The sequence below is a fragment of the Oncorhynchus mykiss genome, chromosome 18 (genome assembly GCF_057628025.1).
Source record: "Oncorhynchus mykiss isolate SJ-2025 chromosome 18, ASM5762802v1, whole genome shotgun sequence".
Classification (NCBI taxonomy): Eukaryota; Metazoa; Chordata; class Actinopteri; order Salmoniformes; family Salmonidae; genus Oncorhynchus; species Oncorhynchus mykiss.
In genome coordinates, this window is record NC_143039.1 from 67,163,217 (window position 1) to 67,235,305 (window position 72,089).

The 72,089-nt window shown below is 43.2% G+C and overlaps 1 protein-coding gene and 1 long non-coding RNA gene across 2 annotated transcripts; one reads left to right on the forward strand and one right to left on the reverse strand.

Annotated features, from left to right (window-relative positions):
* Positions 1–11,627: 11,627 nt before the first annotated feature.
* col1a2 (collagen, type I, alpha 2) lies at positions 11,628–35,328 on the reverse strand. Its single transcript, XM_090209191.1, has 49 exons — positions 35,199–35,328; positions 33,675–33,676; positions 31,411–31,446; positions 30,775–30,858; positions 30,010–30,066; positions 29,170–29,214; positions 27,396–27,449; positions 26,979–27,032; positions 26,741–26,794; positions 26,575–26,628; positions 25,967–26,020; positions 25,435–25,479; positions 24,926–25,024; positions 24,565–24,618; positions 24,109–24,207; positions 23,853–23,897; positions 23,074–23,172; positions 22,917–22,970; positions 22,701–22,808; positions 22,542–22,595; positions 22,295–22,393; positions 22,106–22,159; positions 21,785–21,883; positions 21,450–21,503; positions 20,927–20,980; positions 20,712–20,819; positions 20,402–20,446; positions 20,095–20,193; positions 19,701–19,808; positions 19,375–19,428; positions 19,205–19,258; positions 18,074–18,127; positions 17,890–17,943; positions 17,572–17,679; positions 17,398–17,451; positions 17,062–17,115; positions 16,801–16,962; positions 16,388–16,495; positions 15,981–16,088; positions 15,781–15,834; positions 15,445–15,552; positions 15,293–15,346; positions 15,023–15,130; positions 14,748–14,801; positions 14,525–14,632; positions 14,029–14,275; positions 13,517–13,701; positions 12,975–13,217; positions 11,628–12,681 (listed from the first exon to the last, which is right to left on the reverse strand). The coding sequence occupies exons 1-49, from the start codon at positions 35,266–35,268 to the stop codon at positions 12,535–12,537; spliced, it is 4,059 nt and encodes a 1,352-aa protein (XP_090065317.1). The 5' UTR covers positions 35,269–35,328; the 3' UTR covers positions 11,628–12,534.
* On the forward strand, positions 32,856–58,423 carry LOC149975626 (uncharacterized). Its single transcript, XR_016488600.1, has 2 exons — positions 32,856–33,002; positions 56,649–58,423. It is a non-coding gene; the product is annotated as an uncharacterized LOC149975626 (long non-coding RNA).
* Positions 58,424–72,089: the final 13,666 nt, after the last annotated feature.

Consider the following 72,089-nt stretch of genomic DNA (forward strand, 5'->3'; position numbering starts at 1 on the left):
CCTCCTGTCTTCAATCCGGTGTACAGCTTACTTTGCTTATACTTTCTGATATTTTTCCAACATTTTTAACAAATTCAAGCTCACCCTCTTCCTCCGTCTCTCTCTTCAACCTCCTCTACATCTCTTTTACCCTCCATTCATACTCCATAATCTCCTTATGATAATTTTGCACTTCTCCTGACATACATCTCGTTCTTGCCTTCTCAAGGGAAGCCATTCCCTGCTCGCTCCAGCCCTCCACCTCCAGCTGCAACACAAGTGTGCGAGGAAAACACTTCAAGTTTGATAACCCGGTGGGTTTCCATCAAATGTATTTATTGCAGATAAAGTGAATACCGGGAGAGGGACAAGGGATCCAAGACAGTCTAGACAGAGAGTCTAGTCTCTAGACCGAGACCAGAAAAATGTGAGTCCAATTGAAGACCATGATGTAATTTTGTCCCCAAAAAAAGAGTTCAAAATGTTACACTTTTTTGCTAAGTTTATTGACACCGGCCATATTCAACGGGTGTTGAGCATTCGTAAATTCATTTATGTTCTAGCGAATATAGAAAGCACCCGAAATGTCCATTGAGAACGCACAACAACTATACCATTTAGCTAAGATAAGAATGACGGGAATAATCAAGTCAATAAAGTTGGGTAGTTACAGTACCAGTCAAAAGTTTGGAGACACCTAATCAGTCAAGGGTTTTCTTTTATTTTCACTCTTTCTACATTGTAGAATGATAGTGAAGACATCACAACTATGAAATAACACATGAAATCATGTAGTAACCAAAAAAGTGTTAAACAAATCAAAATATGTTTTATATTTGAGATTCTTCAAAGTAGCCAGCCTTTACCTTGATGACAGCTTTGCACACTCTTGGCATTCTCTCAACCAGCTTCACCTGGAATGCTTTTCCAACAGTCTTGAAGGAGTTCCCACATATGCTGAGCACTTGTTGGCTGCTTTTCATTCATTCTGCGGTCCAACTCATCCAAACCTCTCAATTGGTTTGAGGTCGGGTGATTGTGGAGGCCAGGTCATCTGATGCAGCACTCCATCACTCTCCTTCTTGGTAAAATAGCCCTTACACAGCCTGGAGGTGTGTTGGGTTATTGTCTTGTTGAAAAACAAATGATAGTCAGATTAAGCGCAAACCGGATTGGATGGCGTATCGCTGCAGAATGCTGTGGTAGCCATGCTAGTTAAGTGTGCCTTGAATTCTAAATAAATCACAGACAGTGTCACCAGCAAAGCACCATCACATTTCCTCCATACTTCACGGTGGGAACCACACATGTAGAGATCATCCGTTCATCTACTCTGCATCTCACAAAGACACAGCGGTTGGAACCAAAAATCTCAAATTTGGACTCATCAGACCAAAGGATAGATTTCCACCAGTCTAATGTCCATTGCTTGTGTTTCTTGGCCCAAGCAAGTCTCTTCTTATTATTGCTGTCCTTTAATAGTGGTTTCTTTGCAGCAATTTGACCATGAAGGCCTAATAAGAAAGCACTAATTAAGAAAATGACTCTAAAACTGTTAAATCCCCATTATATGGTTGAGAGGGATGAGGCAAAAGGCATGACAAATAAGTTTGGCAGCCCAACTGATTGGAAAACGTACTGCAAATTAAATCATGTGACTAAACAAAATAAAAAATAAACTATACTATGAAACCAAGATCAATTATATAAAGAATGATAGTAAAAAGCTTTGGGGCACCTTAAATTACATTTTGGAGAAAAAAGCCAACTCGGCTCCATCATTCATTGAATCAGATGGCTCATTCACCACAAAGCCCGCTGATCTTGCCAACTACTTTAATTACTTTTTCATTGGCAAGATAAGCAAACTTAGGGATGACATGCCAGCAACAAACGCTGACGCTACACATCCAAGTATATCGGACCAAATTATGAAAGACAGGAATTGTACTTTTGAATTATGTAAAGTCAGTGTGGAAGAGGAGAAAATATTATTGTTGTCTATCAACAATGACAAGCCACCAGGGTCTGACAATCTGGATGGAAAATTACTGAGGATAATAGCAGATGATATTGCTACTCCTATTTGCCACATCTTCAATTTAATCCTATTAGAAAGTGTGTGCCTTTAGGCCTGGAGGGAAGCTAAAGTCATTCTGCTACCCAAGAATAGTAAAGCCCCCTTTACTGGCTCAAATAGCTGACCAATCAGCCTGTTACCAACCCTTAGTAAACTTCTGGAAAAAATGGTGTTTGAGCAGATACAATGCTATTTCACAATAAACAAATTGACAACAGACTTTCAGCACTCTTATAGGGAAGGACACTCAATAAGTACAGCACTTACACAAATTACTGATGATTAGCTGAGAGAAATTGATGATAAAATTATTGTGGGGCTGTCTTGATAGTGCAGCTTTTGACATTATTCATCATAGTCTGCTGCTGGAAATGGCGTTAATGTGCTATAATGTGGATAAAGAGTTACTTGTCTAACAGAACACAGAGGGTGTTCTTTAATACAAGCCTCTCAAACACAATCCAGGTAGAATCAGGAATTCCCCAGGGTAGCTGTTTAGGCCCCTTGCTTTTTAAAACGACATGCCACTGACTTTGAGGAAAGCCAGAGTATCAATATATGCGGATGACTCAACACTATACACGTCAGCTACTACAGTGACTGAAATGTCTGCAACACTTAACTTGACGCACCCATCCCTTTAGCGGGATTATTTTCATCAACACCCGCTGAATTGCAGCGCGCCAAATTCAAGTTAAATTACTAAAAATATTTAATTTTCATGAAATCACAAGTGCAATATAGCAAAACACAGCTTAGCTTGTTGTTAATCCACCTGGCATGTCAGATTTCAATTCAGCTTTTCGGCAAAAGCATAACAAGCGTTTATGTAAGAACTTCTCTCTCAGTAGACAAAATATTACAAACACTAGCAGCCAAGTAGATTGGTCACGAAAGTCAGAAAAGCAATAGATTAAATTGCTTACCATTGATGATCTTCGGATGTTTGCACTCACGAGACTCCCAGTTACATAATAAATGTTCCTTTTGTTCCATAAAGATTATTTTTATATCCAAAATACCTCCCTTTGTTTGGCGCGTTATGTTCAGAAATCCACAGGCTCGAGCGGTCACGAGATTGCAGACGAAAATTCCAAATAGTATCCGTAATGTCCACTGAAACATGTCAAACGTTTTTTATAATCAATCCTTAGGTTGTTTTTAAAATATATAATCGATAATATATCAACCGGGACTGTCACTTTTTCAATAGGAGAGGGAGAGGCAATGGCTGCCCCACTCTTTTGCGCAAGCAAAACTCTGCGAACACCCAGCTATCCACTGACGCAATGTTATCTTTCTCGCTCATTTTTCAAAATAAAAGCCTGAAACTAAAGACTGTTGACACCTTGAGGAAGCCATAGGAAAAGGAATCTGGTTGATATCTCTTTAAATGGAGGCAAGGCATCCAATGGAACAGAGAGCTTTCAGGAAAAACAGCACTTCCTGGTTTGATTTTCTTCAGGTTTTCGCCTGCAATATCAGTTCTGTTATACTCACAGACAATATTTTGACAGTTTTGGAAACTTTATGCATATTCTAGTTTCTGGGCCTGAGAAATAGGCACTTTCAAATGGGTAATTTTTTTTGCCAAAAATTAAAATCCTGCCCCCTACACTCAAGAAGTTAACAAAGAGCTGCAGTTAGTTTCAGAGTGGGTGGCAAGGAATAAGTTAGCCCTAAATATTTCTAAAACTAAAAGCATTGTATTTGGGACAAAACATTCACTAAACCCTAAACCTCAACTAAATCTTGTAGTAATTAATGTGGAAATTGAGCAAATTAAGATGACTAAACTGCTTGGAGTAACCCTAGATTGTAAACTGTCATGGTCAAAACATATTGATACAGTAGTAGCTAAGATTGGGAGAAGTCTGTCCATAATAAAGCGATACTCTGCCTTCGTAACAACACTATCAACAAGGCAGGTCCTACAGGTCCTAGATTTGTCGTACCTTGACTACTGTTCAGTCGTTTGGTCAGGTGCCACAAAAAAGGACTTAAGAAAATTGTAATTTACTCAGAACAGGTCAGCACAGCTGGCCCTTGGATGTACACAGAGAGCTAACATTAATAATATGCATGTCAATCTCTCCTGGTTCAAAGTGGAGGAGAGATTGACTTCATCACTACGGATTTATGACAGCAGGTAGTCTAGTGGTTAGACTGTTGGGCCAGTAACCAAAAGGTTGCTAGATCGAATCCCCAAGCTGACAAGGTAAAAATCACACAGCTCGGACACCCATGCATACCCCACAAGACATGGCACACAGCTCGGACACCCATGCATACCCCACAAGACATGCCACAAGAGGTCTCTTCACAATCCCCAACTTCAGAACAGACTATGGGAGGTGCTCAGTACTACATAAAGCCATGACTACATGGAACTCTATTTCACTCTATATTTCACTGATGCAAGCAGTAAAATTAGATTAAAAAAACAGATTAAAAAACACCTTATGGAACAGCGGGGACTGTGAAGCAGCACAGGCACATGCATACACACACAAACACACACGATAACATACGCACTATAGACACATGGATTTAGTACTGTAGATATGTGGTAGTCCTGGCAGCAGCTAATGGGGATCCATAATAAATACAAACATACAATTCACGCAGACTCCTATGAACAGTTGATGTTGAGATGCGTCTGTACTTGAACTCTGTGAAGCATTTATTTGGACTGCAATCTGAGGTACAGTTACCTCTAATGAACTTATCCTCTGCAGCAGAGGTAACCGTGGATCTTCCTGTCCTGTGGCTGTCCTCATGAGAGCCAGTTTCAACATTGTGCTTGATGGTTTTTGCGACTGCCCATGAAGAAACTTTCAAAGTTCTTGAAATGTTCCGCATTGATTGACTTTCATGTCTTAAAGTGGACTCTTGTTTCTCTTTGCTTATTTGAGCAGTTCTTGCCATAATATGAACTTGGTATTTTACCATATAGGGCTATCTTTTGTATACCACCCCTACCTTGTCACAACACAACTGATTGGCTCAAACACATTAATTCCACAAATTAACTTTTAACAAGGCACACTTGTTAATTGAAATGCATTCTAAATCAGCTGGTTGAGAGAATGCCAAGAGTGTGCAAAGCTGTCATCAAGGCGACTTTGAAGAATCTCAAATATAAGATATATTTTGATTTGTTTAACATTTTGTTTTGGTTACTACATGATTCCATATGTGTTATTTCATAGTTTTGACGTCTTCACTATTATCCTACAATGTAGAAAATAGTAAAAATCAAGAAAAACCCTTGAATGAGTAGGTGTGTCCAAACGTTTGACTGGTACTGTAGATAGGTAGCACATAGTTAATATACTGGCAAGTTAGTTGGCTACTAATGCATCAAACGTTAGTTAGCTAGTTTAGCTAGCTAAAATACCGGTACATACTGATGTAATAATATGCTATGTGGTTCGTAAGGATAGCGTAGCTAACAAATTGTCAGCCAATATAACGTGCAAGGTAACTTGTTTTCTTAACATTTGTCTGGCTATCTCATTGTGGAGCTAGAGGAGTTAGAGCCCTGTCTATGTTCGTAGCTAAGATGAGAACACCCCTCCAGCTAGGATGGAGTCTGTCACTCCTCAGCAAGCCAGGCTTGGTCTTGTTTGTGGGTGAGTCCCAGAAAGAGGGCCAATTATCTCCAAATTCTATCTTTTGGCAGGGGCAGAAAACAGTTTTCAACCAAAGATTGAGTTGTGAGACTCCACCTAACTGGTAGGGGTCCAGAGACAACTACCCGATGCCGACATCTTTCTAGCTGATTTACACGCTGAAGCTATGTTGCGCTTGGTGACCTCTGATTGTTTCATCCTAAAATCATTGGTGCTGACGTGGATAACAATATCCCTATACTCTCTACACTCGCCAGTTTTAGCCTTAGCCAGCACCATCTTCAGATTAGCCTTAATGTCGGTAGCCCTGCCCTCTGGTAAACAGTGTATGAGCGTTGGATTATTCTTTTTAGTCTAATACTACCGATAATGAAGTTGCCAATGATTAGGGTGTTCAATTTGTCAGAGCTAATGGTGGGAGAGAAATGTATGTTACTTTTTCCTTGACTGGAAGATTGCAGACACAGGGTATCACACAGCCTTTAACAGCAAACAATTCACATCTATTAAGGTTTAGGCAAAGACCAGATGCTTTGGAAAAAATATTTATCACATCGACTGCTCTAGTAATCTGGTCAGCATATTTCCAAAATAGGTTGGTGTCATCTGCAAGCTGAATTGTGATAATATCTCTGTCAGCAATTGAAATCCCTTGTATATCGCTGGATTTAACAAAACTTGTAAGAAGCTGGGTTGCAAGCAGGAAGAGAAGGCGAAACTGGGCAACCTTGCCCAATTCCTCTTTTCAAATCAAATCTAGGAGAAGTGCCATGTTGTAATTTAATGGAACTGTTCCCATTCATTTTAAGAGTTTTAATAGTACTACAAAATAATTCCCCAAAACCACATTTCTCGAGGGAGAGAAATATAAACTCATGTTCCACTGTATCGAAGGCTTTATAAAAGTCTAAGAAGACAATGAAACTATCTTCGAAGATTAGATCAGAATATTCAATAGGGTCTAACACCAGTTGGATATTAGTAGATATACAGTACCAGTCGAAAGTTTGGACACACCTACTCATTCCAGGGTTTTTCTTAATTTTTAAAACTATTTTCTACATTGTAGAATAATAGGGAAGACATCAAAACTATGAAACAACACATATGGAATATGTCAGCCATCTATCATCAAAAATCAGGTTAGAGAGCAGTGAAGCAAGTGTTTGCTTGCGCAATAATGTTTTATCTTTTCGCATTCTCCATCTTGTGCGCATTTGACTTTTGGACGATTTGACTCCATACAATAGAGGACTTAAAAAAAATGTGTTTAGCTCTCTACACAATTTATGTAGGAAACCAACGGTGGATGCACAGTACACTGGGGAAAAACTGAAAATACTTATTGATCAGAGATGGACTGGCCTCCTCGCCACGGTCTCAATCATTTTGGAAATCAAGTGACAACATCACAAAGATGCTCGGTGAAATCGCATCTACTTGTGCATATGGCACAGATATGAGACTTGAGGCCACAGGCTTATTGAAAGCAGTGTCAGAGCCGTGCTTTACCGCGCAGTGTGCAAAATGACAGTTGTGTATATGGCTGCATTTCAGCTAAGCCTACATTTGTGTACATGTTGGAGTAGTATAGGACTAATAGCGTGTGTAGCCCAACTAAAAGAAGTAGGCAAACGTTCACTCGGTTCATTGTATGTAATATATGTATACTTTGTTAAAACCCCGCTGTCTGTATCATGTCTCTAAATGTTGTCTATCACTAGCAGAACCGTATCACATGAGTATGTGCAAATGTACGTGGCTAATAAAGTTGATTCTGATTCATTTGCATTACACAAAGGGATAGACTATGGTAAAAGGGACATCAATACCATGAAAATGACAAATAGCCTACTTTTTGTCTCGTCCCTGCTCTCTTGCAATAGCTTGTGTGTGTGTGTTGCTCTCTGAATGGGCATTTACTCTTATTTGCGGCAGATTCGAATGGGCTACTGACATGTAGGAAATTTCACATCAGCTATGAAAATAGAATATGTGTAACAGATGTATATGTACTCTCCTTGCGTTGTGTTTTCTCCAAATAAATCACATCAGCCAGTGGTCCCAGTTGAGCATCATTTATTTCCGTTGCTGTTGTTAAATGGGAAACAGCACGTTAGTTGTGCAGGGCTTAACGATATTGATGGCTGTCGATGGCAAAATCCCTTGCATCACATTTTCATACTGGGAAGACCTGACGTTCGCGATCTCCCCCTATCTGCAAGCGGGGCCAATCACAACACACCTTATTGTCATCAGCGTTGAACCAACTAATAAGAATGCTTGAACATTAAATACACATTTCTTTAGAGGCAAGTGGAAACATAACCAACCCTGTTACATATGCTCTTAGTTTGATTTAGTTTGCTTTCCTGAACTCTTCCACAGAAAATATTGCGCATCTGTAGAAGTGGCTGCTGTAGGTAACACGCATGCATACACAAAAAATTAGGGGTTCAACAAGAGTTATTCTAAAATCCTCAAAGTTCTTCGAAGAACCTTAGGGTTCTTGGCACTGAAAATTGCCCTTAAAAGATTCTTCCAAGATCCCCATAGGAGGTGGGGTTCATTGAGGAACCTTCTTAGTTGGTGGGGGTTCCTAAAGGAACCTAACTGCCCAACTGAAACATTGGGATTTGAATTTGAAAGGACAGCAGGTGCAGGCCCTTAACTGAAAAATGTCAAAATCTCAATTTAAGGTAAGGTTTGTTTGTCCCTTATATGATCTACATTGATATTGTTTTGTGATGACACCATCTATCTCTTCATATTTGTGCAAATCTTTCTAGAACAGATAATGGACACAATTCAATGGATATCAATCAACAAAGAGGTAAGAATATGTAGGCTATAAGAATATGTTGAAGGCTAGCAAAATTGGGTGCAGATGACTGAATTGCTCACTTTTGTGTCTGTGTCTGCAGGTATACAGACGATGAGGCATACAAAGGTATGTCTATTGGTATGTTATGGAGATCACGTGTACCATTCTCCTCCCTTGCCTCATCAATGAAAACCACATAGGCCTCTACATTATGGACAAGGTATGTGTATGAAAACCATCATCAAAACAGTTTTTTTCATTCACATTTACCACAAAAACCAAGTTATTAATCCTGTGGTGTGCATGTTTTGTTAAACATCTGTATAATTACTATTTTTGGGATTCAAAGACTTCACCCTCCCTAAACCTCTGATGAATGTATCAGGAAACCTGTTCGATCACCATGCACTGCAAAATCATTCTGGCCATGGATACGGAGAACATCAACACATTAACATCAACAGGCCAGAGGATAAACCCATTGGACTTGGAGCTCAGATTTAAAAAAAAGATTCTGCTTTGCCACTAAAATCAGAATAAACACTGACAACTAAAATATTGTGTTATTGTTATCCATATTATTATTATTATTATTATTATTATTATTATTAACAATAATAATTATAGGGCAGGGGGGTAGTTCAGATATTATCCCCAAAAGGTTCTTCAAAAGGTTTTCGGGAACTGTTTTCGGGAACTGCTCTGGGAACTTTTTCTTTTTAGAGTGTAGTCACAAATTCGACAGAAATGTAGCCTTTAGTTCTAATTATGGAAGTTTAAGCTACACTCTAAAAATTAGGGGTTCAACAAGGGTTCTTCTAAGATCCACTGAAAAATTGCCCCCCAAATGGTTCTTCCAAGATCCCCATAGGAGGTGGGGTTCATTGAGGAACCTCCTTAGTTGGTGGGGGTTCTTGCAAGAACCAACTGAAACGTTTGGATTTTAATTTGAAAGGACAGCAGGTGCAGGCACTTACCTGGTAAATATCTCAACTTTAGGCAAGGTTCGCCCCTTATATGAGCTAATTGATATTATTTTATGATGATACCATCTATATTTTAATATTTGTGCAAATCTTTCTAGAACAGATAATGGACACAATTCAATGGATATCAATCAACAAAGAGGTACGAATATGTAGGCTATAAGAATATGTTGAAGGCTAGCAGAATTGGGTGCAGATGACTGAATTGCTCACTTCTGTGTCTGTGTCTGCAGGTATACAGACAAGGAGGCATACAAAGGTATGTCAATTGGTATTGGTATGTTATGCAGATCACATTTACCATCTTCCTTCCTAACATCTTTAATAAATATCCCATAGGCCTCTATATTATCGACAAGGTATGTGTATGAAAACCATTATCAAAACAGTTTTTTTCATTCATGTTCACCACAAAAAACAAGTTATTAATCCTGTTGTGTGCATGTTTTGTTAATCATCTGAATAATTATGATTTTTTTGGATTCATAGACTTCACCCTCCCTACACCTCTGATGAATAACACAGGAAACCTGTTCGACCACCATGCACTGCAAAATCATTGTGGCTATGGATACGGAGAACATCAACACATTAACATCAACACGCCAGAGGATATACCCATTGGACTTGGGACTCTGCTGGGAGTTGACCTCATATTTAGATTTGTTTTTATTCTGCTTTGCCACTAAAATCATAATACACACTGACAACTAAAATATTGTGTTATTGTTATGTGTGTTGTTATTAGTATTATTTATTATTATTAATAATAATAGGGGATGGGGGGGCAGTTAAAAATGAACCCCAAAAGGTTCTTCTAAGATTGTTTGAGGAACCATTAAAAGAAGAACCCTTTCCAAGGGTTATTTGAAGAACTTAAAGGGGTCCCCCCACAGTTTCAATTTGAAGAACCCCTAACCTAAAGGATACTCCAGGAACCTTTTTAGAGTGTATGAAAAATAATATTTGATAGACTGTAGAAGAAGAAGAAGAAGAATCTTTGATAGACTATAGAAGAAGAATAATCTTTGATAGACTATAGAAGAAGAAGAAGAATCTTTGATAGACTATAGAAGAAGAATCTTTGATAGAATCTTTTTGTTTACTACAATAACATTGCTCTAAACCATTATTTGCTGGACACAACAGCCGTACAAGAAGGCCTGCCTCCGACCCGGCAACTAACCTAACCTAGGCCTATTTAATGACATCCTCGGGCACAATGGTTTCAATTTTATATCAGTTTTCACCCGTTGTGTTCAGGGCTAGGCCGAAAAGCACTGTCGATCTGTAATCTGTAAATGACTATGAGAGGAGCACCGATGCTTTCATCAATCCAATTTCATCAGATCAGTGCAGATTACTTCAAATGTATACATTTTTTTAGTATTCGAACAGAGCCAAAGATTTACCCTGTTCTGTCCCTCGTCTTCTTGGGTATATGGTGAACTGATTTTAGGCAACGTCTACCGGATCTGTTCTTAACTCATTAACCACTGAGCGGCGCTAAATCAACATTGCGTAAATTAAACTCGTGCACCAGCCGGCTCGATCTCCGTCTGTGCTCCAGCAATTCGAGCCTGCGGGGATGAGGTTACCTAGAAGTCCACAGTGGGAGGAATGTAAACAGGTAGATTATCTTGTGTAGTGTACATGCAACACTGCTGCATACTTTTTCTAGAAGCCTTTGTGACCCAAATATCACAATTCTATTTGAATACAAAATGTTACTTTGATTATGCAAGATGAAATATTAGAAATTACTATTGTCAGAGGCAGTGGATGCATTGAAAAATGTGTTTACAAGCACAAAATAATAATAATTTAACAAACAATTGTAAACAGGCATTTGTATTCATGTACTTTTAGGCCTATTTGATTCCTAGACTATTGTAAAAAGTATAGGTCTTTGGTTGACAATGACTTATAAAACATAGTTATGATGATTAAATAAGTTACTTGAATGCTGGCAGGGTCTTTGTATTCTCCTCTTGGTTGAAAATGACATGTGAAATGAAAAGTTAAGTACTCTAACCAAAAACACAAAAAAAATCAATCATTCAACGCCAACATCATTTAATGATATTATCATTATAAAACATGAAAGCACTTTAGTCATTGAATGGTGTTTGGGAACATTGGACATGCTTTATTTCAGAACTTTTCACAATCGATTTAAACATCTCACATATACAAAATAGGTACAATAAACTTTGTGGTTTTTTTCTTTTGAGAGAGAGAGGCCGCCTAAAATCCATTAAAAATGGATGAAATAATGTGCTGTCAGCATGAACACTGCATTGAAGGGGGAATTGAAGGAGAAAAATGGCTGAACAAAAACAAATCAAAACTTCGAGACAAAAATGAACAAAAAAACGTTTTTTTTTAAACGGTCAAAACCAGACAAACATCAGACCAGACTTAGGAAATTCCACCTGCTTAAAATGGGGTTAATCAGGGGGGGGACCTGTGCAAGACTCAGTCAATACAAAGAAACACAGTAAAAATGAGAGTGGTTTTCTGCTCCTACACAGCTGGATGTTTAGCACCATAGGTCTCTGCTTCAAGTAATTCAGCACCTTTGATACAGGACGGAGCTTGAAGCCGTAGAACTCTTAACTTCTAGGTTGTGGATCAGACAGGTTCTCAATATTTTTTTCAAAAAAAAAACAGGCATGAGGTAGCTTCAACCTTTTTTTGTAATATTTTTGTGGTTTTAAACCTCCTCATTGGAAGATATACAAAGACCACAAAGTGATGCATACGTTCAGCGTTTTTATTACACTTCTTTTATTTTTTACAAAATGATGACATGTCCCACAACATGGTGTTTTCCCGCGTCTCTTTGGGCTGCTGTATTAATTTGCATTGCACAACGCTCCGTTCAGTCCATTGGTCCTCTCCGATAGAGCCCAGTTTAAGCAAGTGGATGCGCAGTGGAAAATCAGCATTCAGTATAAAAACAACACAGAAAGAAGGGCAGAGATTCTTTTTTTCTTTCTCTCTTTTTTTAATTTATCATAAGTCCATTTATTTGAAACAGACTGGGCCAATGTCCAAACCAAACTCTTGATCAGCTCCACCAATGTCCAAAGGTGCAATGTCGAGGATGGGCAGGCGAGATGGTTTATTTGTTCTGTATTCAATGACTGTCTTGCTCCACTGGCCAGTGTGTCTCTGCAGAGGTAGGACAAAAGGAGAAACCATGTATCAGAATAGTGCACCCACTCATTATATAAAATCGTGAAAACATACAAATGCTTCACTTACAATAATACCCTACAGTAGCCCATGATACTTTAAATAGTCAGGTTCCCAAATTCTTTCACTAACCAATAAGTTACAGAAAACTACCCTGAGCCTGAGTTAACCCTTCCACCATGCACTGCATCTATTTGTGTGAGTGAGCACAGAGAGAACAAACAAGGCTATTATCTAGACATTGCGGTGCAAATAGAAAGGGGACTTACAGTGCAGCCATCCTCCAGAACGTTGAAAGTGAAGCGACTGTTGCCCTCGGCACTCAGCTCCACGTCGTTGGAGCCCTGCAGGAGCACGGCCTTCTTCAGGTTGCCGTTCTCGCCGTCCATGTACGCTACGCTGTTCTTGCAGTGGTACGTGATGTTCTGGGTGGCCTGGTTGGCCAGGAGACGCATGAAGGCCAGCTGAGTGGCCATGCTCTGGGGGCTCAGGGTCTCGTCATTGTACGCAAACTGTGAAACAACATAGGAGGAATTAAGACAGGATCAGTGTCAAGATATAGTCTCAAGCATTTAGAAAAAAAACCTGGATGAAGAAGCGTATAGATAGATGTCTGATGCTCTCCCTAAAATGGAACCAATACAATCATGTTAAGGGTAGTGGATATTAATGTAAGCCAAACATATGGTTCAATACTATACTAGTAAAACATGCCTCAAATCAGACTGGTGTGCCAATCAAATCAATGTGTCTTCCTGATGTTCAAACTGTCCGCTCGTCATTAGAATCAGTACAGGTTCAGTCTGCTCACCTCAGTACCACCGTTAATGGTCTCTCCGAACCAGACGTGCTTCTTGTTCTCAGAGCTCCTGTACCAGTTCTTGCGGGCGATGCTCTCTGGGTGAGGGTGGATGCAGGTGTGTCCGGTGGAGAAGTCGCAGTGGGCCTTGATGGCGTCAGCGATGCAGCCCTGGTTGGGGTCGATCCAGTAGAAACCTGCAGGGGAGGACAAGAACGAGACACATTGATTAGCACTGATAATACTAATAACACTATTATTAATGCTTCACTGGGGTTTTACTTTGTTTAGGTGTTGTTTAAGTTTCAGGTTCGACATGATACTGTATATTTTATGAGTTTGATTGCTCAAGGACAGTATTGGTAGTGAAATGTAGAGTGATAGATAAAGAGGTGGAAAGTTGTTGAGACTCAAAGGATGTAGATATTTTATTGGTTAAAAGAGTTTGATGGTTCTAAGGCACCTCAGTGAGTCAACCAATCAATAAAGAGATAGACAGAGCTGTGTCTGTGGTACCAACTCACCACTGCTCCATTCAGGGTGGCTGAGTTTGATGTCTCTGCAGGTACGGGCGGGGTTCTTCTTGGAACCCTCGGGGGTGAGCAAGTTCTCGATCTGGGAGTTTAGGGACTTGATGGTGGCGTCCACCTCGTAGTCCTTGGCCCTGAGAGAGGGCTGGTCGGCTCTGTACTCATCGTATCCACCAGACTGATCGTATCCACCACCAGCGGGACCTGCGGGTCCGGGAAGACCAGGAGAGCCGGGGGGACCCTGTGGGCGAGAGAAGAGAGTTAACAACCTCAACCTTGGTCAAAGGTCACTACAAGTGTAACTTGTATTTGTGAAGTTATGTTTAAGCTAATTACATGTTAGCCTAGATACATTATGTGTTTGGATGTGAACAGCTAGTATCTGCCTTCACACAGAGCTTATTAGATCATCCCTCTTTGTCAGCCATACTGTGGCTTTTATCTGACTGACTGGCTGACTGAGGCAGGTGTGAGTACTAGATATACTCACAGCAGGTCCGAGATGTCCAGGGGAACCACGGTGTCCAACAGGTCCGATAGCACCATGACCTCCAGCTCTACCATCCTTACCAGGGGGACCATGGGGTCCGGCAGGGCCCTAGAAACAAGCAGAGGGAGATGACAAGGACAGTTGTCAATACATGCCTTTTATCTGTCTAGTTGGAGGAAGATACAATGGAGGGAGTTTGATGTGGATAGCACAGGTTACTTACTCTGGGTCCAGCAGGTCCAGTGATACCAGCAGAGCCAGTCTCACCAGATGGTCCCTGGAGGGGAGATATATGGTTAGATTAGAGACCTTAGGGGTTGCTACAGAATAAGAACATTGTCATACAGTAAAATATTTCGATTTTTACGTGACGTGGAAATAAAATGAAATGGAGGTGATACAAACTTGGGGATATGGGCTATTTCAGGATATGAGATTATATTATGTTGGATGGATGGATGGATAGACAGGAGGGTCAGAGCAGTCATCATGACTTACGTTTGGTCCGGGCATTCCCTGGAGACCACCATGTCCACGCAGACCCTTCATGCCTCTGTCTCCTTTCTCTCCAGCCCCACCCTTCTCTCCACGGGGACCAGCGGGGCCCTACAACACAAGGAGACAGAACCATAACAGACATGCGTTATTTCATATCGACCTACAGTATAGGCACAATTAGGCTACAGCGATGTATTATGATAGTTAAAATGATTAGACAAGTCTTAACTCAGCTGTCCGAGTCAAGATGAGGTTGGATAAGGTACTCACGGGGGCACCACGGGCACCAGCAGCACCGACGGGACCACCATTTCCAGTTGGGCCCTAGAGAGGAATAGAAGAAGATTAAGAGATGGAACCACGATAACAGTTCCTTTGTGTAGTGGAGAAGTTATGTTTGTTTTATGTGAATATGAACTTACAGACTCTCCACGGTTTCCAGGTCTGCCGACGGCGCCGGAGGGTCCGTTAGGTCCGGGTTGACCAGAGCTTCCAAGGGCTCCAGGAGAACCAGGCTCACCACGGTCACCCTGCAAGGGGCAAAGTTCAAGGTTGAAAGTTGAAAGTTCAAGACATTGTTTCAACTGATATGAAGGTCCGTTCATATGAATGTTTCATGTTCCTGTGATGTAAAATGGAATCAGCTTCCCCTCTCCCAATCCTAACCTTAACCATTAGTGGGGAAAATGCAAAACTGACCCCCAAATCAGCGTCTAGGGGCAACTTCACCCTATACCACACATGAGAGAGGAGTGTACCTTGAAGCCAGCAGTTCCGGGACGGCCGGGAGGTCCATCGTTGCCAGTGCTACCCTGTGGGGTGACAAAATAGCATGTTAATTGCGCTGCCATGGGAACTGCACGTGAACTGTAATTTCGATTTTGAGCCATATGTTTACTTACAGGCTCTAAGTACTTGTTTAACAAATCAATGAATGAATGAATCAATCAATCCTTACCTCACGTCCAGCCTCTCCCTGAGTACCAGTCATACCGGGCATGCCAATGTTACCAGCGGGACCACGGGGTCCAGAGGCACCAGCGGGTCCAAGTCTACCAGGCTCACCCTGAATGGCACACAGTATCACAGGATCAACACAGTACAAACACATACCATAGTAACAGTCAATGTACTGTATCCATAACTCATCAATGGATTGCAACGCAGACTGATATGGTTGTATGGGCTGCACTAGTCTGGAATAGCCTGTCATTTTCAAGAAGTGTGATTTAGCCCATTTTGGATCATTCCAATATTATATGCCAAATAGCACATTTCAGAGCTTTTTTATGTTCTGCAGTCGGATATGTCTGCTAAGGCAGTTTGAATAATGTTTTGAAATAACAGAAGGTTTGATGTTCTCACCACAGCACCAGGACCACCAGGAAGACCCTTGTCACCACGGGAACCAGGCAGACCAACGAAGCCAGAGGGTCCGAGCACACCTTGGGGTCCAGCGGTACCAGGAGCACCCTGAACAGGGACAGGAGATCAGGAGGTGAGAGTGGAGAAATGCAGAGAAAGAAACACTATCACCTCCCCCTATCACCATTAGTGGTGAATGGGGGTGTTTTGTTACGCTGCCCAAACAATGTAAAATGCTTTGAGACCAAATGAAAAGCTAGCCTGGTCCCAGATCTGTTCTGTGCTGTTTTGCCTACTCCTATGGTCCTATTGCAAAACAGAACAAACAGATCTGGGACCAGGCTAGTGAAAGGCATGACATCAATCTCATCCATTCTTGAGAAGAAGCCTCAATGGGAGCTATGAAGACTTACGGGAGGACCGCTCTCTCCAGTGGGTCCCTTGTCTCCAGCGATACCAGAGGGTCCAATTTGTCCATGCTCTCCCTGAGGTCCCCCGGGACCAGAATCACCACGGAGACCACGAGGGCCATCCTTACCAGCGGGACCGGCGGAGCCAGGGGGCCCAGAAATACCCTGTGTGTAGGGAAGAGGACGGAATAAGTGGTTGTTGAGGGGAAAAAAGTGAGAGGTGTGTGTGTGTGTGTGTGTGTGTGTGTGTGTGTGTGTACTTACAGCGGGACCGGGGCCTCCAACTCTACCGGCAGCACCAGGGAAACCAGTCAGACCCTGAAGAGAAAGAACAGAGGTCAAAGGTAGAAAGCAGCCACGATCACTGGGTCACAGAGAGATGGGGTGTCATTCACAGGTGGCTAGTGGCACCTTAATTGGGGAGGATGAGCTCATAGTAATGGCAGGAACGAAGTCATTGGAATGGTATGAAACACATAAAACAAATGGTTTCCATATGGTTCATTCCATTGACTCCATTCCAGACATTATTATGAGCCGTCCTCCCCTCAGCAGCCACCTGTGGTATCGTGTGTGTGTGATATCAGTGACAGTACTTACAGAAGGTCCAGCATCACCACGACCACCAGGGGGGCCAGCGGGTCCACTAGCACCCTAGACAAGACAAGAAAAGTCAGTAAATGATATAATTCCCAGTGAGGATTTACAGTACATGTCTGTGTGAATGGATATTGTTGATTCCCGTTGAAGATAGCATTTCTGAGTGAGACTTACAGAAGGTCCAGATTGGCCAGCAGGTCCAGCAGGGCCGGCGGGGCCGACATCTCCCTTCCCACCAGCGGGTCCTTTCTCTCCTCTAGGTCCAGACTGACCATCAGAACCCTGCATGGAACACAAAGACACGGGTCAGAACAGAACAAGGGCCGCAGCAACACAAGGTAGTGTGTGTGTGTGTGTGTTGGCGCACGTACATAAAATTGAACACATGTTTGAGGGTATACGTCTCCATGTTAAAGAAAATCACTATTTTCTGATGCATACATGGGACATGTTTATGTGTGGTTTCAGGGTATCAACTGAAGCAGTACTTACAGGGGGTCCGGCAAAGCCAGGAGGTCCGGCAGGTCCACCCTCTCCACGCTCTCCCTAAAACAGAGCAGGAACATGATAGGGTTGACTGGTGTTTTTGGGAAGACATTCTGAATAGTAGATCATGTTAGTCCTTAATTCCTTTGAAGTGTGATAATGTGTTATATAAGTAGTTGTAGGTACTTACACTGGGTCCACGGAGACCAGCAGGTCCGGCAGGGCCGAAGGAGCCAGACTCACCCTGAAAGAGAGCAAAGATGGAGAATGTAAAGGCTGAATCAACCCAAAAATCTGAAAAGAATCAGCTTGGAAGCTCAGATGTAGAACATTTCTTCATGGTCTGCATAACTTTGATCAATGAACCCTAGCCTTTCGAGTTCCACAGGATGTCCAGTATTCAAGTTGAAGCGTATAAACTACCATTTGTTTCCAAAACAGGCAAAACAATGAGTTGCCATATCCTGGCAGAGGAATTTGAAGTGTGGTGGTGTATAATAGAGCCGGTGTCCAGGCAGTGTTGTGTCTTCCAGGGGCATGTCCAGTAGGCACAGCACAGAGGAAAACGTTTTTGAAACAGGGAGGTACTTTTTCAATCAGAAATTGAAACAGGGAGGTACTTGTCCAATCAAAAATGTTATGTTTTGTTTTCTGATGCAAATCATAAAACAATATATTGGCGCTATGGTGCACCCTCCTGACCGTGACATAGGTTTCCATCATTTGAAGATGACATCAGCTGTTTGGACCTTGGCAGTGTGCTACTGAAAACTGTCCTGCAAATGGCAACGTTGAGGTTCTAGATTCAGAAGCTGTGGCAGGTGGGTCAGTGCTATCTGGAATCCTTGGGTCATCCATACCCTAAACTCTAACCCAAACTCCTAACTTAACCATTACCGAACCCTTACCTTAACCATTTCAAATTTCAGCTGTATATAATTTCCACTTCAATGGGGTAGGGACACTCCAAGGATCCCGGGTTGCACGGACCGTGGCAGATGGGGCGCAACTAGTTCTTCTCTCTGGTCTGGACTAGAGGCCTTTGTTGTTGTCCAAATATTCAGAATGACCATACTCAGCAATATAGTCCATTCCATATCTTGATCAATTGTGAAGAGCCAAAGAGTCTTGAAGAAGCCTTGCTATTCCTGCTCTGTAGGTGAGTGAACGGTACTCCATCTTGGATGTGCATAATCGTTGACAAATCTTCCCTAAGTGAGCCCCACAACATTTCTCATCATCTGAACCAATGTGTTTCATTCATCCTTTGCTGTCCTTTAATGTGTTGAGGACTAAGGGAGACGATATTCAGGCTGTTTACCTTTTCACCATTAGCACCGGAAGGTCCAGGGGGTCCACTTGGTCCGGCGGGACCCTAGAAAGAGACACAAGGCACAAAGTCAGACTAAAACACAATAGAGACACAATAACAATGTATTGGATGTTGTTTTCACTGTGAAATTGACCTAATGAGATGAGAGAGGAACTTACACGGGCTCCATCTCTTCCCATGTTACCCTCAAGTCCTCTGTGTCCACCCTCACCCTAGATTCGAAAGATGGGAAAACACATTAGTCACTCGTTTAAAATAACCATTCTATTTTATTGTTTTTAGTCAAGGTCTATCAGAGAAGATGCTGCATTAAGGCTAAGAATGTCAAATTCTCCCAATGTTTGTATTGTAAAATAACTATGAAGCGCTGCATTTCCAATCAGAAATGATAATTGACATCAATTACAGCTCTTATTCAACTTTTATCTTGTGAAATGTTACTTTTTTTTATATGTTTACTTGCGGCATATTCTGGGGGACTTACCTTCTCACCCTTGGGTCCAGGAGTACCACCGGCACCGCGCTCACCGGGCATGCCACCGGGTCCTTGGTGTCCAGGGCCGCCAGCAATGCCGACAGAACCAGGCTCTCCCTGAAACACAGACATTGGTGAAGAATGGTTCCACCTATCAGCTATCCATCTCATGGAGCAAGACCATGAGTGGTTAGGAGCTTCATCTGACTACAGTGCTTAAAAGAACAGTGGTGTATTTCTCATACAGAATCGGGTTGCGTCTTCATCAAAACCATACATTGGTACTACCAGATCTATTGTAGGGCCAGAAGATATTGCAGACCACACAACATGACCAGGATAAACTCTGGGCATTGTTTACAACAGTAATATGGTTCTAAGCCCTTCATAGAGCTGGGATCACCTTGCCACCATCGGGGCCTGGAGTTCCAGCAGGTCCACGAGCACCGATGGCACCCTGAGATCCAGCAGAGCCAGCAGGACCAGAGTTTCCACGCTCTCCCTAGGAACAGACAGAGAGAGAGGGTGGCTGTCAGCATCTGCCATGGGCACATCACAGTATGTATACACTACAGGTGTGTGGGTGTGAGATGTATATAAAGATGTAAATGAGTGAACAGGATCATGTGCATGGCAACAGGTGTACAGTTGACCAGCTGTCAGAAGATCATAGTTAATGGTCTGTGAGAGGTATTCATGAGTGGACATACCTTGACGCCAGCGGGTCCAGGGAGTCCCTGGTCTCCGTGCATACCCTGTTGAGAGATGAATGCTTTGTTAGTGCAAGATATTACATAGTGAGAATACTATTCGAATAAAGAGAATATACTGAGACGGAGGAAAAAGGAGGTAACATTTCTATAAACTAAAATTTGCTGTTAAGTTTGTGTTACAGGGTAAATGTATTTGTTTGAACTTTGTTACGGCTTTGTGGATGTAGGTTTGTGGAAGTGTTTATGTGTTTGTGGATGTACAGTGGGTTTGTGTTACAGATCACAGGTTCTAGGTTGAGTTGCTCACTTGGTTGCCAGGTTTGCCAGCCTCTCCAGCAGGTCCAGCGGGGCCGGGCAGACCCTGGAAACCTGGTGCACCAGAGGGTCCCTGCTCTCCCTTCTCACCAGCGTTACCCTGTAGAAGAGGAGAGAATCAAGTTCAATCAAATCAAATGCAATTCACTGTAAGATTAGATTCTCGTTCTTACTGTGTATTTAGAGGAAATAGTGTAGACTACTTACAACGACTCCAGCTGGGCCGGGGGCTCCATTGTTACCATCAGCACCTGGGCCGCCCTAAGTAGAGACAGGGAGAGCTAGGTGAAACACTGACACTGGCAGCAGGTGAATGATCTATGATACATGGTAGTTCAGTCAAAGTTCATTGCGGAAACACAACTCTTTTGTAATAAATGACTATAGATGTAGAGTAAGTAATTTGAGAGATGGCTACCATAGTAGTAAATGAATGCCTTTAACAGTAGATAGTTGATAATGTAGTGAATGTTGTCTGATGCGGGGGTACTTACTCTCAGACCAGTAGAGAGTTGATAATGTAGTGAATGTTGTCTGATGCGGGGGTACTTACTCTCAGACCAGTAGAGAGTTGATAATGTAATGAATGTTGTCTGATGCGAGGGTACTTACTCTCAGACCAGTAGAGAGTTGATAATGTAGTGAATGTTGTCTGATGCGGGGGTACTTACTCTCAGACCAGTAGAGAGTTGATAATGTAATGAATGTTGTCTGATGCGGGGGTACTTACTCTCAGACCAGTTGCACCAGTTGGTCCCTTATCACCACCTTTGCCAGCCTCACCCTGGAGGGCGAGAATGAAGAAGAGACCATGGAAACGTCAGATGATCATCGTTTCATGTTGGTTGACAGAATATACGAGCATTTTCTGTCCAAATTCTGTTCTTCAATTTTACTTCCTGTTTATTCTTTTGATCCTATTCTGCGATCCATATCACTTCCTGTTTATTAATTTGATCCTATTTTGCCCATATCGAAGTGCATCAACAACCCAGTTGTCTCTCTCACAGTCCAATCTCACGCTAGTAGATCAACTTCCTGGTTTTACTTCCTGGTTCTACTTACTCCAGGTCCCTTGGGGCCGGGGAATCCGATGTTACCGGGCTGGCCTCTGGGTCCAGTTGGGCCGGGGGGACCAGTGCGTCCGTCCAGACCAGCAGCACCCTAGAATAGGACACCAACCAACGGGGATCAGATATGGCACACCACCACTAGGTGGGTTTTAACATCGTTGGTGGATGGGGTGGGTTACTGTAACCATACCACCAATACCACGTCAGTGCTTAGAACCAATCCATTATTATGACCAGCAAATTCATTGTATTCTAATATTTTAGGATATACAGTATTTGAAAGGATGAATATTGGAGATGTTTAATTACTTACAGATGGGCCTTCCTTGCCTGGGGGTCCACCCTGTCCAGAGTTTCCGGGCAGGCCCTATTAACAGACATTACTTGTTAGTCATTTAGCATCACAGATAGAGATCACATGCTATATTTGGTTCAGAGATTAGACAGAGAATCCATTACACATCTTATTGAAACATGATTGACAGGTGTGTGTGACACTTACTCTGGCTCCAGTCAGACCAGACTCGCCAGCACGACCGGCATCACCAGGGGCTCCACGGATACCACCAGGGCCGGTGGCTCCACGAGCTCCGGGCATACCCTGGCAGAGAGGGGAGGAGGAAGAGGAACCCATGAGTACAGAACAGTCACTATATTACAAGGTAAAATTCACTATTTTCTTCCTGCATTTGAACAACTTTCATCATGGTTAATAATATTTATTAAACAGAATATTTTGGGAGACTTACAATGGGACCACCTCTTCCCTCCAGACCAGGCAGACCACGAGTTCCAGCACCTCCCTATGAGACACAAACAGACATGAGTCAACCATAACCACTCACCTGCACCGTATAGCAATACACCAAGACTGTACCCCCACACTGGGTCTGGTATGATATACTCACTCTAGCTCCACGCAGACCAGCGGGCCCAGTGGCACCAACCTCGCCAGTTGAGCCTCTCTTGCCCTCCTCACCAGCGGGACCAGCGGCACCCTGGACACCAGAGTGACCCTGAAGGAGAAAGCAGAGACATTAGAGACTGCCACAAACACACACCATGTACTGACATAATGCTAGAGCATACCTATACTGCATAACAGCAGTCGTATGGATACTCACAGGCTCTCCCTTAGCACCAGAATCTCCTTTTTGTCCAGAGGGTCCAGGGTCACCCTGCAGTCAAAGAGACACAGATACATGATCAATACCTCAATATTCATACAGATTGTGTTAGTAAAGTGTTGTTGAACTGCTTTTTAGGGCCAGCGGTACTCACACCAAGGCCTCTAGCTCCAGTGGATCCCTGAGGGCCCTGGGGGCCGGGACCTCCTCTTGGGCCGGGGAAACCAGGGGCTCCAGCAACACCGGGGAGACCCTAGAACACACACACACAGGATGGAAGAGTGGTGAGTAAGAAGACAGCTGTGGTACCTACTGCATAAACATGATCATAACATTACCTAATCACATTACCTAATCACATTACCTAATCACATTACCATAATCGTACCCAATCACATTATATAACCACATGATCTAATCACATTACCTAATCCCAGTACCATACCATCACCTAATCACATTACCATAACATCACCTAATCACATTACCATAATCGTACCCAATCACATTATATAATCACATGATCTAATCACAGTACCTAATCACCCAATATCCAATGGTGTCACTAGAACAGTTACTTATGGCTAATATCACTTCCATGTAATGTGGGAACAACTGAATTCATTTTTGTCCTTCATGAATTCTAAAGCTAAAGTGATTCGTTGTTGATGCTATTTGAGTGTGCTATTTGAGTGTGCTATTTGAGTGTGCTATTTGAGTGTGCTATTTGAGTGTGCTATTTGAGTGTGCTATTTGAGTGTGCTATTTGCTGATAAGTCAACTGCTGTGCTTCAATCATAACTCATATCATGCCTACATGAGTCCAAGGCTCAAGTGAACAAGATTCTACATCTTGACCTTTGTCTCACCCTAAATTACCTTTGGACTGTCAATCTAGTCTAACCACAATGCAACTATGGCCAGAATACTTACAGCAGCTCCCTTGGCGCCGTTGATACCATTGTTACCAGGGTTACCCTACAAGGAGAGGAAAAGGAAAGAGAGAGTGTTATACAGACAAGTGTGTAGAGATGCCAAGAAACCAACCAACATGATAGAAAATATATATGACCAATGGAGAGAGTTACAGTATGTATTTCAGGACCAGGTAACAAGAACATCAAGAAAGCCTTCAATATGACATATTTCACACTGATAATGTTGTAGTTTGTTGGTAGTGTATACTTACAACGGGACCGACGGGGCCAACGGCTCCATTAGTACCGGGCTCTCCTCTGCCTCCCTGAGGTCCGGATGGGCCATTGGCTCCAGCACCTCCGATCTCTCCCTGTTACAGTAACATTTTGACAGTCACACAATCCATTCAAATGGGTAATAAAATGTTTTATGATGTTATATAGATGTTTTATGGTATAGAAATCCCCATAGGAATACTATGTATGGAATCATTAGTTTGGTCAACATGATTGGTCTCTTTAGTTTAGACAGTAAATCAATCAGATTATCGGATAGTGATAACCAATTAGAGAATCATGATGGGTGTTGAGAAAGCTCTTTAGATGTGGTTCTACGGTTCCCAGAACTGGGAATCTTCTCTGGTGTCCACACTAATAATGTCCATGATATACTAAGGATTGTGATCATGAAGAAATGCTTTGGAGATGACCATGATGACATCCCTCACCTTGGGGCCAGGGGCTCCAGGGAAACCAGGGGGGCCAGCTGCTCCAAGAGGACCCTGGGAAACAGGAAATAGAGAGATGACAGTGAAATAGAGGTCAAGGGTTACAGAAAGTGTTGTAAGATGAAGCTACCCCTAGAAGCGGACGATCTAACTTCAGTTTTAGCATTTCCACCTGTAATGATTTAGGTTAGGATTACGAGAGGGATAAGCTGGTCCTAGATCAGATCTGGGCCTAAAGATTTTTGTAATCTTTTTTATTTAACTAGGCAGATACAGTAACTTCTACAGAGGGGTCACTCCTAGGTTATCCATAAGGTTAAGGGGTCAGAGGTTATGGGGTCAAAGGAGAAGTAGCACTCACAGCAGGGCCGGCGGGTCCGGTGCTTCCATCAGCACCACGGGCACCAGCGGGGCCAGCAGGGCCGGCACGGCCTCTCTCACCATTCAGACCACGAGAACCCTGAGGTGGGGAAGAGAGGCAGAGAGAGAGTATGGTTGAGTACAAGTGTGTATTTATTTTTAAGTGCGTGTATATAGTGAGTATAGTATATGATATATTACTGGTTGTACATTTGATTTCCCAACGAGGATAATACATAGTGATTGGTGATCAGTAGACAGTGAAGAGGATACAGCAAGTACTCATCTCCATTGTTTCCTTTGCAATCAGCCATGTGAACGCAATGGATTTTGCACGTGACAAATGGTAAAGAATCAATGTGAGGTACATTCAGGCTCGGCTATGCAGGTGACATGTTCTATTAGTGATACATATGGCTCGGGCTAGCACCTGACAACATGCTAATTTTGACATTTTCCTCTTGGGAACAATATGATGAAAAAGAGAAGGGTGACAATGTGTGAACTTACAGCTGGTCCGGGGTTTCCGTTAGCTCCATGGGCACCTGTCTCACCCTATGGGAGAAGCAGGAGAACACGTATTCAGATGACAGGAGGTCATAGGTTACGAACGGTGTGAACACTGGATATATCTAGATTGGTAAACACGGTTGTAATAGAAATGTAATTCTCAGAGATTTATGTAGGTACTATGGTGAACAAGTGGTAAAACAAACACTGATATTTGAGTAACTGCTATCAATGTAGCGGGATTGTGACTAAACGTGCACTAAAATGTGCTACTGTATGTGAAATTCACTTTACTTTTAGGTGTTACAGGGTAGGTTTCCGGACCCAGGTTAATCTTATACGTCAAGTCAAAAGCTTGCACAATGGATCTCTCCATTGAAAGTGTTTTTTTAGTCCAGGAATAGGCCTAATCTGTGGCCTACAAAGATGAAAGCTAAATGTCTGTTACACCTCCTGTGCCATCTGTGGGATTTGACAGGGATAAAGGAATTAGGTTGTGATTGAGGAGGATGTACTGTGGCTGCAACATTACCTTAGCACCTCCTGAACCAGACTCTCCCTTGCGTCCATCCAGACCATTGTAACCCTGGAGCACAAAGAGAACAGGTTAGGTCCTGAGACAATACACAATTATTATAGTCTAAAATCAATTAAGAACAGGAAACAAATAATCTCCCAGACCCACTTATCGTTCAGATCATATTGATTCTCATATTGATTATCTGGTGAGGGAATATTAATTTGAGTTTAATCTAGAGATCTCTGCTAATTGTATTCTGTTTGATGTAGGATGCATTTTCGCTCAGCTTCTCATGGGACAAAACTCCTAATTTCCCATCATTACTAGTCTTTTCTATAGACTATATCTGCATCTCACCAGAGCCACAGTGGGGGGGAATAGGGAATAGGGTGTCATTTGTGATGAGCACTACAAGGGAAGTGTGTGACCGGGTTCAGTGGGGTGCAACATTACAGAACATCCAGATACAAATGTATTACGTAGAACAGACATGTGGAATGGAGAATCATGTCTGCTCTATACAAGTAATCTCTATCTGTAACCGGGGATACTGTATAACAGGGTTGTTGGGAGGTCGTTAGGAGAGGCAGGGCCAGGCAGGTGTTTATGTAAATACTCACTCTGTGTCCCTTCATTCCAGGAAGTCCAGGAGTTCCGGGGAATCCACGAGCACCCTACAGAGGAGGGAAAGAAGAGGTTTTATGTGATAACACTTTATAGATTCATGTATATTTAGTGTCAATGTATATTTTGTTAAAGTCTGTCAGCTCTGGACATTGCCCTTACCTGAGTTCCAGGGCCACCTCTGTCACCAGGCTTTCCAGGTCTGCCGTTGTTACCCTAGAATTGAACAGACAAGCTGCATTAGATGTGTATACTGTAGGTCCACTATCATGATAGCATGTGTCTGTAGCATTTTCCACATTCGCTAATTGCCCCAGTAGGCAAGTAGTGCCACAGGTAGATAGTTATTAAACCAACAGTTAGACCAAAATAACACCAAGAATTTTAACGTTTTACTTACATCCTCACCGGGCTTGCCAGCGGATCCAGAAGGTCCACGAGCACCAATGGAGCCCTTGGATGAGAGAGATGTCAGAGGTCAGGGTTAAGGTCATAGTCAAATTATGTGTTCAGTGCTCTAGGTTGCCTTTCTGTGTAGTAGTGTAGATGGCTTCATCTGTGTCTGTAGAGTTTAAATGGTTAACGCACAGGTATGAGAAATTAATATCTGTTTAGTCCAAATTGACTATGGGGTATCACTGGGTGGGGATGTGTTGGACTATAACTATACTACATGAGACAGTGTTGAAGATGTGGGATAAGGGGTAGAGGAGAGAGAGTACGGGGATATGTATAGAGTTACATGCTGAGCTCTGATCAACCTGTTATAGAGAGAATGTTACAGTGGGTTACAGTTTCCATGAGAGAGTTATCTTACAGTCTGTCCGGGCTCTCCAGGCTCTCCAGCGTGTCCTGTGAATCCTTGGGGTCCCTGTTGATGGGAAAATGACACAACAGTGAGTCGATTTATCCAAATTAGACATTGTTTTATTACTATGTGATCAGTTTGGTGTGATGAGTAGAACCAGGACTTATTCCATCCTGAACATGTGATCTGATCCCTAGTTAGGGGCTATAGTAGGGTCCTAGTTAGGGGTCCTATTTAGGGGCTATAGTAGGGGTCCTAGTTAGGGGTCCTAGTTAGGGGCTATAGTAGGGGTCCTAGTTAGGGGCTATAGTAGGGTCCTAGTTAGGGGTCCTAGTTAGGGGCTATAGTAGGGGTCCTAGTTAGGGGCTATAGTAGGGGTCCTAGTTAGGGGCTATAGTAGGGGTCCTAGTTAGGGGTCCTAGTTAGGGGCTATAGTAGGGGTCCTAGCTAGGGTCTATAGTAGGGTACTAATTAGTGGCTATAGTAGGGTCCTAGTTAGGGGTCCTAGTTAGGGGCTATAGTAGGGTCCTAGTTAGGGGTCCTAGTTAGGGGCTATAGTAGGGGGTCCTATTTAGGGGCTATAGTAGGGGGTCCTAGTTGGGGGCTATAGTAGGGGTCCTAGTTAGGGGTCCTATTTAGGGGCTATAGTAGGGGTCCTAGTTAGGGGTCCTAGTTAGGGGCTATAGTAGGGGTCCTAGTTAGGGGCTATAGTAGGGTCCTAGTTAGGGGTCCTAGTTAGGGGCTATAGTAGGGGTCCTAGTTAGGGGCTATAGTAGGGGTCCTAGTTAGGGGCTATAGTAGGGGTCCTAGTTAGGGGTCCTAGTTAGGGGCTATAGTAGGGGTCCTAGCTAGGGTCTATAGTAGGGTACTAATTAGTGGCTATAGTAGGGTCCTAGTTAGGGGTCCTAGTTAGGGGCTATAGTAGGGTCCTAGTTAGGGGTCCTAGTTAGGGGCTATAGTAGGGGGTCCTATTTAGGGGCTATAGTAGGGGTCCTAGTTGGGGGCTATAGTAGGGGTCCTAGTTAGGGGCTATAGTAGGGGTCCTAGTTAGGGGTCCTAGTTAGGAGCTATAGTAGGGGTCCTAGTAAGGAGCTATAGTAGGGGTCCTAGTTGGGGGCTATAGTAGGGGTCCTAGTTAGGGGCTATAGTAGGGGTCCTAGTTAGGGGTCCTAGTTAGGAGCTATAGTAGGGGTCCTAGTTAGGGGTCCTAGTTAGGGGCTATAGTAGGGGTCCTAGTTAGGGGTCCTAGTTAGGGGCTATAGTAGGGGTCCTAGCTAGGGTCTATAGTAGGGTACTAATTAGTGACTATAGTAGGGTCCTAGTTAGGGGTCCTAGTTAGTGGCTATAGTAAGGGTCCTAGTTAGTGGCTATAGTAAGGGTCCTAGTTAGTGGCTATAGTAAGGGTCCTAGTTAGTGGCTATAGTAGGGGTCCTAATTAGTGGTTATAGTAGGGTCCTAGTTAGTGGCTATAGTAGGGGGTCCTAGTTAGGGGCTATAGTAGGGGTCCTAGTTAGGGGCTATAGTAGGGTCCTAGTTAGGGGCTATAGTAGGGTCATAGTTAGGGGCTATAGTAGGGCCCTAGTTAGGGGCTATAGTAGGGGTCCTAGTTAGGGGCTATAGTAGGGTCCTAGTTAGGGGCTATAGTAGGAGTCCTAGTTAGGGGCTGTACTAGGGCCTGTACATTTTTCCTGGCCAGGTCACTGAGTCAGGAAAACCTCTTGGCCTTCATGTTGAGTTTATATGAGAAAAATAAACCACCTTGTGTCATTTGAGAACTACTTACAGGGGATCCGGGAGGTCCGTTGGGCCCTCTAGATCCCATCAAACCCTGAGGAGAGAAAGACAAAGCACATTGAAATCAGATCAAAGTAAAGTTACTGTACATGATCTTAATACTGTTCAATCAAAATGGACGTCCAATTCGGATATGAGTCACTGCAGGGGGAATGAAATTGGAAAAATGTCAAACAAAAACGTTTAAAATAGCAAAAATAATAACAAAAACGCTTAAAATAGCAGAGAAAGGCTGTGTGAAATGTGTGACATCTTATCCAAATTTAAATCTTAAATGATTTGGGAAGAAGAGGGATAAGATTTAAAGAGAATAAAATGGTAATACATTATTCATGGTTACCGAATTGGTAACAGGAACAGATGAAGAAATAGATGAAGAAATAACTGCAGTGCACCTATTATGTCCAGGGTTTGGTGTCATATACTGGACGATGAAGAGGTTATGATCAGTTTTGTAACAGCTCAGGATCTACAATGCAGTTTCTGGCTGAATCCCAGAAGAAAGCCTACTTCATAGGCACTGATAAGATTATGAAAGGCTATCAGCTTCACGGTTACAACTCTACCTTGTCCTCCAAAAGGCCAGGTGGAATTTTCACAACATTGCTTGCTTACATCCATCTTATCAGATCCATACAAATGCCTAGGGGTCAGGGGCTAGGCAAGGACTAGTGACAAGGGAATAATGGCCTAAGGGCTAAGCAGGGACAGTGCCAGTGCCAGTGCTAGTGCCAAGTAGTTAGGGCCTACAGGGTGTGCCAACTGGTTAGGGGTGAGGGTTTAATTTGGGGTTAATTCAGGGTCTCTCTCTCTCTTGTGGGGGCCTCACCATGGGTCCAGGTCCGGGGTCGCTGCCTTTTCCTCCATCAAACTGAGCAGCAAAGTTCTGGCAAAACAAAACAGGGACACACATTATTATCACAGAAATGAACAATTAATAAAAGCCATGTTTGACAAAAGATAATGGTATAGTAGTCATAATTCCATTGGTTAATCCCAGAGGGTCCTGAGACATCAGAGTAGTAGTTCTTAGAGTCAACCATGATGAACCATACTGAACAATATTGACAAACTTTCCCAGTATTGAAAATGAGTCTAAAACTAGATTTTAGTCTAAAACGTAATTCTCAGAATAAAAGGTCATTGGAACCTCCAATCACTTTGTGTGTGTAAGCCATGTTTATGATTTACAGTGTCAGGGGGTCATCATGGAGTCAAAGGTTCATAGGTCAACAGGGTATAAAGTCATAAGGGTATATGAGGTCATGGGGTCAATACCACCCAATTGAACTCATCCCTAGAGAGTACTAGGTAAGTATTCAAGGGACACTCTGAACACTTTTACCATGGCTGATTTGAAAGAGGAACCAAGTGCCATGCCCCGGTAACAAACCTAAACAGAGGAGTTCTACTGGTCACGTTTAGAGTTACAAATGTCCTCCATTTTCGGGGGAAAAAAATTGCCAGCCAGTGAAAACATTTGTTACAGAACTGTCAGACATTTCATGTGTGACTAAAACATTTCATGTGTGACTAAAACATGCTTGTTTTTAGAGTGAGAAAATGAGGGACATAATAATATAGCTGAACTTACTCCTCCAAGTCCAGGGGGACCAGGGGGCCCGGCAACGCCGGGGAGTCCATCTTTACCATCTCTTCCATTACGGCCTTGGGGACCCTGAGAGAGAGAGATAGAAACAACTTATTATTTAAAAAAATGTTTCAGCTAAAATACTTTACATTCTATACATATTCATGCTGTAATTCTGCTGGAAATGTCCCTCATCCTCTGCTGTTTTTTATGATGACTTTCTATTTTTGTTTTCTGTTGTGATGTTGCCCAGTCCTGCAACATGCTGGAAGTGCTGTATTGTACACTATAGAAAAATGGGAAAACATTCTCCATTATTAGATAAGCTAAATTATTACAAAATGACTACAATTTACAAAATGATGTATAATTGATTTATAGCCATTTTAAAATCATATGTTATTGCTTATATGTTTATAATATATCTGGGTAAAAATACAGCCAATAATAATAATAATTGTCAACATCGAGGATGTAGGCCTCTGTGCCATGTGATCAAGGGGTGTGGCCACAACGGGGTCAAAGTATATGTCATGTGGCCCTCTCAGAAATGTACATTTAAAAAAGCATAGTAACTTGCAGACACCTAACATACAACATCTAAACACCAAAGGGGACAGCTGGGTTCTCTTTGCTTACCCTGTCACCTCGAGGTCCTTTCTCTCCCGTTGGGCCCTGTGGTGGGAAAATATCTTAATCAGACAAACATACAAGACAAACCACTCAAATAAAAATTTTAAAAGGATACCAGTACTTCTAGCAAAGCTGGTCAGACCCTCATCTCAAATAGATTGCATCAATGTTAAAGGAAAAATCCACTCAAACTATCTATTGGTATTTTTTTCATTAATCCAATGTTGATCATTATGATGATGTGGCCAGTGACACTTTGCTTTTTGAAAGCCCAATATCTTGAAAACTTGACTGCTGACATGTAAAACATTTTGGGACCGTATCAACAGTGGATTAATGAAACAAATATATATTTATGTATTTTTGGAGTGGATTTTTCCTTTAATTGATTTCAAGCGTTAGAAGATAGCAGTCTATGTGTCATAATGTGTACATAAACAAACTTGACCTTACAGTTTGATGACAAGCATGTCAACACATGCTTGTCCTCTCACTTGACCTTTGAGTAATCCTGAGCCTCAAAGTTTAGATATGCCACACTTTTCTATACTAATAAATGACACATAAGAACATGTTCTCACCTTGAGTCCCCCCTAAATAGAAAATATGATAAATAAATGTAAGATTTATTTATTGAGTCTTTCCTACATTTCTTATGTCATTCAAAGTGTAAGCTATATCAACCGTACCTCACTTTTCTCGTCTCTCTTTTTTTCCAACAAAGCATATTAGTTGCCAGTGTCATAACACAGTATTGCATGCATTAGTGTATATTATAAGTCACATGCTTGTGCAGATAACTATATCAAACAGATAACAGCACATAAAGATATAATATCATATTAAGCACTATTGCAGAGAGATGTTTAAAGGTGCACTATGGAGCTGGGTCAGTGATCGAATGCCAAATCCAGATTGATGTTGCATGGCAGTAGGCTATGCAGGTGTATAGGCCAATCAATCAATCATAATCAATTCACATAGAAACACTGCCCCGTTTAAGCCTCAGAATGAAAATATAGAGCTCAGAAACAATATCCAGGTGAGCAATTTGTAGCAATCTCAACTATAACAGACCATTTTAAACAAGCAATACTTCCTTTATACTGTAAAAACAAATCTGATATAATACAGACCAAATCCAGGGCCCGTGTTAAAAAAAGCTTCTCATAGTAGGAGTGCTTATCTAGGATCAGGTCTTACCTTTCACGTAATTGTATTAATTATTATCTAAAGTGCTAAACTGATTCTAGATCAGCACTTCTCAGAGACTTACTGAATATGGGCCTGGAATGTATCTGCCATTTTTAGCTTTCAAACTTCTTCCTGATCCTATTAAAAGGCCCGTTGTGCCCAGCGGCCCCATGGGTAAACCAGCACCAGCACTGGCAGTTTTAACTGTCACTGACACCACCCCTGACCAATAGGAGCCTCACCTATTCATTGGCAGCAAATGAAGAAAAAATAACCCTCTTCAGAGGCAGCCTAGAATCAAAGTGAAATACTCTGCTATAGTTGAGATCGCTCATATTGTCGACAGAGGCCACTTTCACCGAGTATTAGCTGGAATTTGGAACCAACAGAGAAGATGCAAAAAGGTAAAATCTCTTCTAAAAGCTGTTTTGATAGATAATATCATGCACATGTACTAACCGCTGTGATGTATCAACGAGGAGGAGGAGGAGGAGGAGGGGAAAGGACATACTCAGTTAGAACATGATAACAAACATAGTAAAATAGTTTCTGGAGCAATCTAAATTCTCTCTTCTTTTGACGCATTTGTCTAATGCAAAATGCCTTATTCTCCTTTGTAGATAGCAAAATAACTGTTGTTATTTGTTTCCAGAATATACACAAAGATTAGAAAGATAAGCTTCTAAACGGCAATCTGACAAAAACAACCAGAACCATATAAAAGGTGAAAGGTATCAAAGCTGTCCACAGAAATGCGGCCAAGCTTCTACAATATTCAATCGAGTTTTGTCAACAACATTGGGTCATTTATAGGCCTGAAGTAGTTAGTAAAATTCAACAGCATCCATCTTTAGGGAAAATAAAAATATTCAAATAGGACTGAATTATATTTAATGCATTGTTGACAACTTCTCACTGACTGGAAATGTCAGTGTCATTTAGACACTTGCCAGCCAGTGAGAAGTGTTTACAAGCTTCAAAGGCCTGTGTATCCACATCCCCTAAGGAAATCAACTTGTGATGGAGAGAAGACCAGAAGTAAACCTTGTGTAATTAGGTACTGTATATGAATGTACTGCTTGCTATAAATTAAGTGATCAGCATTCACTATAGTATACCTAAGTAAATGATATCCTATCGTATGCTATCCTATGCTTTTGTATTGCATCATTGCCTATTATCTCCTCTGTATAGCAGGGCTGCCCAACCATCTTCCTGGAGATATACCGTCCTGTGGGTTCAGTCCAACACTTCCTGGAGATCTACCGTTCTGTGGGTTTTCAGTACAACCCTAATTTAACACATTCTACTAATTAGGTGCTCAACAAGACCTTAACTAGCTGAATCAGAGATGCTAAATTAGGGTTGGACTGAAAACCCACAGGACAGTAGATCTCCAGGAAGAGGGTTGGACTGAAAACCTACAGGATAGTAGATCTCAAGGAAGATGATTGGACTGAAAACCTACAGGACAGTAGATCTCAAGGAAGATGATTGGACTGAAAACCTACAGGGCAGTAGATCTCCAGGAAGAGGGTTGGGCAGCCCTGATGTATAGCAACTTGATTTTGAGGAGTCTAAATTACTACATTTTGGTCTAAATTACATTGTCAATGGTTCTGAAGAACTATCATCTTATGTTGCTTGTTATGACCTAGGCGTTTCCTGTTTAGGCCTCAGTGGTGTCCTCATTATGATGCAACCAGTTCCTCTACATTTGGTCCTGCTCTGCTGATGGATTGGCATCGCACCTCCTCTAAAATACTGCGTTGTAATGTCCTTACGTGGCCACTAGATAACGCAGTTGGACACTTAAAAGAATATCATCACGGGAAAAAATGTTTTAACTTATATTACTTGTATATACAACGGAAATGTAATTTGTTTTACTTGAAAATAATGCTCTTAATTCTTATAATACTAATATTAACTATATTTAAATGAAATAGCTCTAAACCTCTCTACACCAGGCCATCTCTTTCACAAGGCCTAGCAAATAGGTCATAGCTTGCACTAAGTTACTCAAGAATATGTCAAAATAATTTTGGGATCGAAAATCTATACTTTTGTAAAGATCTATATGTATTTCTATAGAAAATATATCTAGGAGGGTTGATGCCAAAGGGGATACTGTTAAATTGACCACCAGGGGGCGACGTTTCAATTCCCTATAATACAAGTTCATTCCCTGGACTCTGAACAGTATGTACAACGCCCCAAACTTTTCATCCTAGGAGTTTAAACATACATTCCAATTGTAGTCTAGATGTTCGCAGTTCCATTGTTCTAAAATATATTCAAAGACACTACATTAACAACTTTAAACGATTCTTTCAAGCCTGTTATAACGTTCTCATCAGTGCGTTTCTCTGACTAATCAATTGTATCCACGGAAAAATAATGAAGAATCCACCGAAATGACCAGGATCCGTTCGGTTTTATACAGCCAGAGGGAAACCCTCAAAATAACTTTTAGTGGTCCTCTGGTTATTTCCAAGTAAATTCCATATAAAAGCCAAGCATAAGCGCTGTAAGGTCCTCCTGAACTCTTAAAACAGGACAAAAATCCTCGGTAAAAGACAAAAACAAATCAAACTTACATTGGCATGATGCTAGAAATGAAGTTACTGCAAGCAGCAACAGAATCCGGTTATCCACAAAGCTGAGCATGTCTAAGCAGACATGCAGACTCCTTGTGCTGCAGTGCCCTGTTTAACTACTTCAAGCAGGCATACAGTTGTGGTGACTAGAGTAACTCCAAGCTTGGAAACCTGCTGCCGTGATGCTAGAATAATACAGACCAATCAGTCCTATTTATATGGCAGGAGGTTCCTTTGTCTGCGTGTCAACAGTCAGCCCTCGGACCAATAGGAGAAGTGAAATCCTATACGACTCCCATCCCATCCCATCCCCAATAAGTCATGTGGTCCTACATCTCCAGCCTTCTCCCAGAAACGTTGGCAATGCTTCGTCGATGATGACGAGTGCATCGTTTTAATTAGATCCATTCTTGAGGACGTGGACAATGTAGACGTTTAAAAAGGAGTAAGACCTGCATTTTTTTCTCAGACTTTTTGTAAGGTGGTTCATGACACTGGACGTGTAGCCGAGAAAGAAGGGGTAGTTCAGTACGCCGGAGCTTGGTGAGGGCACGTTGGCCATCCGACTGTCATCTTGTGCTTTGCCCGGGTCGGGTCTGACGCGTAGGCCAAATCTGTCCAGTGCGGTGCGCGCAGGAATGCGCCCTGCATCTATGTCGGTCGGATTTAAATAAGAAAATGCCATACAGGGAGAGGACGCAGGAGATTTTTCTGGTTGTAAAAATCAGCAATTTTTTTCATGGACTACTTGTACTCCAAGTTTGACTTTTTAAGCGTGGATTTAGCCTATATTTACCCCCCCAAGTTTACGCATTATAACTATTTACTGTTTTGCACAATCATTTCACTGATTTCACACACAGGCCTCTCCCTGCCTAACGACATTGTAAAGCTTCTAACATTTCTAAGTGAGTCCTAATTAATATAAAGAAAGAATTTTTCATTCATCGAGACAAACATTTTATATATTTATCTGAATGAATAAAAGCACAGGTTTAATGACAGATCATCCCCCAAGCAACATACAGTGTAAGATATGGGCGTTTTGATATAAATTATAGCACAGCTGTAGGCTACATTAATTGATGGTGATGGGGGATCCGGTGTTCAAAGGGAACTATTTTCTGGAAAAGCCTGTGCATTGTCATGGAATGGAGGTATTCTACCGCCTGGACTGATCATACAAAAGACAGGTGAGAGATATCTGATTTCAGATTCTCTCTCTCCCTCCCTCCCCAATCAGCTCTTACCTGGCCACATGACCAGACATGTTGGCAGTCACACTACTACCGCACTAATGCTTCCCTAATGCTATCTCTACCTCTCACAGTCACACTACTACCACACTAATGCTTCCCTAATGCTATCTCTACCTCTCACAGTCACACTACTACCACACTAATGCTTCCCTAATGCTATCTATACCACTCACAGTCACACTACTACCACACTAATGCTTCCCTAATGCTATCTCTAACTCTCACAGTCACACTACTACCACACTAATGCTTCCCTAATGCTATCTCTACCTCTCACAGTCACACAGACCCTTTTTATTTGGACTGCACATTAAAGAGTTTGATATGATCACACATTCAAAAGTAAATGTAATGTTTACTACAACAGCCGATTAGAAAATGATATCTTTACCACACCAAAGTGTAAATATAATTGATGGAGGCTGTTGTAAAGTAAAATGGACTTACTGATCAGAAATATAAACACAACATGCAACAATTTCAGTTCATATAAGGAAATCTGTTAATTTAAATAAATTCATTAGGCCCTAATCTATGGATTTCACATAACTGGGCAGAGGCGCAGCCATGGGTGGGCGCAGCCAATCAGAACAGGTTTTTCCCCACCAAAGGGCTTTATTACAGACAGAAATACTCCTCAGTTGTCTGGGTGGCTGGTCTCAGACGATCCCGCAGGTGAAGAAGCCGGATGTGGAGGTCCTGGGTTGGTGTCGTTACACTTGGTCTGTAGTTGAGAGGCCAGTTGGACGTACTGCCAAATTCTAGACAAATTAACATTAAATTATATGTCAACAGCTCTGATGGACATTCCTGCAGTAAGCATACCAATTGCATGCTCCCTCAACATTTTATAGTGACCTTTTATTGTCCCCCAGCACAAGGTGCACCTGTGTAATGACCATGCTGTTTAATCAGCTTCTTGATATGCCATAACTGTCAGGTGGATGGATTATCTTGGCAAATAAGAAATGCTCACTAACAGGGATGTAAACAAATGTGTGCACAACATTTTAGACATTTCTGGGATATTTTATTTGAACTCATCTAACATGGGACCAACACTTTACATGAGTTTATATTTTTGTTCAGTATAGTTTAGAAAGAGTATTCTGACATCAGACAACCCAAGGACACACATTGTATGTAATACAACTTTCTACATCCCCTTAGGGAAATGAGGACCTACTTCAACAGAGAGGAAAATCATTACTGCAATATCTATGCAGACTCTCAGATCAGAAATACCCCCATATGTTTTAACTTGAAGTAACTAATTACAATCCTAATAATAATAACAACTTGGTGGGTGTTTATATTTGTCCTATTTCACAATAGTGTATTAATATTCAACCTTTCAGTTACTGGCCTGATGCTCTATGCGCTAGGCTATCTGCCGCCCGATGATTGACAATTCTACGTTTCTGCCCATATCCTGGCTGTCTCTTGATGACATTCATGGCCTTTCTCCACCCTGACAATATTTGCTGGTTTATTCATTGTGTTCATGCATTCATTCAATCAGAAGTCAAATGAGAAGACAATATAATTTCCATCAGGAAATCCCCTCAGTGCTGTCCCTGATAAACCCAGGCAGTGCTAACAATAAAGACAATGATCATAATGACAGAAACAGTCTTTTTTTTTGTTGAATTTTACCCCTTTTTCTCCCCAATTTAATGGTATCCAATTGTTGTAGTAGCTACTATCTTGTCTCATTGCTACAACTCCCATACGGGCTCGGGAGAGACAAAGGTGTCAAGGTGTCATGAATGTCATGCGTCCTCCAATACACAAGTGCACATCCAACCCGGAAGCCAGCCAACCCGGAAGCCAGCCGCACCAATGTGTCGGAGGCTACACTGTGCACCTGGCAACCTTGGCTAGCGCACACTGCACCCGGCCCGCCACAGGAGTCGCTGGTGCACGATGAGACAAGGAGATCCCTACAGACCAAGCCCTCCCTAACCCGGACGACGCTAGGCCAATTGTGCGTCGCCCCAGAGCCTGGGCGCGAACCCAGGGACTCTGATGGCACAGCTGGCGCTGCAGTACAGCGCACTTAACCACTGCGCCACCCGGGAGGCCGACACTAACAGTCTTAATCCAGTGAAAATTAACTGGAGGGAGACCGTATGAGTGTTGGGTCCCTAAACCAGCCACCTAGTCTGCCTCAAAATGGCCGATTCTTCTTTTCTCATGGTCTTCCTCCGCTGGCCTCCCCTCTCCTCCCTGAGCAGTGCTGGACAAAAATGTGTCATCGCTGAAATTTCCAGACATCCCAAACTCGACTCTCTCGCCTAAGTGAAAGGAGGGGGAGATCAGAGAGGTGAGGGGTGAGTGGTACTGGGATGAAATGTGTTTTAAAGATGGCTGTAACTCACTGTTACAGCTGAACATGGCTCATGTTCTCTGACTGAGACCAGACTACTGAACTACTTTGAGACCAGACAACATTTATGAATATGAAACAGATCTAGTCTTAAAAACATTACTCTTCATTAGAGTAATATTTAGAACAATAGTTATTTTGGGATCTATGCAGTGTGTCTATGTTTGACCTATCATAACATCAAGCATCAACAACTAGTAGTTAAATGAAGAAATGCTGATACAGGCCGACATCAAGTCACCATGTATGTAGGAGGTACAGTAATGCACCTCCAACAGCTGGCACTACCCCCTATATAATACCAATAGTGAGTCAGTGTCTAGATAGTTGTTTAGACTAAATGTGCAGAAGTCTTCCTCAGAGCTCTAATGGATCAGACCTTTGTTTAAATACTATTTTAAATTATTTCAAATACTTCATCTGGGCTTGATAGTGCTTTTCAGGCTTAATGGAGCAATAGAATAGTCCCCAAACTGCAAACCTGGCCCATTTGGCACATCCAGGCAGCCAAAGCAAAGTTGTCCACACACCGATGGAAATTGAATGCCCACAGCATGAATGGAGATGTTGCCCTTTCATTTGATTGGGTTCATAACTCCAGTCCTTGAGGGCTAGTCAGCCCTGCTGATGTTCATCACTCTTTAGTACTTCATTGATCCCTTTAATATTATTGATTAGCTAAAGGGTTCCAGTCTAAACTCCACATTCTCTCCTATATGGAAGTCCTTCCCAGGACAACAAGGAGAATTCCCTCATTTTATTCTTCTTGCAGTTGGCCATTTTGCTGAAACCTTTTTTTCTTCCATTCAACTGTTGCATCCAGCCCAGATGATGGTCAGGCTAGCTACATACAGTGCCTTGCGAAAGTATTCGGCCCCCTTGAACTTTGCGACCTTTTGCCACATTTCAGGCTTCAAACATAAAGATATAAAACTGTATTTTTTTGTGAAGAATCAACAACAAGTGGGACACAATCATGAAGTGGAATGCCATTTATTGGATATTTCAAACTTTTTTAACAAATCAAAAACTGAAAAATTGGGCGTGCAAAATTAGCCCCCTTAAGTTAATACTTTGTAGAACCACCTTTTGCTGCGATTACAGCTGTAAGTCGCTTGGGGTATGTCTCTATCAGTTTTGCACATCGAGAGACTGAAATGTTTTCCCATTCCTCCTTGCAAAACAGCTCGAGCTCAGTGAGGTTGGATGGAGAGCATTTGTGAACAGCAGTTTTCAGTTCTTTCCACAGATTCTCGATTGGATTCAGGTCTGGACTTTGACTTGGCCATTCTAACACCTGGATATGTTTATTTTTGAACCATTCCATTGTAGATTTTGCTTTATGTTTTGGATCATTGTCTTGTTGGAAGACAAATCTCCGTCCCAGTCTCAGGTCTTTTGCAGACTCCATCAGGTTTTCTTCCAGAATGGTCCTGTATTTGGCTCCATCCATCTTCCCATCAATTTTAACCATCTTCCCTGTCCCTGCTGAAGAAAAGCAGGCCCAAACCATGATGCTGCCACCACCATGTTTGACAGTGGGCATGGTGTGTTCAGGGTGATGAGCTGTGTTGCTTTTACGCCAAACATAACGTTTTGCATTGTTGCCAAAAAGTTCAATTTTGGTTTCATCTGACCAGAGCACCTTCTTCCACATGTTTGGTGTGTCTCCCAGATGGCTTGTGGCAAACTTTAAACAACACTTTTTATGGATATCTTTAAGAAATGGCTTTCTTCTTGCCACTCTTCCATAAAGGCCAGATTTGTGCAATATACGACTGATTGTTGTCCTATGGACAGAGTCTCCCACCTCAGCTGTAGATCTCTGCAGTTCATCTAGAGTGATCATGGGCCTCTTGGCTGCATCTCTGATCAGTCTTCTCCTTGTATGAGCTGAAAGTTTAGAGGGATGGCCAGGTCTTGGTAGATTTGCAGTGGTCTGATACTCCTTCCATTTCAATATTATCGCTTGCACAGTGCTCCTTGGGATGTTTAAAGCTTGGGAAATATTTTTGTATCCAAATCCGGCTTTAAACTTCTTCACAACAGTATCTCGGACCTGCCTGGTGTGTTCCTTGTTCTTCATGATGCTCTCTGCGCTTTTAACGGACCTCTGAGACTATCACAGTGCAGGTGCATTTATACGGAGACTTGATTACACACAGGTGGATTGTATTTATCATCATTAGTCATTTAGGTCAACATTGGATCATTCAGAGATCCTCACTGAACTTCTGGAGAGAGTTTGCTGCACTGAAAGTAAAGGGGCTGAATAATTTTGCACGCCCAATTTTTCAGTTTTTGATTTGTTAAAAAAGTTTGAAATATCCAATAAATGTCGTTCCACTTCATGATTGTGTCCCACTTGTTGTTGATTCTTCACAAAAAAATACAGTTTTATATCTTTATGTTTGAATCCTGAAATGTGGCAAAAGGTCGCAAAGTTCAAGGGGGCCGAATACTTTCGCAAGGCACTGTAGCACTGCCTGTAGTCAGATTCCAGATGTTGTGTTCCTTTTTCCATTTCGGCATGTCTCCTTTAATATCCACACTCTCTTATATGATAAACCCAGTTATTGCTAACAAAATACTGTAGGAAAGATGCGGATAAACATTATGATACTAGTGTTGGGTCCGTAATTTAGCCACTGATGTAGCCTAGTATGCCTCAAAATGGCAGATTCTCTGATCTTCTTTTTCCATGGTCCTCCTCCACTGGCCTCCCCTCTCCTACCTTAGCAGTGCCGGAAAAAATTAGTCATCGCTAGAATATCCAGACAACCCAAACTCAACTTTCTCTGTCCCTGAGTGAAAGGAGGGGGGAGATCAGAGAGGTGAGGGGTGAGTGGTACTGGGATGAAATGTGTTTTAAAGATGGCTGCACGCCCAACTCACTGTTACAGCTGAACATGGCTCATGTTCTCTGACTGAGACACTGGAAGTCTTGAACTACTTTGAGACCCGACTGCATTCATGAATATGAAATGAAAGATGCTCCCTGCTTGCAAGACTCCAGTATCTTTTCATTATGACAGACAAAACAATGATGGCTCAAACTCTACTACAGTTGACAACAAACACAGGTCTAGTCTTAAAAACATTACTCTTCGTTAGAGTCATATTTAGAACAAGAGTTCTTTAGAGATCTACAGATCTGCTGTCTTTCATTTGACAAGTTTATGCAGCAGGAAAATAATTCTGCAGTAACAGGACATGTGAGTTGTAATGTGGATTATATTTAATAAACACATTGTAGGGGTTGATACATGTTTCTTTGGGGCAAAATAACTGACATTTTAAAGTAGAAATTACAAACTGTAGAAGCTTTTTTAAACTGCTACAAGTTTGCATGTCCTGCGGTGCAGGAAGATTCTCTATGACAACAGAGTGATCAGATTAAGACATTACATCTGTGTGTGTGTCTATGTTTGACTTATCTAAACATCAAGCACCAAAAACCAACAGTTAAATCAAGAAATGCACATATAGGCCTAAATCAAGTCAAGTCACCATGTACACTGAACAAAAATATAAACGCAATATGCAACAATTTCAAATGTTTTTCTGAGTTATAGTTCATATAAGGAAATCAGCCAATTGAAATATGTAAATTCATTAGGCGCTAATCTAAGGATTTCACATGACTGCGAATACAGATATGCATCTTTTGGTCCCAGATACCTTTTTGAAAGGTGGATCAGGAGTGTGGATCAGAAAACCAGTCAGAGGTCTCCTGAGTGATGCAGCGTCACTACAGATCTGGGTTCGATCCCAGGCTGTGTTGTAGCCGGCCACGACCAGGAGACACATGAGGCGACAAACAATTGGCCCAGCGTCGTCCGGGTTAGGGGAGGGTTTGGCCCAGCGTCGTCCGGGTTAGGGGAGGGTTTGGCCCAGCGTCGTCCGGGTTAGGGGAGGGTTTGGCTCTGGGATGCCCTTGCCCTTGTTTAGGGACGATTTTGGTCGCCGGTTGTATGGTGTTTCCTCCAACACATTGGTGCGTCAGGCTTCCTTCAGTATCTGGTGTGACCACCTCATGCAGCACGACATCTCCTTCGCATAGAGTTGATCAGGCTGTTGATTGTGGCCTGTGGCATGTTGTCCCACTCCTCTTCAATGGCTGTACGAAGTTGCTGGCTATTGGAGGGAACGGGAACACGCTGTCGTACACGTCGATCCAGAGCATCCCAAACATGCTCAATGAGTGACATGTCTGGTGAGTATGAAGGCCATGGAAGAAATGGGACATTTTCAGCTTCCAGGAATTGTGTACAGATCCTTGCGACATGGGGCCGTGCATTATCATGTTGAAACATGAAGTGATTTTGGCAGATGAATGGCACGACAATGGTTATCAGGATCTCATCACTGTATCTCTGTGCATTCCATCGATAAAATGCATTTGTGTCCATTGCCTGTAGCTTATGCCTGCCCATACCATAACCCCACCGCCACCATGGGGCACTCTGTTTTATCACGTTTCAGAAGAAGACCCAGATGCAGACGGTGTCGAAGCAACAGAAGTTTATTACTAGAACAGGTGGCAGGCAAAATGACATGTCAAGGGCAGGCAGAGGTCAGAAATCCAGATCAGAATCCATAAGGTATAGAATGGCAGGCAGGCTCAGGGTCAGGACAGGCAGAGGTCAGTAATCCAGATCAGAATCCATAAGGTACAGAACGGCAGGCAGGCTCAGGGTCAGGACAGGCAGAGGTCAGTAATCCAGATCAGAATCCATAAGGTACAGAACGGCAGGCAGGCTCAGGGTCAGGACAGGCAGAGGTCAGTAATCCAGATCAGAATCCATAAAGTATAGAACGGCAGGCAGGCTCAGGGTCAGGACAGGCAGAGGTCAGTAATCCAGATCAGAATCCATAAGGTACAGAACGGCAGGCAGGCTCAGGGTCAGGACAGGCAGAGGTCAGTAATCCAGATCAGAATCCATAAAGTATAGAACGGCAGGCAGGCTCAGGGTCAGGGCAGGCAGAGGTCAGTAATCCAGAGTGGTGTGACAAGCTACAGAACGGTTCCCTGAGCTTCACTGAGACGGTTTCTGACAGTTTTTGCAGAAATTCTATGGTTGTTCAAACCCACAGTTTCAACAGCTGTCCGGTTGCCTGGTCTTAGACCATCCCGCAGGTGAAGCCGGATGTGGAGGTCCTGGGCTGGCATGGTTACACGTGGGCTGCAGTTGTGAGGCCGGTTGGACGTACTGCCAAATTCTCCAAAACGTTGCTTATGGTAGAGAAATTAAATTCAACATTAAATTCCTGGCAACAGCTCTGGTGGATATTCCTGCAGTCAGCATGCCAACGCCAATTGCACACTCCCTCAAAACTTGAGACATCTATGGCATTGTGTTGTGTGACAAAACTGCACATTTTAGTGTGGCCTTTTATTGTCCCCAGCACAAGGTGAACCTGTGTAATGATCATGCTGTTTAATCAGCTTTTTGATATGCCACATCTGTCAGGTGGATGGATTATCTTTGCAAAGGAGAAATACTCACTAGCAGGGATGTAAACAAATTTGTGCACAAAATGTGAGAAATAAGCTTTTTGTGCGTATGGAACATTTCTGGGATCTTTAATTTCAGCTCATGAAACATGGGACCAACACTTTACATGTTGCGTTTATATTTTGGTTCAGTATATGTATGTGGTACAGTAATGTACCTTCAACATTGACTTTCACACTGGCACTACACCCTATATAATACCAATAGTGAGTCAGTGTCTAGATAGTTGTTCCTCAAAGTTTTCCTCAAAGCATTAGTGGATCAGACTTAATAGAAATAATTACAAAAACATTACCTGGGCTTTGCTTTGCTTGCCTGGCTTAATAGAAGCTTTCAAATAGTACTTAAATCCAGGTCTCTACACCCTGAGAACAGAAGGTGATATCTAGAACCTAAAAGGGTTCTTATGCTGACTCAATAAGAGAACAGTTCGAACAACCTGTTTTTGGTTCCAGGTAGAACCCTTTTGGGTTACATGTAGAGCCATTTCTACAGATGGTTGTGCATGGAACCCAAAAGGGTTCTGCCTGGAACTAAAAAGGGTTCTCCTGTGGGGACAGCGAGATAACCATTTTGGAAGCCTTTTTTGGAACAGCGTAGTGGATAGTGCTTGTCTTGTCCATCTTAAACCCCTGGAACGTGAGGTTTCTTTAAGAATCAGAGAGTTTATCAGTAGGACCTGTCTCACAGTTGAACATCTCCCCATGGGGATTCCCAACGTTTCCCTTCACACGCTAATGCAACAGTCTTGTCATTAGAATCAAGTCTGGCCAGCCTGTGTTATTAGGCCAGCCTGAGGATTATGTGTTGATTTGTCTGTCATAAGACAACTGAACATCATGGTTTACAATGGGCTCCCTGATGTGTGGTACATGTTGGTCACTCACGGAAGGGAATTAAATGCCTACAGAAAAAAGGGTGATTTTGCCCTTTCATTTGAATGCGTGCGAAAACGCCAGTACCTGAGCCATCCCCTTGTAGCACTTAAAAAAATCACTTAATGTTATTGATTAGCTAAAGAGTTCCAGTCTAAACTTCATATTCTCTCCTAGTGAAAGTCCTTCTCAGGGCAACAAGGAGAGTTCCCTCATTCTTTTCTTCCAGCCGTTGGTCATTTTGCTGAAACCTTTTTCTCCTTCTTTTCCACTGTTGTCTGGAGCCTCTGTCTCTGTGTCAGGTTAGCCAGCATTCTGCGTTCTGATTGGCTAGTGTTGGTCTTTCGTCTCCCTGGCCCCTATCACGGCATCTCATATTTCCCCCAGATCTAGAGGCAGGCACTGAGGATTATAGGCCGGCTGAATCCCTCCATGTCAGTGGTGTTTGTACACCTGCCAGCCAGCCAGTGCCAGATTAATGCAGGGGTCCAACAGAACCCCCCCAAAATAAAAAATAAAATAGATTATATATATCATTTTTGTTTACTGTAACCACCAACCACAGAAGGACTCAGGGGCCCGCTATCAATGAGCGTAGACAGCCTGCTGCTGCCTGCTGCCGCTCTGCTACATGGGTGGAGGAGAGGAGGTAGGGGTCCCATGTGGGTAACTGGGGTGCCCTGCCTTGGTTGGGTAACTGATTCAAGGCCGGCCTTAGCTTTTTGGGGGCCCTAAGCAAGATTTGGTTTGGGGGCCCTGCCACCTCACGGGCAAAACACTTTAGTCGCCCCCCACTTGACGGCAGAAAAAAAATAGATTTCCTGCAATTTTACACATTTTGTGGGCTATGATGTGTTATTCTGGCCCTGCAGCCAGTTGAAACAGGAAATCAACAAGATAAACGGCTTTAGAGATCACTTTCATCAGTTTTAGTGAATGTAACAAATTGTCCTTGAGGTACATTAAACACTTGACTCATAAAAAGGTTTTGGATACATCAATGGATTTCTAGATACAGAGCCTTCAGAAAGTATTCACACCCCTTGACTTTTTCCACATTTTATGTTGCAGCCTGAATTTAAAATGGATAAAATTGAGATTTTACTTCACTGGCCTACACACAATACCCCATAAAGTCAAAGTGGAATTATGTTTTTAAAAATGTTTACAAATGAATTAAAAATGAAAAACTGAAATGTCTGGAGTAAATAAGTATTCAACCCCTTTGTTATGGCAAGTCTAAATAAGTCCACGAGTAAAAATGTGCTTAACAAGTCACATGATAAGTTGTAAGGACTCACTCTGTGTGCAATAATAGTGTTTAACATGATTTTTGAACAACTACCTCATCTCTGTACCTCACACATACAAACCCCACACATACAGTATATGTAAGGTCCCTCTGTCAAGCAGTGAATTTCAAACACAGATTCAAACAGAAAGACAAGGATTTTTTTCCAATACCTCGCAAAGAAGGGCACCTGTTGGTGAATGGGTAAAGATAAAAAAGCAGACATTGAATATCCCTTTGAGCATGGGTATGTTATTAATTACACTTTGGATGGTGTATCAATACACCCAGTCACTACAAAGATACAGGCATCCTTCCTAACTCAGTTGCTGGAGAGGAAGGAAACTGCTCAGGGATTTCACCATGAGGCCAATGATGACTTTAAAACAGTTACAGAAAACTGAGAAAACTGAGGATGGATCAACAACATTGCCGTTACTCCACAATACTCACCTAAATTATAGAGTGAAAACAAGGTCGCTTGTACAGAACAAAAATATGAATCCATAAAACAGTGGTTGAATATTTATTGACTCAACACATTTCAGCTTTTCATTTTTATTAACTCAATATTAGGAAGGTGTCCCGATGCACGTAGACAAAGTTACGTGACTGGCACACCGGTCCAGAGGAGCTCCCTATAGGGGGAGGGGGATGACAGAGACACAGGGCAGAGAGAGAGTCAGTGATTAAAGAGGAGGAGCACACACTCCCATAATGATGGACTTATTTCACTGACTAGAGAGAGAGAGAGAGAGAGAGAGAGAGAGAAACACGGAGAGCGAGAGACACAGAGGGTGAGACAGAGAGACAGAGAGAGAGAGACAGAGAGAGAGAGAGCAAGAGACAGAGAGAGAAAGAGAGAGCGAGAGACATAGACAGAGAGAGAGAGACAGCGAGAACGAGAGACAGAGAGAGAAACAGAGAAGGAGAGAAAGAGACAGAGAAGGAGAGAGAGAGACAGAGAAGGAGAGAGAGCGAGAGAGAGCGAGAGAGAATATAAGACACACACAGCAGCAATTGACAACTACCAGGATGGCTGAGGTTTTTAAATGCCAGGCTATGATATTATCTTGCTCTGCTCTGGACACTGTGGTTACGAACGTTCCATATGAAATATTGAAAGAAAGAATCTGCAAGAAAACGTCAACTGTGAAACTCAGCTTAGCTGTACTGAAGCAGTATTCATTATACTTTCTGCTGTAAACTCCTATTTGTCAGTACTGAGATGCACTCTGGAATTGAGGTTATATTTTTAATGAGCCCCACTACATTAACAGGTACACCCTCCTGTAGATAATGTTGGCAGAAACTACACGTTGTTAGTTGCCTTGGCTCAAGATAGGCCACCAGTCAGTAATAGATGACCAGCTGTACAATGTTCCCCTGAATTCATTTGATATCAGTGCAGTAAAACAGGGTTTTCTGGTGACTTATACTGTAGGAGGTTGCTGGCACATGCATGAGTCTTTAAGCACCAGGCACGCTGCGTCAAAGAATTCAGCGCATTACACCAACAGGCCTAAACGCATATCAGAATGCTGCTGGCATGTTGCTCCTGGCTTTATCTACAGGAAGGAAGGAAGCAGAGGGACAAACATTTACTTTCTGTGCTTCAAATCATACAACTTTGACTGTGGTCTACTCTCACCCCAACTACCATCTATCTCTCACCCCAACCACTATCTATCTCTCACCCCAACCACTATCTATCTCTCACCCCAACTACTATCTATCTCTCACCCCAATCACTATCTATCTCTCACCCCAACCACTATCTATCTCTCACCCCAACTACTATCTATCTCTCACCCCGACCACTATCTCTCTCACCCCAACCACTATCTATCTCTCACCCCAACCACTATCTATCTCTCACCCCAACTACTATCTATCTCTCACCCCAACCACTATCTATCTCTCACCCCAACCACTATCTATCACTCACCCCAACTACTATCTATCTCTCACCCCAACCACACTCTCTCACCCCAACTACTATCTATCTCTCACCCCAACCACAATCTATCTCTCACCCCAACCACTATCTATCTCTCACCCCAACCACACTCTCTCACCCCAACTACTATCTATCTATCACCCCAACCACACTCTCTCTTTCACCCCAACAACTATCTATCTATCACCCCAACCACACTCTCTCACCCCAACTACCATCTATCTCTCACCCCAACCACTCTCTCTCTTTCACCCCAACTACTATCTATCTATCACCCCAACCACACTCACACCCCAACTACTATCTCTCTCACCCCAACCACTATCTATCTCTCACCCCAACTACTATCTATCTCTCACCCCAACCACAATCTATCTCTCACCCCAACCACTATCTATCTCTCACCCCAACCACACTCTCTCACCCCAACTACTATCTATCTATCACCCCAACCACACTCTCTCTTTCACCCCAACAACTATCTATCTATCACCCCAACCACACTCTCTCACCCCAACTACCATCTATCTCTCACCCCAACCACTCTCTCTCTTTCACCCCAACTACTATCTATCTATCACCCCAACCACACTCACACCCCAACTACTATCTCTCTCACCCCAACCACTATCTATCTCTCACCCCAACTACTATCTATCTCTCACCCCAACCACTATCTATCTATCACCCCAACCACACTCTCTCACCCCAACTACCATCTATCTCTCACCCCAACCACTCTCTCTCTTTCACCCCAACTACTATCTATCTATCACCCCAACCACACTCACACCCCAACTACTATCTCTCTCACCCCAACCACTATCTATCTCTCACCCCAACTACTATCTATCTCTCACCCCAACCACTATCTATTTCTCATCCCAACCACTATCTATCTCTCATCCCAACCACTATCTATCTCTCACCCCAACTACTATCTATCTCTCTCACCCCAACCACTATCTCTCTCACCCCAACCACTCTCTATCTCTCACCCCAACCACTATCTATCTCTCACCTCAACTACTATCTATCTCTCACCCCAACCACTATCTATCTCTCTCACCCCAACCACTATCTCTCTTTCACCCCAACCACAATCTATCTCTCACCCCAACTACTATCTATCTCTCACCCCAACCACTATCTATCTCTCACCCCAACTACTATCTATCTCTCACCCCGACCACTATCTCTCTCACCCCAACCACTATCTATCTCACCCCAACCACTCTCTATCTCTCACCCCAACCACTATCTATCTCTCTCACCCCAACCACTATCTCTCTCTCACCCCAACCACTATTTCTCTCTCTCACCCCAACCACTATCTCTCTCTCACCCCAACCACTATCTATCTCTCATCCCAACCACTATCTATCTCTCACCCCAACTACTATCTATCTCTCTCACCCCAACCACTATCTCTCTCACCCCAACCACTCTCTATCTCTCACCCCAACCACTATCTATCTCTCACCTCAACTACTATCTATCTCTCACCCCAACCACGATCTATCTCTCTCACCCCAACCACAATCTATCTCTCACCCCAACCACTATTTCTCTCTCTCACCCCAACCACTATCTCTCTCTCACCCCAACCGCTATCTATCTCTCACCCCAACCACTATCTCTCTCTCACCCCAACCACTCTCTTTCTCTCACCCCAACCACTATCTCTCTCTCACCCCAACCACTATCTCTCTCACCCCAACCACTCTCTTTCTCTCACCCCAACCACTATCTCTCTCTCACCCCAACCACGATCTCTCTCTCACCCCAAACAATCTCTATCTATCACCCCAACTACTATCTATCTCTCACCCCAACCACTATCTATCTCTCAGCCCAACCACACTCTCTCTCACCCAACCACTCTCTCTCTGACCCCAACCACACTCTCTGTCACCCAACCACTCTCTCTCTGACCCCAACCACACTCTCACCCCAACCACACTCTCTCTCACCCAACCACTCTTCCTAAATGTCTAAATCTGTTTAGATTTCTCTTTTCTCTCTTGTGCCTATTTTGAGTGCACCTTAAGTCCTCAGGAATGATCAGTCTTAAGGGATTGAGGGGGGCTCCCAGCAACAACGACATGTGTTGGAACACCTTGGTGGTCCAGTGCAGTGGCTCAGTCATTGCTGGGTTTACATGACAGGGGGATAGGCATAGGCTTGTCTCTCTCTCTCTCTCTCTCTCTCTCTCTCCCTCTCTCTCTCTCTCTCTCTCTCTCTCTCTCTCTCTCTCTCTCTCTCTTCCCCCCTTACCTCTCTGCTGCTTGAGGCTACCACATATGAGGGATGTTCCGATGGAACATATTTCTCACAATTGTTACCAGGAGAGTGAGGGGGTGGGGTTATTGCGGCATTATTACCATAGGATGGGGTGGGGGTGGGCTTGTGAGTATAAAAATGTGTCATACATAAACATGGGGTTGGGGGGTCAAACTGGGAATTTAATGTCCTGTTGGAGATAGATAACAACTGAGGCTCAGACAGCTCAAAACACTGCTGTTTTTCATCCGGAAGTTTTGCATCTTCTATGTTTAAACAAGCTATTTGGGCCTTGCAACTGTCTGAATTGATGCTCATTGCATAGCTTGCTTCTCTGTAAGCCCACAGAGTCAAAGAAATGTGTAAGATACTGCTCAGGGTATCTAAGGGTTATCAAACAATAACAATTCACTAACTATCCCTATTCCCTGTCTGTGAGAGTGGAAGTTTACGTGTCGTGAAAGAGAATCAAAGTTGGGAACCTCCCTAGGTTCTGGCTAAGACATACTTATCTTCCTCTGTGTCCACATGACTCATAGTCTGGTCAGCAAAGGCATAATAAATGTGACAGAAATATCCCAACACAATGTCCCCGGAGTCAGAAGCAACAGGAAAATTGGTGGATAGCTCTGTCCGTGGTTTCAGAGGGAAAACCTGCAACGTACTGTATGATGGGATTTAAGACCAGCGAGAGACTGTCCAGCAAAAAATGATTTATAAAAGTTTAGTGCTCGTGAAGAAATACACAAAGGACGTTTCAGTTCCAGTTCAAAGAGTGTCAATGATTCTACAAAAATGTCCATTCATTCAAATCTACATAATAATTCACTATTCCTGTTGATGCAGGAATATTTTAATGCTGTAGTAAACTGGCTCAAATTAAGATTAAATCAAATCAAAGTTTATTTGTCACGTGCGCTGAATACAACAGATGTAAACCTTACAGTGAAATGCTTACTTACAGGCTTTAACCAATAGTGCAAAAAAAATGTATTAGGTGAACAATAGGTAAGTAAAGAAATAAAACAACAGTAAAAAGACAGCCATTATACAGTAACGAGGCTATAAAAGTAGCGAGGCTACATACAGACACCGGTTAGTCAGGCTGGTTGAGGTAGTATGTACATGTAGATATGGTTAAAGTGACTATGCATATATGATGAACAGAGAGTAGCAGTAGTGTAAAAGAGGGGTAGTCAGGTGGTGGGTGGTGGGACACAATGCAAATAGCCCGGTTTGTCAATGTGCGGTAGCACTGGTTGGTCGGCCCAATTGAGGTACTATGTACATGAATGTATAGTTAAAGAGACTATGCATATAAGTAAGATCCTACATTTGTAGCGTTGAAAATTACGCCAATTGTTGTCTCCCTTTTATTAGTAAACACATGATATAGCCAGCTGGCAGAGATGGAAGAACTACAAGGAATACTGATAATTGTTCATTTGTGAGATAATGTCTAGATGCTTTTTATATTGGAGATCAAGTGTATAAATTGCCTGGCTGGGCTGATGAGACAGTGGATTGCGAAGTTAGTTGGAACAGAGTACATATTAATTTTAGCCGGTGGTTTAGTCGGTGGTAACTTGTGGAATAGACACCGGCTGGAATGCCGTTTTAACCAATCAGCATTTAGGATTAGACCCACCTGTTGTATTAGACCCACCTGTTGTATTAGACCCACCTGTTGTATTAGACCCACCCGTTGTATAACGTAGAATGTACATTACATTCAGAAGGTCTCAGTATGGAGTAGGTTTGTGTCTGAAATACCATGAAAGGGTTAAGCCAAGCCAAGGCAGTGGGAGAGGAGTCGAACGCTGAAATCTATTCCGTATTACTGCACACATGAGGAACAGATTTAAGTGAGTCCAGTTGTCTGGAGCGTCTCTCTCTCTCTGTGGTTCAGTCCAAATGGCACACTAATCCCTACGTAGTACACTACTTTTGACCTGGGCTCATAGGGCTCCCATAGGGCTCTTGTCAAAAGTAGTGCACTACATAGGATGCCATTTGGGACACGGCCTCTCTCACTGGCAACGAGGGCAAGTCCAGAGCAGCGCAGTTTATCATTACACATCTGGGAAATGCACTGAGTAACCAGCTTTTAAGAAAAAGACTTGAGAGCTGAAAAGAGAAGCCCAATAGGAGAGTAATGTAAAATGGTCTGTTATAAACTAGTGACTCATACTGTATTGAACTCCTTAAACATGCTAAATTACATTCATTTGTAGCCCCATATTATGTGGAGGTAGTGAGAGCTGGTGAGGTTGTTAAGGGGTTAAGGATGAGCCATATGGGCCTGTGCTCATTGGTTGTGTCACGGCATCTATGCTGTCTTTTATAAAAGGTGGGAGGGCGTTTACCATCAGGCTCCGCCTTCCTTGTCTAGGCAAAAGCTATCCGGTATCCTTGGGACATCCCTACCCCATTGAAGTAGACATTTTAAATGGTTACGGTAAGGGTTAAGGTTATGGTTAGGTAAGGTAAGGGTTCTGGTTATGGCTAAGGTCTGGGTAAGAGTAAGGGTTAAGGTTGGGGCTAGGGTTTAGGGTAGGGACGTCCCAAGATCCCCGGATAGCACGAGCCACACAACAAGTATGACAGGGAAAAATGGCATCGTCATTAATATTAATGTTGATGGGAATCTGACACCCTGTTCATTGCCTTCTCCTGTTCCCTTCTCTTTGTTAACTCCTCCCCCTTTAAGTGGTTGCCCTGGTTTCTCTGCTCTCTAGAATAGATCTACATGGAGGTCTTCTTTCCCTCGCTTTTTTCCAATATGGAAAATTAATGTTGCCTGGCTGTCTCAGCTTCACATGCCACAATAATATCCTTTCCATGACTTCAACTTCTTTGACTCAACCGCAGTCCTGCTGACCATCTACTTCAGACAATGTTGGAATACTGTGAAAAACGGACCTGATAGAAAAAGATAGTCCCCTTTCAGAACTCGCGTCAAAGCCTTATATTTTCGTACCCCGCCAACATCCACAAGTACACACACACACACACACACACACACACACACACACACACACACACACACACACACACACACACACACACACACACACACACACACACACACATCTGCTCCCCACCCCCACAGTGGGTCTCTTCTACGCACCCAGATGTAAACAGCAGGAGAGGGTGGGTCACTATCAAGAGTTATGGAGGGGAGGTCAGAGAGGAGAAAAACAACAGCAAGAAACCTCTGCATGAGTGAGCTCATGTCCCGCCCCCATTCCTGACTTCAACTTCCTGTGCACAACTGAGGGGTTTATGGAGACCGTGGAGACCCCAAAAGAAACCTTCCTCATCTTGCACTTTCTTGTTCCCTCCCTCTCTCTCTCTCTCCCTCTACCCCCCTCTCTCTCCCTCTATCGCCCCTCTCTCTCGCTCTCTCCCTCTATCCCTCCTCTCTCTTTCTCTCTTTCTCTGTTCAACCAATCTCATCCAGAGTAAATTCCCCTTTTTTTAAATTGTAATCTATTGTTCCACAGTTTCAAACTGTTCTCAAACTTGAAACACAAGCACTGCATTATTGCATTGATGGACTTAGAGAAGGACCTTCTATTGTCTATTGCAAAGTGATCTCATTGGAATGGGCTGGGGAACTTCACCCTTAACACTTCTGTTGTGCCAAAGGACACATTATGGAAAACTCAAATGTAATTTGTGGCTTAGACTGGACTGGAAAGATCAGAGTTGAGAGAATTCTACTTATTTTCCACCAGCTCTTTCTGAAAGTGCTGAGAGTAACATCCAACAACTTCACACATTCACCAATGTATCTAAATAAATGTCACGTTCTGACCTTTATTTCCTTTGTTTTGTCTTTATTTAGTATGGTCAGGGCATGAGTTGGGGTGGGCAGTCTATGTGTGTTTTTCTATGTTGGGGTTTTGAGTTCAGCCTAGTATGGTTCTCAATCAGAGGCAGGTGTCGTTAGTTGTCTCTGATTGAGAATCATACTTAGGTAGCCTGGGTTTCACTTTTGAGTTGTGGGTGTTTGTTTTCCGTGTGTGTGTTTGTTGCCACACGGTACTGTTTCGGTTTTCGTTCATGTTCACGTTTATTGTTTTGTATTTTATAGAGTTCTGTTTATATCTTAAAATAAACGTTATGGACACTTACCACGCTGCGCATTGGTCCTCCGATCCTTCTCGCTACTCCTCCTCAGAATAGGAGGAAGAATGCCGTTACAATAAAGGAATTAAGACTGGACATATGGATTATTTTGAACACAACTTATCTATAGGTATAGCTACCCTATAAGTATACTTAGAGTAGAGAATTACAGGTTTCTTGCTGCAGTCTGTGAGTGTACACCTCCCTGAGGATTTACCCTGCTGCTTTAGGGCTGCTAAACTTCCCAGGGAGTAAATGACTCCTCCAGACCTCTCTCTCTCTCTCCCTCTGCATTAATTGTTTTACAGATGGAAGGGGGGGGGGGGGCAGACAGATATAGGAACAGGAACAGTAAACACCCCTGATAGTACCACTGACTCTCCTTTTTCAAAAAAAGGTTCCTACTGTTCTTACTGTAAGACTCAAGTTGTACAACAGAAGTGCCGTGCATTTTGTCTCAACTGGTGATACAACAGGGTGTTTTTCTGGACAAAAATAATTTGGGGACACCGCACAACGTTTGTGTGAACATGTTTGTGCACTCTAACACTTGATTGTATCACAAAAATATCTGTTTTATCTGTTTTGTCAAATGCGTTGTGGATCAGTTGTACAATGTAAGTGTATGCGGGTCAAACTGAATTGAGAAAAAATGGTTTACTGTGCAACCATTTCCTTTGAGGAATATTTGTATGATGAATATGAATATTCCTCAAAGGAAATGGTTGCACAGTAAACCATTTTTTCTCAATTCAGTTTGACCCGCATACACTTACATTGTACAACTGATCCACAACGCATTTGACAAAACAGATAAAACAGATATTTTTGTGATACAATCAAGTGTTAGAGTGCACAAACATGTTCACACAAACGTTGTGCGGTGTCCCCAAATGATTTTTGTCCAGAAAAACACCCTGTTGTATCGCCTGTTTATTCTGAATGATTTTCCGATCAATTGAAAATCCTACGCCGTGTGGGTGTAGGAAGGCCAGCATTGGAAAAATATATTTTTAAACAAAACTTCAGCAAAGATATTACTGATTGAATGACGATCACATTTGTATTATTAGTACAATGACATATGGAGTGTAGTTGGGTTAAGCTATCCATCTAACTGTAATGTATCTGCCCTCTGTTTCAGGGTCATGGGCTAAAACTTGAAGCGCAAATGTCTTCCACCTGTTTACAATCAAACCTCCACCTGCCACATAAAACCTGCGAGTACAATTGCTGAGGGCACTCTGGTTTTAAATATCTTTGAGCTTGTGGTAAAATGATCACGTTAAGGCTAGACAGATCCATTGCTATAACTGCACAGGTGGAATTCTTATTGTTTATTCAATAGAGCACTGCAGGAGTGAGGTTGGTGCACTTCCTGACATGGGCAGCGTTGTTGTTAGCCACCTTATGCTACGGTTGTAACATTGCTACTGCTGTTAGTATGTTGTTGCTACTGTTGTTAGTGACTTGTTGTTAGCTTGTTTAAGCTACTGTATCTGTTTGATATTTAGGTGAGAAAAGGCTAGTTCAGATACGTTGGTGTCGGAAACCAGATAATGTTAACCAAACGGCTGGTACATTGCTAAACCTCCTATCTAAACCTAGTATGGAGAAATATATTTTTTACTCAAATATAATTTTTTGAGTGGGATGTATCACTTTGTCCTCCTCAATCATAAGCTTCCACACACTGCAAAGTCACTGAATAATTTGTAATTGTGACCCCATTTCTTTCAGAATGCACAATGATCTTCGGCTCCATGGAAGAATGCGCTGGTCATCTCCCAAAGACAAGCTCTGCAGAGTGTGGGTGAATCTGCATCTGTTTCAATAGGAGGATGATGTTCAGTTCCAATCTGTCTGTCTCAGTTTGTTTCTATGACTCGAGGTTCGTCAGAACATTTTTGTTTCACAGTCAGGAATGTGATTATTTATCCTTCACATCTCTGTTCTCTGTCTCACACTGAGGAGGAGTAGAGATATTTAAACAAACTCCAGTAGACTTAGAGAGAATACCATCTAGGGTTTAGAAACACTGTCAACAAGCATTTTGAAAGTCAAATTTAATGCACAGTTTATTTTGTATTAGGAGGCATATAAACTCAGCAAAAAAAGAAACATCCCTTTTTCAGGACCCTGTCTTTCAAAGATAATTAGCAAAAATCCAAATAACTTCACAGATCTTCATTGCAAAGGGTTTAAACACTGTTTCCCGTGCTTGTTCAATGAACCATAAACAATTAATGAACATGCACCTGTGGAACGGTCGTTAAGACACTAACAGGTTACAAACGGTAGGCAATTAAGGTCACAGTTATGAAAACGTAGGACACCTTTCTACGGACTCTGAAAAACACCAAAAGAAAGATGCCCAGGGTCCCTGCTCATCTGCGTGAACGTGTCTTAGGCATGCTGCAAGGAGGCATGAGGACTGCAGATGTGGCCAGGGCAATAAATTGCAATGTCCGTACTGTGAGATGCCTAAGACAGCGCTACAGGGAGACAGGACGGACAGCTGATTGTCCTCGCAGTGGCAGACCTCGTGTAACAACACCTGCACAGGATCGGTTCATTTGAACATCACACACCTACGGAACAGGTAACGCACAACCCCTCCATCAGTGCTCAGACTGTCCGCAATAGGCTGAGAGAGGCTGGACTGAGGGCTTGTAGGCCTGTTGTAAAGGCAGGTCCTCACCAGACATCACCGGCAACAACGTTGCCTATGGACGCAAACCCACCGTCGCTGGACCAGACAGGACTGGCAAAAAGTGCTCTTCACTGACAAGTCGCGGTTTTGTCTCACCAGGGGTGATGGTCAGATTCGTGTTTATCGTCGAAGGAATGAGCATTATACTGAGGCCTGTACTCTGAAGCGGGATTGATTTGGAGGTGGAGGGTCCGTCATGATCTGGGGCGGTGTGTCACAGCATCATTGGTGTGTCATTGCAGGCAATCTCAACGCTGTGCGTTACAGGGAAGACATCCTCCTCCCTCATGTGGTACCCTTCCTGCAGGCTCACCCTGACATGACCCTCCAGCATGACAATGCCACCAGCCATACTGCTTGTTCTGTGTGTGATTTCCTGCAAGACAGGAATGTCAGTGTTCTGCCATGGCCAGTGAAGAGCCCGGATCTCAATCCCATTGAGCACATCTGGGACCTGTTGGATAGGAGGGTGAGGGCTAGGGCCATTCCCCTAGACATTTCCGGGAGCTTGCAGGTGCCTTGGTGGAAGAGTGGGGTAACATCTCACAGCAACAACTGGCAAATCTGGTGCAGTCCATGAGGAGGAGATGCACTGCAGTACTTAATGCAGCTGGTGGCCACACCAGATAGTGACTGTTATTTTGATTTTGACCCCCCCTTTGTTCAGGGACACATTATTCAATTTTTGGTATTCACATGTCTGTGGAACTTGTTCAGTTTATGTCTCAGTTGTTGAATCTTGTTATGTTCATACAAATATTTACACATGTTAAGTTTGCTGAAAATAAACGCAGTTGACAGTGAGAGGGCGTTTATTTTTTTGCTGAGTTCATGAGTTTAGTTGTGTGAAAGAGGCCTGACCTATAGGGATAGAAAGACAACTGTGTGGGGCACGAAAAAAATGTCAGCAATGCTTTTTCAATTTCTGTTTTTGTTTTTTACCCTAGTCCCCTGAGTTTTTAGTTTAGTTCTGTAAGAGTCTTGCCTGTGAAGTGATGTCTGTGAGTAGTTACCACCAGTCTCTGCTTTGCTGCTCTGTCATGTTTTCCAGCCTATAAGCCAGATAGAGAAGGAGGGTTTGAGTTGAGGATTGAAGCTGTGGGTGCATGTAGACTCACTGTTATCACCAGGCCTCACACTCACTCTTTATCTCTCTCTTTCTCTATTTTTCATTCTCCCCCTTTGTCTCATTCTTTCTTTCTCTCTCTATCTCTCTCTCTCTCTCATTGTTTTCCTTGGTCTCTTTCTCTCCCTGTAAATATAGCATTTCACTTTTTAAGGACACTAGTTGAACATCATAACCAGCCATCCTCCTCCCTCCATTTCCCTCTGTCTTTCTTCTTTCCTTCCCTCTCTTCTCTCCCTGCTGCTCAACATGTCTGGATCTTTGGCTTTTGGAGAGCCAGTCCAAATGTTAGAGTCTGGCTTCCAGAGAAAACAGCCCACAGAGCCAAAGCTAGCAGAGGGAGGATAAAAAAGATTGAATGAGGCACAGGCAGAGAGGTCTGTTCTCCTCTCTGCGCTGTATAGTTTGAGGTGCAGATTAAAGACTAAACTCTGTTTGTACTTCATAAGACAGTGATTTGTTTCAAAGCAGAAAGACGGGGCATGCTTGGGTACCATCCATGTATAGCAGTGAAGGTTGTTGAGGGGAGGGCAGCTCATAATAATGGCTGAAACAGAGCAAATGGAACGGCATCAAACACATGGAAACTATGTGTTTGAGACAACTCCAGTATTCCGCTCCAGCCATTACCACGAGCCAGTCCTCCCCAATTAAGGGGCCACCAACCTCCTGTGACGTATAGCATGTTTGGGAGGAAAATAAAATAAGGAGAGCTGCTGCTTTTTCTTCAAAATAACATGGGAATGGAGTGGGCCAATCAGATGTGGTGACCTGTAGTCCCTCCCCCTTAGCTCTCTGAGTCTGTCTTGGGATTGAGAGGAAACAAATGGTAAACTAATTACAGCGTTCCCAAAGAAAAAGTGCAGCAGCTTTCAGTCTCTTTTACCATTTAAAACTCACTGTTTGTGACCGGTTGCAAAAATGGAACCGCAAGACAGTTGGCCTTGCTTGGAGCGGTAGTTAAGATGAATACATTTTGAAAAGGGAAAGCTGTGAAAAAAAATATATATATATGTTCACAGCTAGATGCTTAGCCGTGGTAGGTATTAACATTTGGTCTCACAAAACAATGCACATGATCATATCTATAAAATCAGATGTGGAACAAGATATTGTTTTAGGGTTAGGGTTATGGTTTGGGTTAAGGGTTAGGGTTAGGTTGCAGATGTAAAGTACCAGTCAAAAGTTTGGACACACCTACTTATTCAAGGGGTTTTCTATATTTTCACTATATTTCTACAATGTAGAAAATATAGTGAAGACATCAAAACTATGAAATAACACATATGGAATCATGTAGTAACAAAAAAAGTGTTAAACAAATCCAAATATATTTTATATTTGAGATTCTTCAAAGTAGCCACCCTTTGCCTTGATGACAGCTTTGCACACTCTTGGCATTCTCTCAACCAGCTTCATTAGGTAGTCACCTGGAATGCAATTCAATTAACAGGTGTGCCTTGTTAAAAGTTAAATTGGGGATTTTCTTTCCTTCTTAATGTGTTTGAGCCAGTCTGTTGTGTAGTGACAAGGTAGGGGTGGAATACAGAAGATAGCCCTATTTGGCAAAAGACCAAGTCCATATTATGGTAAGAACAGCTCAAGTAAGCAAAGAGAAATGACAGTCAATCATTACTTTAAAACATGAAGGTCAGTCAATCAGGAAAAATGACAAGAACTTTTAAAGTTTCTTTAAGTACAGTCGCAAAAACCATCAAGCGTTATGATGAAACTGGCTCTCATGAGGACCGCCACAGGAAAGGAAGACCCTGAGTTACCTCTGCTGCAGAGGATAAGTTCATTAGAGTTACCGGCTTCAGAAATTGCAGCCCAAATAAATGCGTTCAAGTTCAAGTAACAGACACATCTCAACATCAACTGTTCAGAGGAGACTGCATGAATCAGGCCGTCATGGTCGAATTGCTGCAAAGAAACCACGACTAAAGGACATCGATACGAAGATGAGACTTGCTTGGGCCAAGAAATTAGAGCAATGGACATTAGACTGGTGGAAATCTGTCCTTTGGTCTGATGAGTCCAAATCTGAGACTTTTGGTTTCAACCGCCATGTCGTTGTGAGACACAGAGTACAGTTGAAGTCGGACGTTTACATACACCTTAACCAAATACATTTAAACTCAGTTTTTCACAATTTCTGACATTTAATCCTAGTAACAATTCCCTGTTTTAGGTCAGTTAGGATCACCACTTTATTTTAAGAATGTGAAATGTCAGAATAATAGTAGAGAGAATTATTTATTACCGCTTTTATTTATTTCATCACATTCCCAGTGGGTCAGAAGTTTACATACACTCAATTAGTATTTGGTAGCATTGCCTTTAAATTGTTTAAAGTGGGTCACACGTTTCGGGTAGCCTTCCACAAGCTTCCCACAATAAGTTGGGTGAATTTTGGCACATTCCTCCTGACAGAGCTGGTGTAACTGAGTCAGGTTTGTAGGCCTCCTTGCTCGCACACGCTTTTTCAGTTCTGCCCACACATTTTCTATAGGATTGAGGTCAGGGCTTTGTGATGGCCACTCCAATACCTTGACTTTGTTGTCCTTAAGCCATTTTGCCCCAACATTGGAAATATGCTTGGGGTCATTGTCCATTTGGAAGACCCATTTATGACCAAGCTTTAACTTCCTGACTGATGTCTTGAGATGTTGCTTCAATATATTCACATATTTTTCGTCCCTCGTGATGCCATCTATTTTGTGAAGTGCACTAGTCCCTCCTGCAGCAAAGCACCCCCACAACATGATGCTGCCACCCCTGTGCTTCAAGGTTGGGATGGTGTTCTTCGGCTTGTAAGCCTCCCCCTTTTTCCTCCAAACATTACGATGGTCATTATGGCCAAACAGTTCTATTTTTGTTTCATCAGACCAGAGGACATTTCTCCAAAAAGTACGATCTTTGTCCCCATGTGCAGTTGCAAACCGTAGTCTGGATTTTTTATGGCGGTTTTGGAGCAGTGGCTTATTCCTTGCTGAGCGGCCTTTCAGGTTATGTCGATATAGGACTCGTTTTACTGTGGATATAGATACTTTTGTACCTGTTTCCTCCAGCATCTTCACAAGGTCATTTGCTGTTTTTCTCTGATTGATTTGAACTTTTCGCACCAAAGTATGTTCATCTCTAGGAGACAGAACGCGTCTTCTTCCTGAGTGGTATGACGGCTGCGTGGTCCCATGGTGTTTATACTTGCGTACTATTGTTTGTACAGATTAACGTGGTACCTTCAGGCGTTTGGAAATTGCTCCCAATGATGAACCAGACAAAAACAAATCGGAGGTCTTTGCTGATTTCTTTTGATTTTTCCATGATGTCAAGCAAAGAAACACTGAGTTTGAAGGTAGGCAATTGAAATACATCCACAGGTACACCTCCAAATGACTCAAATTATGTAAATTAGTCTATCAGAAGCTTCTAAAGCCATGAAGTCAATTTCTGGAATCTCCCCTGATGTTTAAAGTCACAGTCAACTTAGTGTATGTAAACTTCTGTCTCATTGGAATTTTGATACTGTAAGGTCCTGGGTGTCGTGAGGGGGAAGTCAGGCTCAGGAAAGCAGAGTTCAATAAAGTGCTCCTTTAATGCACACATGGAGAACTACGGTCCCCCCACTTACGGGTGCTCAAACCAAATGCCCCAGACACAGGGAAACGAAAACAGTCCAGCACTAAATACACAAACATGTACATCTAATGCAAACACCAGGGTTACAATAATCAATCCCGCACAAAGAACCAGGCGGGCCGGCTGACTAATAAAGCCTCACTAATTATAACCAACTCAAAACAGGTGTACTCAATAAACACATAAGGAGGGGGAGAAAAGAATCAGTGGCAGCTAGTAGGCCGGCGACGACGAGCGCCGAGCGCCACCCGAACGGGAAGGGGAGCCACCTTCGGTCTGTGTCGTGACAGATACAATGCATTATAAGTGAAATAATCTGTTTGTAAACAATTGTTGGAAAAATTAACTGTGTCATGTACAAAGTAGTTGTCCTTTGCCGACTTGCCAAAACTATAGTTTGTTAACAAGAAATTTGTGGAGTGGTTGAAAAATGAGTTTTACTGACTCAAATCTAAGCGTATGTAAACTTCTGACTTCAACTATAGGTGAACGGATGATCTCTGCATGTGTGATTCCCACTGTGAAGCATGGGGGAGGAAGTGTGATGGTGTGGGGGTACTTTGCTAGTTACACTGTCTGTAATGTATTTAGATTTCATGGCACATTTAAACAGCATGGCTACCACAGCATTCTGCAGCGACACGCCATCCTATCTGGTTTGTGCTTAGCGGGACTATCATTTGTTTTTCAACAGGACAACAACCCAACATACCTCCAGGCTGTGTAAGGGCTATTTTACCAAAAGGAGAGTGATGGAGTGCTGCACCAGATGGCCTGGCCTCCACAATCACTAGACCTCAATCAATTGAGGTGGGTTGGAAAGAGTTGGACCGCAGAGTGAAGGAAAAGCAGCCAACAAGTGCTCAGTATATGTGGGAATTCCTTCAAGACTGTTGTAAAAGCATTCCAGGTGAAGCTGGTTGATAGAATGCCAAGAGTGTGCAAAGCTGTCATCAAGGCAAAGACTAGCTACTTTGAAGAATCTAAAATCCAATATATATATATGATTTGTTTAAAACTTTTTGGGTTACTACATATGTATTATATCATAGTTTTGAAGTCTTCACTATTATTCTACAATGTAGAAAATAGTAAAAATTAAGAAAAAACCCTGGAATGAGTAGGTGTGTCAAAACTTTTGACTGGTACTGTATGTTCTGGGTGAATGTACAAGACACAGGTCATTTATTTAGAAGTTAGTGGTTTCCCTGGGATGTTTTTGTGTATAACTTGATGTAGGTCAGGGTTCCTCCTGTAGGTTGTCACACTAACGCTTTTCCTGGAGAGCTACCCTCCTGTAGGTTTTCACTACAACCCCTGTTGTAACTAACCTGATTCAGCTTATCAACTATCTGATTATTAGAATCAAATGTGCTAAATTAGGGTTGGATCGAAAACCAGGAACAGGGTTGGAGTGACAGCCTACAGGACGGTAGCTCTCCAGGAACAGGGTTGGAGTGACAACCTACAGGATGGTACCTCTCCAGGAACAGGGTTGGAGAGACAACCTACAGGATGGTATCTCTCCAGGAACAGGGTTGGAGTGACAACCTACAGGATGGTAGCTCTACAGGAACAGGGTTGGAGTGACAACCTACAGGATGATAGCTCTCCAGGAACAGGGTTGGAGTGACAACCTACAGGATGGTAGCTCTACAGGAACAGGGTTGGAGTGACAACCTACAGGATGGTATCTCTCCAGGAATAGGGTTGGAGTGACAACCTACAGGATGGTAGCTCTACAGGAACAGGGTTGGAGTGACAACCTACAGGACGGTATCTCTCCAGGAACAGGGTTGGAGTGACAACCTACAGGACGGTATCTCTCCAGGAACAGGGTTGGAGAGACAACCTACAGGACGGTATCTCTCCAGGAACAGGGTTGGAGTGACAACCTACAGGACGGTAGCTCTCAAGGAACAGGGTTGGAGTGACAACCTACAGGATGGTAGCTCTCCAGGAACAGGGTTGGAGTGACAACCTACAGGATGGTAGCTCTCCAGGAACAGGGTTGGAGAGACAACCTACAGGATGGTAGCTCTCCAGGAACAGGGTTGGAGTGACAACCTACAGGACGGTAGCTCTCCAGGAACAGGGTTGGAGTGACAACCTACAGGATGGTAGCTCTCCAGGAACAGGGTTGGAGTGACAACCTACAGGATGGTAGCTCTCCAGGAACAGGGTTGGAGAGACAACCTACAGGATGGTAGCTCTCCAGGAACAGGGTTGGAGTGACAACCTACAGGACGGTAGCTCTCCAGGAACAGGGTTGGAGAGACAACCTACAGGACGGTATCTCTACAGGAACAGGGTTGGAAAGACGACCTACAGGACGGTAGCTCTCCAGGAACAGGGTTGGAGAGACAACCTACAAGACAGTAGCTCTCCAGGAACAGGGTTGGAGAGACAACCTACAGGACGGTATCTCTCCAGGAACAGGGTTGGAGAGCTCTGCTGTAGGTCTACTCTTACTGATGGATTGCACTGCACTGTACTCAAAGCAGACATTGCCCTGTATGCCTTTAAATCACCTACCTTTGCTAGCTTTTGGTAAAATAGAATAACTTTATTTTCCAACAGAGGGAATATGGGTTGTGACAGTTACTCATCGTAAGGTGAATGCCAGGAAGGTGTTCTGCTCACCTTAGAGTAATAGTGGAACAGTATATATATTTAGTCTAATTCGATAATTGCTCCAACTTTGTGTTTTTCTCTATAACCAGCCCCTGTAGTAACCTAACATGCTGTTACTCTACATGACTCATCGGCCTGCTAGAAATGCTTTATGTTTCATGTCTACCCCCACGCGCAATGCCAAGCGTCAGCTGGAGTGGTGTAAAGCTCGCCACTATTGGACTCTGGGGAGCAGTGGAAGCGCATTCTCTGGAGTGATGAATGATGCTTCACCATCTGGTAGTCTGACGGACCAATCTGGGTTTGGTGAATGCTAGGAGAACGCGCTGCCCCAATGCACAGTGTCAACTGTAAAGTTTGGTGGAGGAGTAACATTGGTCTGGGGATGTTTTTCATGGTTCGGGCTCGGCATCTTAGTTCCAGTGTAAGGTGAATACCAGAAAAGTGTTCTGCTCATTGTCATCTTAGGGAGTATATGGGTTAGTACGGGGCACTGTGGGAGGCTATTTTGGTTTAATTAGATAATTGCTCCAACTTCTCCTCAACCAGCCACTGCAGTAACCTAACACACTGTTACTCTGCATGACTCAACGGCCTGCTAGAAATGCTTTATGTTTCCTGTCTACCCCTCAGAGTCTAACACACTATTCACACAATGCTATGCCAGACCTGGAAAAGGGTTCACTATGTGTTTACACAGACAGCCCAATTATTTGGACCAATCAGATCAGCTCCGAAAAAGAGCTGATGTGAAAGGATCTGATGTGATTGGTCAAAAGACCAATTAGTGGAAAAAATATCAGCATTGGGCTGCCTTTCTAAACACAACCTATTACCTATGTGAAAAGTAACTTTTTTTCTGGCTAAACTTCAGGAAATGGCCAGTGTTGCAGGTACATTTTGGACTCTATCGTTTGTGTATTGACAACTGAATTCTTCTGACCGTGAGAATGTGTATATGCCTCTGTGTGTGCACGCTTCCATATGAGTATTATTGGTATTTACTGAGCTGTTGTGCTTCATGATTGACGAGTGGTCAACAGAGCATCAAGTGTGAGGGGTTTGCCTTTAAATTCAGACCCAGTTGAAGGTCGGGAGTCCTAAGCTCCCTCCTGGGACCCTAAAACGCCTCCCACCACACCTGGAACACATTATACCATGTAGAACCATGTGGTTGGCACATGAACTCTTAGAGGCAGGAGCTGTGTGTGTGCGTGTGTGAGTGCCTACATGCGTGTACATGTGCCTTTGCGCGTGTGGAGCTGACATTCCCACATTACAGTCATTAGCCGAGGGAGCCCACCCCCCTTCCCCTGTGGTTGTCATGGTCCCCTTGTTTTTTTCTAAGACTGTTATACCTTACTGCTAATCACTGTTCAGAATGGCTGCCTGGAGGGGAATGGCTCATAAGATTAGCAGACAAACTTAACAGAAGGTTTTTAACTGTGATACTGTCTCGGGTTTGTTACCCCCTAAAAGCATTAGGATTTTTTTTCACCCCCAGTTCCTAGCCCCCAGTCCCTAGCCTCCAGTCCCTAGCCCCCAGTCCTTAGTCCCCAGTCCCTAGCCCCCAGTCCTGAGCTTCTAGTGCCTAGTCTCTAGCCTGTAGCCCCTAGCCCCCAGCCCCTAGCCACCAGTCCCTAGCCCCTTCTGATTGGCTGAGTGCAATTTCCACCATACTGCTTTCACTTATCCAGTCGTATCAGCTCTACAAGTGTCTCCCTAGGGAGTAGGTTAGGTCTGGGTTTGGAAATGGGAGACCTCTATACTTGAATAGACTAAACTTTTAGAAGAAAAGTTGCTATCAAGAACCTAAAAGGGTTCTTCAGCTGTTACCATAGGAGAACCCTTTTGAATAACCCTTTTTTGGTTCCAGGAAGAAGCCTTTAGGTTCCAGGTAGAACCCTTTTGGGTTCCATGTAGAACCCTTTCCACAGAGGGTTCTACATGAAACCCAAAAGCGTTCTACCTGGAACCAAAAATGGTTCTCCTATGGGGACAGCATAAGAAGCATTTTGGAACCATTTTTTTCAAAGAGCATAGCATGGATTAAAGACTATGACCAAGCTCTGTTGACCTTCCCTTTTGGTTATATTTGGAGGTTGAGCTGGTGATGCCAGGAATTCCACTAGAGAATTGAAGACGGCTTCATTTTTCTCCAGTTTCCTTTGTCTCTCCTTCCCTCTCTCTCATTCTCTCTCTGAGTGCTTGGTGGAAAATCACGGTAATTTGAGATTCAGGCAGCTCTAGCTACATACTCTCTCTCACACCATCTCCCCATGCTCAGGCTAGCAGAGAGAACTGCGTTGGGGAGATAGTCACCCAACCACCCAACCTGAGTCGTTAAATCTCAAAACACATTTACTTCCTGTCACATGTATACCAACCCTACTAGCTTGCCAGCGAGTCTGCTACCAATGCTGCACAGTAACTTCTTTCCATTACATTTTTAACATCTTGACTCACTCCAAATTGAATTGGTAGCATGGAGAAAGAAAAAGTTCCACACAGCCTAAGGTTGACACGTCCATCCATGAACCTGTTGAATAGGACGTCCCCAGTGAGGTGCAGCTCAGCACCCAGACCATGTCTATGTCCCAAATGGCACCCAATTCCCTATATAGTGCGCTAGTTTTGGTCAAAATGTGTAGGGTACAGGGTGTCATTTGGGACACATCCTATAAAGTTGTTAATTAAATTTGTATTTGTATTTATTAAGGATCCCCATTAGTGGCTGCAAAGGCAGCAGCTACTCTTCCTGGGGTCCAGCAACATTAACACAGGGCATTCGGAAAGTATTCAGACCCCTTCACCTTTTACACATTTTTATTTTTTATTTTAATTTTAATTTGACCCCTTTTTCTCCCCAATTTCGTGGCATCCAATTGTTAGTAATTACTTATTACTTACTTACTTATCTTGTCTCATCGCTACAACTCCCGTACGGCTCGGGAGAGACGAAAGTCGAAAGCCATGCGTCCTCCGAAACACAACCCAACCAAGCCGCACTGCTTCTTAACACTGTGCACCTGGCTACCTTGGTTAGCGTGCACTGCGTGCACTGCGCGATGAGACAAGGATATCCCTACCGGCCAAACCCTCCCTAACCCGCTAGGCCAATTGTGTATCGCCCCACGGACCTCCCGGTCGCGGCCAGCTGCGACAGAGCCTGGGCGCAAACCCAGACTCTCTAACTTCCGCGACGCATAGAAGGCCCTCCCCCGCCCTCCTTTCGGAAAAGCTGACCACGACTCCATTTTGTTGCTTCCAGCCTACAGACAGAAACTAAAACAAGAAGCTCCGGCACTCAGGTTTGTTCAACGCTGGTCCGACCAATCTGATTCCACGCTTCAAGACTGCTTCGATCACGTGGATTGGGATATGTTCCGCATTGCGTCCAACAACAACATTGACGAATACGCTGATTTGGTGAGCGAGTTCATTAGAAAGTGCATCGATGATGCTATACCCACAGCAACGATTAAAACATTCCCAAACCAGAAACTGTGGATTGATGGCAGCATTCTCGTGAAACTGAAAGCCCGAACCACTGATTTTAATCAGGGCAAGGTGACCGGAAACATGACCAAATACAAACAGTGTAGCTATTCCCTCCTCAAGGCAATCAAACAAGCTAAGCGTCAGTATAGAGACAAAGTAGAGTTGCAATTCAACGGCTCAGACACAAGAGGTATGTGGCCGGGTCTACAGTCAATCACGGATTACAAAAAGAAAACCAGCCCCGTCGCGGACCAGGATGTCTTGCTCCCAGACAGACTAAATAGCTTTTGCTCGCTTTGAGGACAATACAGTGTGCGGGCTCTCCTTCACTGCAGCCTACTTGAGTAAAACATTTACACCTGTTAACCCTCGCAAGGCTGCAGGCCCAGACGGCATCCCCAGCCGCATCCTCAGAGCATGCGCAGACCAGCTGGCTGGTGTGATTACGGACATATTCAATCAAACCTTATCCCAGTCTGCTGTTCCCACATGCTTCAAGAGGGCCACCATCGTTCCTGTTCCCAAGAAAGCTAAGGTGACTGAGCTAAACGACTACCGCCCCGTAGCACTCACTTCCGTCATGAAGTACTTTGAGAGACTAGTCAAGGACAATATCACCTCCACCCTACCTGACACCCTAAACCCACTCCAAATTGCTTACCGCCCCAATAGGTCCACAGACGACGCAATCGCAACCACACTGCACACGGCCCTAACCCATCTGGACAAGAGGAATACCTATGTGAGAATGCTGTTCATCGACTACAGATCAGCATTTAACACCATAGTACCCTCCAAACTCGTCATCAAGCTCGAGACCCTGGGTCTAGACCCCGCCCTGTGCAACTAGGTACTGGACTTCCTGACGGGCCGTGCCCAGGTGGTGAGGGTAGGTAACAACATCTCCACCCCGCTGATCCTCAACACTGGGGCCCCACAAAGGTGCGTTCTGAGCCCTCTCCTGTACTCCCTGTTCACCCACGGCTGCGTGGCCATGCACGCCTCCAACTCAATCATCAAGTTTGCGGACGACACTACAGTGGTAGGCTTGATTACCAACAACGACGAGACGGCCTACAGGGAGGAGGTGAGGGCCCTCGGAGTGTGGTGTCAGGAAAATAACCTCACACTCAACGTCAACAAAACAAAGGAGATGATTGTGGACTTCAGGAAACAGCAGAGGGAGCACCCCCCTATCCACATCGAAGGTACAGTGGTGGAGAACCATGAAAAGGTATTAAGTTCCTCGGCGTACACATCACGGACAAACTGAATTGGTCCACCCACACACACAGAAATTTGGCTTGTCACCAAAAGCACTCACAAACTTCTACAGATGCACAATCGAGAGCATCCTGTCGGGCTGTATCACCGCCTGGTATGGCAACTACTCCACCCACAACCGTAAGGTTCTCCAGAGGGTAGTGAGGTCTGCACAACGCATCACCGGGGGCAAACTACCTGTCCTCCAGGACACCTACACCACCCGATGTCACAGGAAGGCCATAAAGATCATCAAGGACAACAACCACCCGAGCCACTGCCTGTTCACCCCGCTATTATCCAGAAGGCGAGGTCAGTACAGGTGCATCAAAGCAGGGACCAAGAGACTGAAAAACAGCTTCTATCTCAAGGCCATCAGACTGTTAAACAGCCACCACTAACATTGAGTGGCTGCTGCCAACATACTGACTCAACTTCAGCCACTTTAATAAGGGAATTGATTGAAATGGATGTAAATATGTATCACTAGCCACTTTAAACAATGCCACTTATGTTTACATACCCTACATTACTCATTTCATATGTATATGTATATACTGTACTCATTTAAACTGCTGCATCTTGCTGCATCTACTGCATCTTGCCATCTTTATGTAATACATGTATCACTAGCCACATTAAACTATGCCACTTTATGTTTATATACCATACATTACTCATCTCAAATGTATATACTGTACTCTATACCATCTACTGCATCTTGCCTATGCCGTTTTGTACCATCACTCATTCATATATCTTTATGTACATATTCTTTATCCCTTTACACTTGTGTGTATAAGGTAGTAGTTGTGGAATTGTTAAATTAGATTACTCATTGGTTATTACTGCATTGTCGGAACTAGAAGCACAAGCATTTCACTACACTCGCATTAACATCTGCTAACCATGTGTATGTGACAAATAAAATGTTATTTGATTTTGATTTGGTGGCACAGCTAGTGTTGCAGTGCCCTAGACCACTGCGCCACCTGGGAGGCCACCTTTTACACATGTAAAACACACTTTACAGCCTTTTCTTAATGTAACAGTACAGCTTCTGTCCCTCTCCTCGCCCCTACCTGGGCTCGAACCAGGGACCATCTGCACACATTGACAACAGCCACCCTCTAAGCATCGTTACCCATCGCTCCACAAAAGCCGTGGCCCTTGCAGAGCAAGGGGAACAACTACTTCAAGGTCTCAGAGCGAGTGACGTCACCGATTGAAATGCTATTAGCGCGAATGTTCCTCATCAATTTACACACAATACCCCATAATGACGAACGCAAAAACAGTTTTTTTGAATTTTTTGCAAATTAATAAAAAATAAAAAACAGAAATACCTTATTTACATAAGTGTTCAGACCCTTTGCTATGAGACTCGAAATTGAGCTCAGGTGAATGCTGTTTCCATTTATCATCCTTGAGATGTTTCTACAACTTGATTGGAGTCTACCTGTGGTAAATTCAATTGATTGGACATGATTTGGAAAGGAACACACCGGTCTATATAAGGTCCCACAGTTGACAGTGCATGTCAAAGCAGAAACCAGGCCATGAGGTCGAAGGAATTGTCTTTAGAGCTCAGAGATAGGATTGTGACAAGGCACAGATCTGTGCAAGACATTTCTGCAGCATTGAAGGTCCCCAAGAACACAGTGGCCTCCATCATTTTTAAATGGAAGACGTTTGGAACCACCAAGACTCTTCCTAGAGCTGGCCGCCCGGCCAAACTGAGCAATTGGGGGAGAAGGGCCTTGGTTAGGGAGGTGACAAAGAACCCGATGGTCACTCTGACAGAGCTCCAGAGTTCCTCTGTGGCAATGGGAAAACCTTCCAGAAGGACAACCATCTCTGCAGCACTCCAACAATCAGGCCTTTATGCTCAGTAAAAGGCACATGACAGCCCGTTTGGAGTTTGCCAAAATACACTTAAATGACTCTCAGACCATGAGAAGCCTGAAGGGTCACATCTGGGGGTAACCTGGCACCATCCCTACGGTGAAACATGGTGGTGGCAGCATTATGCTGTGGGGATGTTTATCAGTGGCAGGGACTGGGAGACACAGAGAGATCCTTGATGAAAATCTGCACTAGAGAGCTCAGGACCCTAGACTGGGGCAATGGTTCACCTTCCAACAGGACAATGACCCTAAGCACAAAGCCAAGACAACACAGAAGTGGCTTCGAGACAAGTCTCTGAATGTCCTTGAATGACCCAGCCAGAGCACAGACTTGAACCCGATCGAATATCTCTGGAGAGACCTGAAAATAGCTGTGCAGCGATGCTCCCCATAAC

What these genes read in the sequence shown, in the direction of transcription:
- col1a2 (XM_090209191.1), bottom strand. Translation starts at nt 35,268, where the DNA reads ATGCTCAGCTTTGTGGATAACCGGATTCTGTTGCTGCTTGCAGTAACT. An exon ending in CTGGAATGAAGGGACACAGA is followed by an intron (nt 26,021 to 26,574) that starts GTGAGTATTTAC and finishes TTTGTGCTCCAG; the next exon opens with GGTTACAATGGTCTGGATGG. An exon ending in TGGGAAGAGATGGAGCCCGT is followed by an intron (nt 19,259 to 19,374) that starts GTAAGTTCCTCT and finishes GTCTCTTTCTAG; the next exon opens with GGTCCCGCCGGACCAAGTGG.